General features: G+C 46.1%; 1 protein-coding gene across 1 annotated transcript; it reads left to right on the forward strand.

The window, feature by feature from the left end:
• Nucleotides 1-12,583: 12,583 nt before the first annotated feature.
• Nucleotides 12,584-58,445, forward strand: ENG (endoglin). Its single transcript, XM_056860322.1, has 13 exons — nt 12,584-12,721; nt 26,860-27,031; nt 28,571-28,733; nt 30,339-30,480; nt 33,543-33,717; nt 35,796-35,947; nt 36,929-37,069; nt 37,314-37,349; nt 40,234-40,344; nt 44,923-45,174; nt 47,272-47,335; nt 55,339-55,440; nt 58,270-58,445. Exons 2-13 carry the CDS (start codon nt 26,875-26,877, stop codon nt 58,386-58,388), a joined length of 1,614 nt encoding a protein of 537 aa, XP_056716300.1. The 5' UTR covers nt 12,584-12,721; nt 26,860-26,874; the 3' UTR covers nt 58,389-58,445.
• The last annotated feature ends 13,644 nt before the right edge of the window (nt 58,446-72,089 follow it).

The raw sequence follows: 72,089 nt of genomic DNA on the forward strand, positions 1-72,089 counted from the left end.
TGGAGGGGTTGTTTGGTTCACGCTGGCCTAGGATTGCCTGTCACCTCCTCTCACCTGGCCAAGTGGTCCCGGGTGAATGCCTGCCAATGTGGTTGTGGGAGGAGACAACAGGAAAGCCTGCATCCTCCCCTGATATGGCTGAGCTGAGTAGCCTCCAGCAATGGTGCTGGGCCAGCAGGCGTGGCTTGCTCCTAGGCTATTTTTACTTCCCGAGGCAGACCTGTGCAGAAGTGACACAAATCTTGTGTGGAAGGTTTAGGCCATTTATGCAGGGTCAGTTTTGATGCTCGCTCAAAGTTCTTTTTAAAAATGTGACCTTTAAAATGCCTATTCACGGTCCCGAAGCAAAAGGAGAAATTCCACACCCACCCACTCGCCTGCTCCTTCGCTCCTTTGTTTGCATAGCCATTGGCAATGGCTGTTTGCATAGCTAAGCCGCTTTTGTCATTTTTCATGGTTCCTTCAGTAAATGCTTCAGTGTAGGGGCGGAGCAAACACAAAAGGTCATGTTAAAGGGGCTCTTAAGAAATGCGAAGCAGGTATGCGCCGGGTTCACAGTCCCTTCCTGAATGACGGTTCAGCGTGAAAAACTAAAAACAATATGCTGGGCAATTCAACTTGGAATGTGCTGCTAATTACCAAGCATAAATGACCTTACAGTTTAGAGATGCAAACTGGAGCAAAAGATGAGATACTGACCAGTGAGCCATGGGGAATGGAAAAAGAGAAGCACATATGGTATGGCTTCAGTAGATGAGGGAAGTCTATTAAATTATGCATGGTATGGAGAGAGTGGGCAGGGAGAAGCTTTTCTCCCTCTCTCATAATACCAGAGTGCGGGGTCATCTGCTGAAGCTGGAGGGAGAGAGATTCAAAACAGATAAAAGGAAGTATTTCTTCACACAACGCCTGGTTAAATTGTGGAACTCCCTGCCCCAGGATGTGGGGATGGCTACCAACTTTGAAGGCTTTAAGAGTGGACATGGAAGATAGGACTATCCATGGCTACTAGTCAAAATGTATACTAGTCATGATGCATACCTACTCTCTCCAGTATCATAGGAACATGCCTATTATATTCAATGCTGAGGAACACAAGCAAGATAATGCTGCTGCAGCCGTCTTGTTTGTGGGCTTCCTGGAGGCACCAGGTTGGCCGCTGTGTGGACAGACTGCTGGACTTGATGGACCTTGGTCTGATCCAGCATGGCTTTTCTTATGTTCTTAAGTCTTTGCCAAAGAAGGGAGTTGTAAGGGGAAAATAAAGGAGAGGCGAGAAATGACTATATGAGCTGGGAATCCATCTTTGCCTACTACAAGGCTGCCTCCTCTCCCTTCCTTTCTTTGCTTGGAGCTTTAGCCTGAAAATTTGTATAGAATGATAGCATCCTGTAGCGCACTCTCTAGGAGCTGGATTTAATCTCCATCTGCCGTTTCCTTCTGGTCTTCTATTCCACCTCCAGTTGATGGTGTTTGGCAGCAGTTAAAGCGAAATTTACAAGGTTTTCAGCAAGCAGAGATCTTGTAAATTCCTCTGTGCAGACGCTTGCTTCTTTAGAAGAGGGCTGGCCAGGCGGCTTGAGGAAGAAGGAAGGGGAAGAGATTTGGATGTGTGAGTCTGTTCCAGAAACACACCACAGCTGCTGTGGAAAAAAATACAGATGTGCCATGCGTTTACTATGCCAAATTTGGCAGCGCCCCTGTTAAATCAGGGAAGGATAGATTTGGAAAAATCCAGAGTTCCATTCACCTCCAGAGCTTTCTACTTAGGGGATCCTTTCTATAACTTACATAGGCAGTGTTACTGGGGGCAAGGAGGAAAATTATTTGCACCTCCAATTATATAGGCACTTCACTCCCAGTCAAGCATATTTGGATAGTCGGAGAGGTTTGCCAACAGTAGATTTTTTAGTGAAATTCTACAGTTCCGTAATAATAATACTTAGCATTCAAGTGCTTCATTGATCTGTTCATTAAATTTTTATTCTGCTTATTTTTCAAGGAGTTCAGGGTGATGTACAGTATCTCCTGTCCAGTCCTAAAATATATTTATTTCATATTCAAAAGACCCGAAAAATCTGTGATTTAATTCCTGATATAACTGTGTCCTATTCTGAGTCTACAAATACTACCGAACATCTGATTCAGTGTAACATCAACCAACATTCTGTGGTCTACGCAGATCCCTTTAGCTGGTTCCCAACCAGGGGTCTGAGGACCCCCAGGGGTCCGCGAGAACTAAATTAAGGTCCACGAAACAAAGTTATAAACCCATAATAAATTAATATTTTCAATTAAAAGTTATCTATTATAAAATATATATATTCAAATATTATTCTAAGTTTAATGTTTAACTAACAGTTATGATTAAAGTTTATTTTCAAATTCTCTGAATTTTTATTTTGAACCTTGGGGTCCCTGCACCGAACAAAAAAGTCCTAGTGGTCCCTGGTCAAAAAAAGGTTGGGAACCACTACACATCACAATCCAGGCTGAGAATGCCGTAATCTTCTGTGACATCACTGCAGTTCAACTGGTGTCATCCAGAGTGGCTGTGACACCTATTGCCTTCTCAAACCTTCTGATACATTGTGGTGTAGGCATGTGTATGTTTCTTTAAGAGAACTGTATATATGTCGGATGTAGAAAGTGGGAGTGAATGTAGCTGTAGGATGTGATTTAAATGTTGCTTGGCTGAAACTAATAAACAGACTTGGAACTCAGTGTGGAGGCGTTAGCCAGTGTCATCTAGAAATGCAAGGTGGGGAAAGACAAGAGACACTGTGGTGTAGTGGTTAGAGTGTTGGACTAGGACCTGGGAGTCCGAGTTTGAAATCCCCATTCAGCCATGAAGCTTGTTGGGTGACCTTTGGCCAGTCACTCTTTCTGTCAGCCTCACCTACCTCACAAGGTTGTTGTGTCGGCACCCTGTTTGCTGCTCTGAGCTTTTTGAAGAGATGGATAAAAATGGATAGTTAGCTGTGAACATTCTAGTGTAAATAAAGGCTGTTAAAAGGGTAGTATTTGCAGTAGTTTTTTTTAATTCAAAGGCAACCAACTCAGCAAAACCTCCTTGAAGTTCCCAGCACTAAGGGAAGAAGAGTTTGAAGCAGGACAAAGATGGAGCATTGCTTAACTCCTTCTGGCTACTTTTTTGACATGAAATATGATTTTGGAAAAATCCTTACCAAAGCAAATGGGGTTATTTTCTAGCTGTAACAGAGTAGTAAGAATATGTAGTTGAAATTCTTGCTGAATACGAAGAATTGAAGATGAATCTAATATTGGGCAAATTATTGGGGGAGCATCTTCCGATACTTACTAGTCGTGGGTTTTTGCATGTGTTTTTATCAGGTGATTTCTGGCTGTTTTAACTGAAAACTGGGTAGCTATATTTTCAAGGTTTGTGCGAAAGCGAACTCCATTTGGCTGTTGATCGGATGTTCTTCAAGAAGTGTTCCATAAGTAGGGTTGCCAACTGCCAGGTAGTAGCAGGAGATCTCCTGCTAATACAACTGATCTCCAGCCGATAGAGATCAGATCACCTGGAGAAAAATGGCCGCTTTGGCAACTGAACTCTATGGTGTTGAAGTCCCTCCCCTCCCCAAACCCCTCCGTCCTCAGACTCCACCCCAAAAATCTCCCACCGTTGGCGAAGAGGGACCTGGCAACCCTATCCATAATAAGTTAGTGCTTTTGTTTTGGAAGTCCTGGCCTCTCCCTCCCACTCCTTGACATTTGCCCCATGTATCCTTCCACAGTACGTATGATTGGGTCCAGTGAAATCAATAATCTTTCTTGATTGTCACGTTACTACAAGTGCCAGACTTTGCAATGGCAGTCTGGGCCCCAGCCATCCTGGTTTGGTGCGGCGGGAGTGGGGGGAGATGCTATAGCTGGAGATGGGTGAACTTCTGCCTGCTCACTTCTATATTTATTTCTCCATTTCCTTCCTTCAGTGCTTCTTGAGAATCATAGTTCTCAAGGCACCCGATGACATGTCTGGCCTTCTCAGAACTACAGTCCCCTGAATATACTGCGTGGGCGGGGGGGAGGAAGAAGAGGTGCCTTAATCAGTCCTGCTGGAAACTACAATTCCCAGAAGGTACTGGGAGGAGAGGAAGTGAATGAATAAAGGTGGAGGGACAGTACTGAACAAAGTTTCTCTCCTCTTGAATGCACATGAAGCTGCCTTACACTAAATTATACCGTTGGTCCACCATGGTCAGTATTGTTTGCTCAGACCAGCAGCAGCTCTCTAGGGTCTCAGGCAGACGTCTTTCACATCACCTACCACCTGATCCTTTTAGCTAGAGATGCCAGGGGTTGAACCTGGGATCTTCGACAGTATTTTTTACAGGAAGAGTTGTTCGATAGTGGAATTGGCTACCTAGGGAGGTGGTGAGCTCCTTCTCGCTGGCAGTCTTTAAGCAGAGGCTGGACAAGCACTTGTCAGGGTTGCTCTAGGCTGATCCTGCATTGAGCAGAGGGTTGGACTAGATGGCCTGTATGGCCCCTTCCAACTCTATGATTAGGGTTGCCAACCTCCAGGTGGTGGCTGGAGATCTCCCATTATTACAATTGGTCTCCTGGCGATAGAAATTAGTCCCCCTGGAGATAGGGTTGCCAACCTTCAGGTACTTAGCAAAAATAAAGCACCGATACTAAATAGACAAGCTGTGTGAAATAATAGTATGAAGCTCACTAAGTTATATGCAAAAGTGTGATTATATTATATACAAGCAACAATGATAAGGATACATATATGAACATATATACAAAGATAGAATGTAGCTAGCAAGCTACCAAACAAGATGGTCAGTTTCAACAATTTCAACAGTTTCAACAAGTTAGATGGTTTCAAGTATAATTTTTGTTATGAACCATAGGAGAAACATCCTGAGGCTTTTGGCTGAGGAAGCTGTCTTTTGACAGTGAAAGCGTTGAAACCATCTGGAGGGCACTTCCCGCTTTGATGTGCCTCTATCTGCTCCAGGCTCCATCTTCTTCCCTGGAAAGAAATATACAGAATAAGTCATTGTACTTACCTTTGAAAGACAATTGTTGAAACTGTTGAAATTGTTGAAACTGACCATCTTGTTTGGTAGCTTGCTAGCTACATCCTATCTTTGTATATATGTTCATGTATGTATCCTTATCATTGTTGGCTCCTTGCACTTGTATATAATATAATCACACTTTTGCATATCACTTAGTGAGCGAGATACTATTATTTCACACAACCTCCAGGTACTAGCTGGCGATCGCCTGAGATTACAACTGATCTCCAGCAGATACAGGTCAGTTCACCTGGAGAAAGTGGCCGCTTTGGCAATTGGACTCGAAGTTGAAGTTGAAGTTGGCATTGAAGTCCCTCCCCTCCCCAAACCCTGCCCTCCCCAGGCTCCGCCCCCAAAACCTCCCGCTGGTGGCAAAGAGGGACCTGGCAACCCTACCTGGAGAAAATGGTTCACTCACACTTCCTGTATTCAAAGGCACAGTCTTATGCTAGGGTTGCCAGGTCCCTCTCTTAATTGTTGCCCCACCACTGGTCTACATGCTTTCCCCTCCTGGTTTCACCAACCAATTTGATTGTAACGCTGTGTTAATCCAAACTACTACATAGCTATGGAGGTGCCGCTGCCCCCACAAGGTGGCTGCCCTCTTCCACCTAAGTAGAGGTTGCAGAAAAGGGCAGTGTTTCTTTCCTCTCCTTAGCTGTGTGGCCCGCACAAATAAACACAACTGGCCTGGAGACAGGCGAGGGCAAGCAGGGGTTGCAGTTTCCTCTGTAGCTTTGTGTCTGAGGCCTGGCTGTGACGTTTGCACTCTTTATTGTGCGCACTCAGAGGGAGACAGGGTGGCTTGGCCTGACGTCGGTTGTGCTCTCCTCGGCGCTTTCCACCAGCTCAAGAGAGAGCTTCTGCCCATGGAGAAGTCGTTCTTCCACTTCATTGTGTCCTGACAACTGCCGTTCTGGTTGGCTCGTTCTTTCTGGATTATGTCATTTCCTTACCGCACAACCAGTGAGCCATCACATGAGACAGACACTTGAAAGCCTTCTAAATTAAAAGTCCACCGTGCTCTGTGCCCGAGGAGAAACTGTGCAGACTGCCTGGGAGAAGGGGATGCACGCATTTCCCATTGCACCCATTTGTGTTGCAGAAGAGGCAAGGGGTTTTTGCAGTTTACATTTTAAAGGGTTGCCTCTTCAGCGGGTGAACCGAAACTTCCAAGTAATTTGTGGCTTTTCAGTGCTGTGTTATTTTCTTTTTAAACAAAGTATTTCTGTTGGATACAAAGATATTAGCGCGGTCCTGTCATCATAAACAAAGGGTTCAGACAGATTCCAAATCTGACAAAACGACATAATCTTTGATGTAACCCAATAATATAACTGTGTTATTTTCATTATTCATTTTTTAAAATGAAGGTGCGCCAGGGATTGCTGGTAGTTCCTAGAATACACTTTAAAAACTATTAATATAAACACAAGAAAACTGTATAAGAAAACTGAGCACTTAATGTAATTGTTTATGGTGGGAGCATATAAGTAATCTTAGGGTGCCCAAATGCCTTTAAAGTGATAATCCCCAATGTACCCACTGATGGATTTCCTGGTACCCAAAATTGGGAAACCATTGCCAGGGTTAGTGTATTGTAGGATTGCCAACGTCCAGGTGATGGCTGGTGATCTCCTGCTATTACAACTGGTCTCCAGCCGACAGAGATCAGTTCACCTGGAAAAAATGGCCGCTTTGAAAGATGGACTCTATGGCATTATACCCCATTGAAGTCCCTCCCCTCCTTAAACTCCGTCCTCCTCAGGCTCCACCCCCAAAATCTCCAGGTATTTCCCAACCCAGAGCTGGCAACCCTAGCCTTGGAAGAAACTTGATAAAGGATGGGGTATGGCATGGCAGGGAACACTAAAATATAGAGGTAGGTCAAGAGGACCCTGTCAGCTGCATATTTATACTCCCTGGAAAGGAACACACATAGGAGGGCCTATACACTGGCCAGATGTGCAGCCCTACCATCTGCCATATTAGAAGGGATATTTAAGAGGATCCCCAGGGTGGAGAGACTTTGCCTGGGTAACAAAAGGGAGCTGGAAACCATTGAGCATGTATTTTTTAGATGTCCCCTCTACAAGTCAGCCCGCTTCAATATTATTGACCCTTTGGTTAGGGAAATGGGCTCTGGTGATGAGGGTGAATGGGAGGCAGCTCACCAATTACTACCCAGGTTGCAAAATATTGTGCAGTAGCAATGAAGCTACGTCGCCTCAATGTACATCCTTAATCTGTGGAATTGTAAAATTGGGTGATTCCTAATTTTGTTGGCCTTGGTTGTAAACATCTACTCTGTACGGTCAGTTTCTGTTTTACCTGTTTTATCTGGCATCCTAGCCACAAATGAAAATTATTTATTTAAGAGGACCCTGAAGAATGTGTGTGGTCTGGTGGAGCGGGGGGGAGGAGAAAGGGCCAGAAAAAGCACAGGCCATCTTTGCGTAAAACGCCTGCCATGCAGAGGCCCCTTGAAGTCACTGATGCCTCAGGGATCAGTGGTCTCTCCCAGATCTGCCTGACAAAGAGCTCCGTGTAACTCTGATGCTTACACGCTCCTCCTTACCGACAGCAGATGATCTGTGACTAGGGTTGCCAGCTCCGGGTTGGGAAATACCTGGAGATTTTGGGGGTGGAGCCTGAGGAGGGTGGGGTTTGGGGAGGGGAGGGACTTCAATGGGGTATAATGCCATAGAGTGCAATTGCCAAAGTGGCCATTTTCTCCAGGGGAACTGATCTCTATTAACTGGAGATCAGTTGTGACAGCGGGAGATCTCCAGCCACCATAGGGTTGCCAGGTCCCTCTTCACCAACAGCAGGAGGTGATAGCGGGCGATCTGCAGCCACCACCTGGAGATTGCTACACTATAATCCTTACCCCAAATGGGAAGTGATGTCTCTTACCCTTCGTGGGAAATAATAATGATTTGGCATTTTTTGACATTTTACCCATTATGGGAGAATAATTGAATGAATGAATGTACAAGAGGACGTTGAAGGACTGATGAAGATTTGTTCATTGTGAACTCGAAACGATCGTCTCCTCATTGGGAACCTCAATGAAAATCCTTTGGATACCACTTCTCCTACAATTGAAACTCTATGAAGATTAGCTGTGTCATTTTGACACGCTTTTCCACCTTGTACAGTCACGTTGTTTGTCTTAGCTTGTGTGTTCCAGCTTAGTAGTGTATATAGTGTGTATAGCTGTATTGTTATGTCATTTTGGTAGCTTATAAATTTTTTTGCACTTTGTATATACTTCGCTCCTGTACTGAGTTCCTCAGCTTCCCGATATTAGTACAGTGGTGTCTATTTCTCCCCCACCACCTGGAGGTTGGCAACCCTGTCTGTGACCCTGCTTATGTTCCCCCATTCGTAGCTCCCACTTCTGTGTCTGAACCGGCCATCGGGGTCTGTCGGCGGAGACGTCGGCCCGGAAATGGCCGCGGCCTCGATGCCTAGGAAATGATATCCATCCTATCCCGTTGGTAAATAGGATGGAGTCCCTGGTGTTTACACACGGAGGAGATTGCAGGGGAGGAGGGAGCCGGCCCCTGATGTCACGGCTGTGGCATTCAGACAACTGGCTCCCAGCCGCGACCGAGTGGCTGGGGAGGGAGGGCCAGGGAGTGAGGTCCGGCTCCAGCCCGAAAAGAATTACTGGAAGCCGGTTTCTATAAGCAGATCCCCGTGCTCAAGGGGGCAGAAGAAAGCTTGCCGCCGTTCTGGAGGGGAGGAACAATGGCCTCTGAAAAAGGCAGCGGGATAAAAATAGACGCCCGCCTTCGCCAACGCGAGCCTGGAGTGACTCGAGGGGTCCCACCGCCACCCCAGGGGGTCCGATTTCCTCCATTGCTAGGGAGCGGGTTGTGTTTGAAGCGAGTGTTGTAGTTGAGAGGCTGCCCAGAACCATCTCTCTTCATATTTTGTTTTCTTTGATTTTTTGGCTGCTTTTCCAGTGGCTTCTTTGGTCAGGGAGGGCTGGCCGGCTGTGCCTTCAGCTACAAAGCCGACACATAGCAGGCCATCATAATATTTCCACATACGGTGACCTAGGTCTCTCTGACCAACTTGTGTCTGAGCTGTACTGTTTCAGACTGAATCCTCCTCCGTATAGAATCCCCAGCACATAAAACAAATAACCGGTCAGAGAAGGCTTAGCTAAAAACTTTCTCCCTGGTAGGGTTGCCAAACTCCAGATGGGGCTTGGATAGGGTTGCCAGCCTCTCACTCCTTGAGAGCTATGTATTCTTCCTGTTTGTAATGTCTGTTGTTTGTTCACTGTGCACTTTTTCACTGTACTAAACTTAGGTTGCATTTACGTTGTTTTGGTACTTATTTTCTCTCAGCCTCCAGGTAGTAGCTGGAGATCTCCTGCTATTACAACTGATCTCCAGCCGAGAGAGATCAGTTCCGCAGGAGAAAATGGCCACTTTGGCCATTGGGCTCTATGGCATTGAAGTCCCTCCGCTCTCCAAACCCCGCCCTCCTCAGACTCTGCCCCAAACATCTCCAGGAATTTCCCAACCTGGAGCTGGCAACCCTAGGCTTGGGGATTACCTGGAGTTACAACTGATCACAGAATCATAGAATCATAGAGTTGGAAGGGACCACCAGGGCCATCAAGTCCAACCCCCTGCACAACGCAGGAAATTCACAACTACCTCCCCCCTCCACACCCCTAGTGACCAGAAGATGGCCAAGATGCCCTCCCTCTCATCATCTGCCTAAGGTCACAGAATCAGCATTGCTGACAGATGGCCATCTAACCTCTTCTTAAAAACCTCCAGGGAAGGAGAGCTTACCACCTCCCGAGGAAGCCTGTTCCACTGAGGAACCACTCTAACTGTTAGAAAATTCTTCCTATTGTCTAGACGGAAACTCTTTTGATTTAATTTCAACCTGTTGGTTCTGGTCCGACATTCTTGGGCAACAGAAAACAACTCGGCACCCTCCTCAATATGACAGCCCCTCAAGTACTTGAACATGGTTATCATATCCCCTCTCAGTCTTCTCCTCTTCAGGCTAAACATACCCAGCTCCTTCAACCTTTCCTCATAGGACTTGATCACCAGACTACAGAGATCAGTTGATAAAGGGGTTGCTTTGGAGTATAGACCCTATTGCATTATACCCTTCTGAGAGCTCTCCCCAGGCTCCATCCCTAAATCCCCAGGAATTTTCCAGTCCAGAGTTGGCAACCTTATTCCCTCGTATGCTATGGTAATTTTTAAAATTAATGTGCAGGGGTTTTTGAGGGAGAGGCCGGTACCTACAGTCTGGTGTTGTACAACTCAGATACAGGACTTCCTTTTTAGTTTTATTGCAGTATAGAATTTTTAAAAATAATACTTGCTCACCTGGGAGAAGCTGCGGTTCAAACCTGCCAAGAAGTCCAGGTCACTGAGACAGAACTGTTCACAACTGCATGTAGGTCGACATTTGCAGGCATTCTCCACATGCCCAGAAATCTTCTCACCCTTATTGTGATATCGTTTTAATGTCAAAAATGACAGGTTGCTTGGGTCCTATCAACCCACACGTTTGACTGTCAGACAATTCCGTTCTCCTTGTGGCTAGCAACACTCCCTTGTTTCAAAATATTCCAAATGGAGCACTGACTCCGACAACCGACTGTGGATTGTTCTGATGTTGTCATTTTATCTTGGTCATTTATGCAAGGATACTTTCACTCACGTTCACTCCTGGTCTGTCTCGGTTGTTCCTTGGAGTTAAGCATGAGTTTTCCGTCCATTAGAGATGACCTTGCTGCCGGCCCTTGCAATGTCTGGATCTTCCCATTCCTCTGTTAACCTGACTCTTCCGTCTTCCCTGAGCAAAGCCCAGGTGAAATCCCCATGCATAAGGCAAAGTGCGGGGCAGCAAGCTTGATTATGCTCCCAGCCAATTACAAAGCAGCATGTCCGGAGGCAGGGATTGAAATGCTTCTTGCTTCCGGGGAGCTCTTTCTATGCAGAAGAAAATCTTTTTAAAACTGAGGGTTGGATTTTTCCTCCCCTTCCTTTCAGATTGCTCCATTTTTTATGTTGTTCTTAACATGCTTTTTTATGTGGCAATTGGGTTTGGGGGGGATTTTCTATCCCAGTAAGCACTACAGGTAAGCCAATTAAAAAGCAACGTTTAAAGGGGCGGGACTTGATTTGAGCTTGGAGACTGCTGGTGCAGAGATTCTTAAAAGGAAAGTGTGGGTCCAGCCAGCAACAAATCTCAGGTAAAACTCCCTCCCCCCCCCATGCATATGAATGAATGAATTTTATTTACGGTCAAAGACCAATAAATACACACTATATGTCGCATAAATGACCCTTGTGTGCCAAAAAAACTAATCTATCCAAAAAACGACACAGAGGAGAATCAAATTCTGCCTCCACACGAAGCAAACAAAAATAAGCAAATTGCAAAAATCCAAATTCGGCATCCGGCAGAGCTAGGCAGACTTGCTCATTCACTTCAAGAACAAGTTTAAAGACCAGCCCCAAAGCCCCATTCCCTGACTGCTGAAAGTTTTGTGTTTGAATTTTCTCCAGGCATTGGCCACAATTCTGAACATGTATCTGTACAGCGGTGAGGGAAGGATGCTCTTGTGGCTGGATCACTTCTGCTGGAATGCCAATTTCATGAAATGGTGACACGTTTTTTTCCACTGGCTGAGCGCATAGCAGGGGAGCACACTACCGCTCTGGGCATAAAACACTTTCAGAGCTTAAAGTTCAAAAATAACAAACAGTGTGGGGTACGGGGGAAGGAAGTGCATTGTTCATCCGCACAGATGTCACAGGCACTGTCCAGTGGCGCATGAGACACATGCCACTACGTTCCACCTCAAATTCCAAATCGCAGTGGCCTCCCTGAGAGCTAGCCTGGTGTAGTGGTTAAGAGCAGTGGTTTGGAGCGGTGGACTCTGATCTGGAGAACCAGGTTTGGTTCCCCACTCCTCCACATGAGCGGCGGAGGCTAATCTGGTGGACTAGATTTGTTTCCCCACTCCTCCACATGAAGCCAGCTGGGCGACCTTGGGCTAGTCACACGCTCTCCGCCCCACCTACCTCACAGGGTGTCTGTTGTGGGGAGGGGAAGGGAAAGTGATTGTAAGCCGGTTTGATTCTTCCTTTAGTGGTAGAGAAAGTCGGCATATAAAAACCAACCCTTCTTCTTCTTCCCTAGTTGGAGGAAAGAATTGCATTGTCCTATTGCAACTGGGGAAAATGTAGTCACTACTGGGAAAAGTTTTTGCTCTGGGGACATACACTCTTTGGGGAGGGGGAAATATCTGGATCCCTGGCAACAACTGAGCGCTTCTTGCATGATTATGTGGGGAAAGGCCTTCAGAACGACGCCTGCCGGACATCATTTGAGGTGTGCCCCAAAGGCTCTTATGCACCAGTCTCTTTATGAACCGCATACCCACAACCGTCCCATAAATCAGAATCTCTTTCTCCTGATTTGAAAAAAACCTTGACCAGTTCTCTTGCTCTTTTCCCTCCCAGGTGTCCCAGCTCCACCTGAATGTGTCATCAGCAGAAGGAAATGGCACCCAGCAGCGGAAAGTGGTGTTCGTGGTGAGCACCAGTGACTTCTCCTTCTTGACCGTCCATTCGGAGGATCTGCCCCTCACCTTCATCTATGTAAGTCACTGCCCTGTAGGATGCTCTGCCGCTGTATTAGAAACATGACGCAGAGCCCGCCACTGTATGCAACAGTGGGATGGATGATAGATTTGCAGGGAAGGAAGAGAAGCGGGCTGCAGATCCCAGAATTATTGTGGACTTCAGATGCAGCAAACAACTTCCTGTCAGGACACACCAACTGTTGTCAGATGGATAGATAAGGTCTAGCCAGAATAAAAGGCTTGTCTTCATCCTTCCCTGTTGGAAAAGAGCACATGATGAGCAGTTTGGGATGCAGAACAGTGCTGCTTTAGTTGCGAATAGGCAAATAGTGGGTTGTTCGTTGGATCAGTTGAATAGGTCTTGCAGGTTTTGCACTGCTTCAAAACCTACAAAATTGGTCTGAGCAGAGGTGGCAATGGGACAAAAGAACTCGTCTGCGTGTATCCCCTTTATTTAAAACAAAACAAAACCCTAAAACACAATTTTTCATCTCCAAGCCCTGTAGGAAAATACTATGTCCATACGTGAAAGGAGACTTTCAGGTTGATCAACCAGTTGGTCTTTTTCTTTGGCTTTGCCTCAAGACGCTAAAGGACTTTTGGGTGTCTTCCTTAAGTCTGCCAGGTCTTTGTGTGCTGAAAAAAACTGCCAACCCTGTTTGACCAGGAACGAGAGCTGCATGAAACAAATGAGTTTGCCATGGCAAACAGTGCTTCAGTCTTTACACCTTAAATTCCTTGGTTTCCAGACTTAGGTTTTCTCTAACCATCTTCCCTTTGTTTGGTCACCCCTTCATTATCTACCATATTATTTTTGCTTTGGGAGAAAAGGAAAGAAGCAGCTGCTTCCCCACAAGCACCAGTTAGGAAACAGTCCATTATACCAAACCTGTGTTTACTTTACAAGCATGTCTGGAACCACACTAGGGGCAAAGCGCTGTGTGCGCTTCCAGAGGAACTGCAACAGAAAAATGGGTGGGGGAAAGATTAAACTCATAAGGACCCCTGTCACTCCTTCGTCTTTCCAAGTAACGCAGTTAGGCTGCACTCCTCAGAACACTTTCCTGAGAGTAAGACCCATTAAATAGAATGGAGCTTTCTTCTGCGTCGACCAGCTAGGATTGCTAGCAAGGGGGAAGATGGTTGAACACATGAAGCTGCCTTAAACTGAATCAGGCCCTTGGTCCATCCAAGTCATGACTGTCTACTTGGATCGGCAGCGGCTCTCCAGGGTCTCAGGCAGAGGTCTTTCACATCACCTACTTGCCTAGTCCCTTTAACTGGAGATGCCAGGGATTGAACCTGGGACCTTCTGCATGCCAAGCAGATGCTCTACCACTGAGCCACAGTCCCTCCCCATAGCTCTCCAGGGTCTCAGGCAGAGGTCTTTCACATCACCTACTTGCCTAGTCCCTTTAACTGGAGATGCTGGGAATTGAACCTGGGACCTTCTGCACACCAAACAGATGCTCTACCACTGAGCCACAGCCCTTCCCCTAAGCTCTCCAGGGTCTCAGGCAGAGGTCTTTCACATCACCTACCTGCCTAGTCCCTTTAACTGGAGATACAGGGGATTGAACCGGGGACCTTCTGCATGCTAAGCAGATGCTCTACCACTGAGCCACAGTCCCTCCCGTAAAAACAAGCCTAATCACTTCTGCACACAGAAATCATGGGAAAGAACTTGCTGGTATAGATTAGTGATTATGTATGTAATGAATGAGATTCAGCATGTCAGACCTGAGTTTGAAATATGTGGAATGCTCTTTTTTCTTTCTTTTGTTTTCTGTCCTCTTTCATTCCTTCTCATTTGGGATCTGGCAGAAAACAAATGGGGTCATCTGGACTAGCCGCCAATCTGGCTCCATAGAGATCTTGGCTCCCTCTCCTATTTTCAACAGCTGGAAGAAATCCCTCAGATTCCAGCTGAAGCCTCCACTTAGGGATGGTGATAAACTGCAGGGTCTGGCAGAAGAATATTAACCCCATGCTTTGATTCTTTTTTTTTTTCCTTTGTAAGGGTGGGGGGAATGTCAGCCCTGAAAGGGAAGGAAGGATGCACAATATCAAGACAGACAGTGAAGCAGGCAAAAACATTTTCTGCCATACAGATGACTCTCAGCTTTGACTCTCAAAAGCTGAAAATTTTGTTGGTCTCAGCGAAAAAATGTAACCTTAAGCTAACCGTGTGTTCACCTTTATGATCTGGTTTGCAAACATGTGTGTTTTGCATTCACACTTCACAGATTTAGGTGTACACTTAAAACATCTGATGCGTTCACCAAAATTGTAAAAAATTGTAAAAATTGTAAGTGCACAGATTTTAGTTTTGGAGTACACGTCAGACTTATATTGAAACGTACATTTGTAGACAATATTGTGGAGGTAAACGCTTCTGGGAGCTCTTTGGCTGAAGACTTACTGAGCAAAGTTTGTAGCAAACCTACGCTTTCTTCTGCATGATGTATAAAACAGACCTGTGTGCAGTGAAGTGGCTAAAATATTGGGCTTAAACCTGGGAGTGCTGAGTTCGAATCCCTACTCTATCATGACATTAGACATAGGCTGTTACTTTACTAGGTATTCCCAGCAATGTATCAAGAGTTTGGAAATGTTATAAAAAACATCGCTTTAAAAGGGTTTTTGGATGCCACGGCTAAAAAATGGTTGGAAGACGTCTTCACAGCTAAAGGGGCCAAACAAAGTGCAAACAGTATTTTTTATAACCGTGTCAAACTCTTAATACATCGGTGGGAATACATAGAAAGTGCGAACAGTATTTTTTATAACATTTTGGAACTCTTAATACATTGGTGGGAATACATTGAAAGTGCGAACAGTATTTTTTATAACATTTTGAAACTCTTAATACATCGCTGGGAATACATAGAAAGTGCAAACAGTATTTTTTATAACAGTTTCAAACTTTTAATATATCAGTGGGAATACATTGAAAGTGCGAACAGTATTTTTTATAACATTTTGAAACTCTTAATACATCGCTGGGAATACATAATGCGGTAACAGCCATATTTTCTTCATATGTTTTATCCTGCTCTTCCTCTAAGGGGCTCACAGTGACATTACACGGCTCTCCTCTCCCCTGTGTTAACTTTACAACCACCCTGTGAGGTACATAACTAGTCCAAGATGAACTTCATGCTAAGTGGGGATTTGAACCCAGGTCTCTCAAGACCTAGTCTGCCACTCTAACTTTTACACCACTCTGCTTCTCAGCCTAGATCTTGCTGAGGTGGTTCACCTGTGTCTGGGCTGTACACTCAAATGACAGAGCATCCTCCATACAAACAAATTCCCTCTTTCTGTAGCAGACTGGGGAGAAGGCTAAGGCCTTTTATGCGTGGCCATTTCCCTCGCGGTCACCCCTCTGACAACTTCGAGTCTTTGTTTGGATTATGCATGCTGTTTCCGACCACCAAAGGTCACCTTGCTCTCCCCCTGCGTTTCCCTGCATTTTCAAATTTGAGATAAAACAGGTCTCTCAAAATGCAGGCAAAATGTAGGGAAACTCGGGGAGAGCAAGGTATGTTTAGCCTGGAGAGGAGAAGACTGACAGGGGATATGATAACTACCTTCAAGTACTTGAAGGGCTGACACATAGAGGAGGGTGCCAAGTTGGTTTCTGTTGCCCCAGAAGGTCGGACCAGAACCAACGGGTTGAAATTAAATCAAAAGTGTTTCTGTCTAGACATTAGGAAGAATTTTCTAACAGCTAGAGCTGTTCCTCAGTGGAACAGGCTTCCTCAGGAGGTGGTGAGCTCCCCTGGAGGTTTTTCAGAAGAGGTTAGATGGCCATCTGTCAGCAATGCTGATTCTATAACCTTAAGCAGATGATGAGAGGGAACGCATCTTGGCCATCTTCTGGGCATGGAGTGGGGGTCACTAGGGGTGTGGGGGAGGTAGCTGTGAATTTCCTGCATTGTGCAGGGGGTTGGACTAGATGGCCCTGGTGGTCCCTTCCCACTCTATGATTCTGTGACCTCTGAGACAGTCGGAAATGGAATGCGTAATCAAAACGAAGACCCGAAGTTGTCGGAGGGGTGACCGTGAGGGAAACAGCCATGCATAAAAGGCCTGTGGCTCCTGCAAGTTTGTGAGCATGTTCTAGCCTCTATTGGGAGGGGCTATTCTCCTTTTAAATGCTAATACTTCCCTGCATTTTGGGGTGGGGACTTGCTTATGAATGCAGAACCACCCCCGCCCGGCTTCATCTTTAGGTGTCCCAGTTTCGCGGACTGACACATAGCCACTCATTAGGAGCGACGATTAAAATCTCCACATTCAAAAGCAGTATATCTCGGAGTGCTCACGAGGGAAACAGCCATGCACAAAAGGCCTGAGCTAAACCCTTCTTTCTGGTATGCTAGAGTGTGTTTTTCTTAAAGTAAGGCATTTTTTTTAAAATGACAGGACGTTCCGTCCTGAAAGTCCCCAGCCTCCATTCCAAAACGGTCCAACCCAGACATTGAGAACTACGCCTTAGGCACTTCACGCTGGTGCCACGCTGGCTATATGGCTGGGCAGACAGGAAAGCTGTTGTGACATTCGATGCCGAGGATAATGAGTGGGGTGGGGCAGGAGGAGGAAGCTGAAATGGGCGCAGATGAGGAAACAGCCTGGAAATGGGCGACTCTTCCTAGGGGGCAAGACATTTCTAGGATGGCACCTTCCTGCCAGCCTGAATCAAAAGGTTCTGGCATGCTGGAGGCAACGTCTGCTGCCTGGACAGGGGCTGGCATTGGATCTCCTGACACTCTCTCATCTCTATCGGTCTCGCCATCATGGATCCTGGGGCAATGTGTGTGGAGGTGGAAAGTACCATCAAGTCGCAGCCACCTTAGGGTGACTCTGTAGGGTTTTCAAGGCAAGAGACGTTCAGAAGTGGTTTGCCGTTGCCAGCCTCTGTGTAGCCACCCTAGACTTCCTTGGTGGTCTCCCATCCAAATACTAACCAGGGCTGACCCTGCTTAGCTTTGGAGATCTGACGAGATCAGGCTAGCCTGGGCCATCCGGGTTAGGGCACAGGAGATATGGTCTGTGACCGTTATATGCAAAACTCATCCGACGTGTATCTGACGTGGTGGAAAGGGCCCGCAAGTCGCAGCCGACCTATGGCGACCCCTTATGGGTTTTTCAAGACAAGAGATGAATAGAGGTGGCTTGCTATTGCGTGCCTCTGCATAGCAGACCCTGGACTTCCTTGGTGGTCTCCCATCCAAGAACTAACCAGGGCCGACCTGCCTTAGCTTTGGAGATCTGGGCTATCCAGGTCAGGGCACAGCAATGTGTAGCTGTCCATATTTCAAGCAAGGGGTCCCCTGCTATAGAAGCTCACTTCTCTCCTATGTTGCTTCCATTAATAATAATGTTTAGCAGGCATGCAGCACTTTAAAGAGTTCAAAGCTTACCCTTTAATTTATTTAGCCTCCCCGATCTTGAAAACGCCTGATGAGTGACTGGTAAATTAAAATGGAGATTAAAATATCAAATCCAACGAGTTAAAAAGGGGTTTGCTGCCAAAATCTTCTGAAGTTTGCAAACTGGGGAGTAAGTTCTGCCATAATTGATGGGACTTCAGCGCAAACATCTCTAGTATTGGGGTTTGAAATGAAATTTGGATCCAAATGGCAGGGTTCCACCCAGGCAGAACAGTACTTTAAAGGTGTGTCTGATATTCTTGAGATCCACGTTGGCTTACTTGGATTAGCACATTTGTCCAGGAACTGCCGTGTCATTTTTTAGCCTCAGTATTAACAAGCATTCTGCATTTTGCAATTTTTGACTCTTTGGGGGCAACATACATCTTGGCATCTCAGTGAAATTGGGGATGGGCAATGGGTACTTTCTCTGTTTATATTTTTAAGGTGTGGAAACTCTGAGGGCAAATCAGAGCTTGAATCGGAGCTCTTTTGGGGTTTCTGGTATCTTGCACATCCCTCTCTCCCAAAAGAAACCCCAAAGACGAAAACACCACAAAATCAGTGAAACTGATACAGGATAAGCAATGTTAGCTCAAGACATTTTCCTGCCTGAGCCCCCTCTGCTGCCCCCACCGCATAGAAGCCAAAGCAGCTCATCTTCCCCTCCCTCCCCCAACCCTTTTTAAAAACAGGAAGCAAAGCCACGTACACCCTCGATGAAGGGCTTCCTGTACTTTCACGCAGTTTCTTCCTGTCAGGAAACTTCAGCCATCATTTTGGTTCCTTACAGGTATGCCGACTGGCATGGAGAAAAGAGTCTTGTCTCTTTATTGTGGCTTAATGTGTGGGGGTGGGCAGATGAAGCTTTTCTTGGCTTGGAGGCAAGTAACATCACCTGGTAGATAACCTCCCATTCAGCCTCTGTTAAAAAGATAGGTTGTCTTTCTCCAGGCCTGTTGGTGGTCCAGCGCATCATCGTGGTCGGCAGGGCAATCGAAACGAGGAACAAGCCTTGCAAGAGTTCTGGAAGCCCTGTGGGATGTGTGTGGTTTGCTGCACTGTTTTAAAAAATTGTTGAGGATAGGGTTGCCAGCTCCAGATTGGGAAATACCTGGCGATTTAAGGGTAGAGCCCGAGGAGGGTGAGGTTTGGGGAGGGGAGGGACTTCAATGGGGTGTGATGCCATAAAGTCCACTTTCCAATGCAGCCATTTTCTCCAGGCGAACTGATCAGCTCCCCGCCACCCAAATCCCCTACCTGAGACAACTGCTTTTATGAGCCTCATGATAGAGCCAGTCTTCAGTATGGGAGAACAAACAGAATCAGACAAGCTTACAATTGCAGTACAATTTGGACTCAGCCAGCGTGGTATGGTGGTTAAGAGTGGTGGACTCTGATCTGGAGAACTGAGTTTGGTACCCCACTCCTCCACATGAGTAGCAGACTCTAATCTGGTGAACTGGGTTGGTTTCTCTACTTCTACACATGAAGCCTCCTGAGTGACCTTGGGCTAGTCACAGTTCTCTCCGAATTCTCTCAGCCCCACCTATCTCATAAGATGTCTGTTGTGGAGAGGGGAAGGGAAGGTGATTGAAAGCCAGTTTGAGACTCCTTAAAAGGTAGAGAAAATTGGGGTATAAAAACCAACTCTTCTTCTCCTTCTGAACACAAGTCTTGGTCAAGAATAGACAGGAGTCCATTTTTCACTGCCGGCTTTAACCCACTGGCATGTCTTTTTGTGTTTGCCTTGAGATTTTCCACAATAAAGCAAATCACACAATAGTAAAAACAGTTGCTAGAGCTGTCTGGAAGAAGACGTCTGATAACATCTCTGATCTCATACCTTTGAATAGTGATCCTTGTATAACATCCTTATTCTCTACCCAAGAGCATTAAGCCAAATTGCCTTCGCTGCAGCAACTCCCATTAACAAAATGTTGACAAGCATCTCCCAAAATAGACAAAAATACGAGCAGTGATTTAGCAGAGCTGGAGACTTGAAAATAGGCTTGTTCCTGGCAATTGCAACGGACATGAACACGTGAACAAGGTATTTCCACTAGATCTCTGCAGCCTATACCCACCCCCCCACGCCACATAGGGAAGCGGCACACCATTCTGAGCCAGGAGTGACGCACAGACCTCGGGAAAGTCTCCCGTTTCCTCTGGCGGTTTGTAGTAAGGTCAGCAATGAGATTTGGCTCCAGCCGGCTCAGTCGAGACGGTGAGCTTTGTTAGCAAAATAAAACTCTTTCCTACTTGTGGCTAATAATAAGTTTTAAAAGCTGACAATAAGGGTGGGATGGGGTGGGGGTAGAGCTATCAGATTGAACAGTGGCACGGTCAACACAAGCGAGAGTCCCCCTCTGCTTGAACTCTCCATTCTCTGCCTGGCATGAGGTCAGGAGGGCAGGCCCGCTGGACAGCCTCTTTGTCGGAGTTGCATACGTAACACCCTCCTCTGTCTGCCAGCAAGAGGAGATCAGTACAATTGGGTAGAGATGGACAAAAAGATGAGCCACCAAGCCCTGGAAAATCCCACAGCTGGGCCGGATTGTTCTAGGTTTGCTCATAAGCAGCCAATTCTAAACCCTTGGCTGATTATGAGCCAGCATGGCGTAGTGGTTAAGAGCGGCGGTTTGGAGCGGTGGACTCTGATCTGGAGAACCGGGTTTGATTCCTCACTCCTCTACATGAGCGGTGGAGGCTAAACTGGTGAGCTGGGTTGGTTTCCCCGCTCCTACACATGAAGCCAGCTGGGTGACCTTGGGCTAGTCACAGCTCTCTTAGAGCATGGGTTCTCAACAAGGGGGGAATCCCCCCCAGGGGAAATGTTAGGGTTTGGGGGGGCGGGGAGTGGGGCCACTATTCAGCAAAGTGTGATGTCCTGTAGATTATGTACAATCTGTAAAATTGTAGTTTGTTTTTAATAACTGTTAGATAAGGGGGGAATTATATTCTGAACCACATTTTTAGAGCTCTCTCATCCTCACCTACCTCCCAGGGTGCCTGTTGTGGGGAGGGGAAGGGAAGGTGACTGTAAGCTGGTTTGATTCTTCCTTAAGTGGTAAAGAAAGTCAGCATATAACAACCAACTCTTCTTCTTCTTCTTTGGGGCAGCCTCAGCAAGGAGGTATTTTTCTACTAGGAGTCCCGTTGTCCTTGACAGAGAGAAAAAGCTGGCACAGATAAAATTCCTCCTCGGTATTAAGCTGACCATTCTTTTTGTTAGGTAAATTGTAGTAAAATTGAGCACTTGGACCATTTTGAAAGAGCATGAAGTAGATATTACAAAGACAATAAGATCAAGATAATTCATGCCACAATACTCTTTATTATGTATGGGTGTGAAAGCTGGACAATGGGAAAAGCTGACAGGAAGAAAGTTATTTCATTTGAAATGTCGTATCGGAGGAGAGTTAGGAATACCATGGACCACCAAAAAGACAAATAAGGGGGTTCTAGATCAAATCAAGCCTGAACTCTCCCTAGAAGCTGAAATGACTAAACTGAGGCTATCGTACTTTGGTCACAGTATGAGAAGACCAAAGTTGCTGGAAAAGACAGTCATGCTAGGAAAACAGCAGGAAAAGAGGAAGACCCAACACGAGACGGATTGACTAAATCAAGGAAGCCAAGGCCCTCAGTTTGCAAGACCTGAGCAACGCTGTTAACAATAGGACATTGTGGGGGTCATTGAGTCATAGGGTCGCTATAAGTCAGAAGTGATGATGCTATCATCAAGGAACTTTGATCTTCTTTCGCAATTAAAGCCAACAACGTAAAACATTTCAGAGGGTAGCGATGTTGGTCTGCAGGAGAACAGCTAGATTCAAGTCTTGCAAAGAGAGCTTTGACTCTTTTTAAGTAGAGGCTAGACGGCCACCTGTCAGCAATGCTGATGACCTTAGGCAGATCATGAGAGGGAGGGCACCGTGGCCATCTTCTGGGCATGGAGTAGGAATCACTGGGGGTGTGGGGGGGAGGTAGTTGTGAATTTCCTGCATTATGCAGGGAGTTGGACTAGATGACCCTGGTGGTCCCTTCCAACTCTATGATTCTATGATTCTTGAAAGCTTAAAGCTTATACCCCGAAAATCGTGTTGGTCTCTAAGGTGCTACTGGACTCAAATCTAATGTAAATTGTGCATATTTGTTTGGTTTGTTTGGTTCAGTGGGGGCAGGGGAAATAAATTAAGATGATTTTTAAAAAATATGTTGACTCCTACCCCACCCCCATTATTAGCCTTGAGAAATCTGTGGGTTAATTGGTGGGGTCGGTATATTTTCAATTAATCAATGTAACGTTAGCATCATCCTTAACAAAGCAGATTTAAACATTTTTTTTACAATTTTTCAAGTTTCTGAAATTGGACCGATGTTGCTGTTTATTACACTTCCCCCCCTCCCCAGTTTAATCCTTCAAAATAAGTCGTTTGACCCCCGGCGCCCACCCCGATTGTTGACGCCTTGCCTTTTTCCAGATTCCAAAGCAGACAACAATAGGTCTTAAAATGGCTTTGATCATGGCGTGAGATTAGCTGTCACATTTTTTTTCCTTCTGACTTCTCTCTCTGTCGTTCTCCTCTTTCCATGCTACAAAGGTTATGGGGAGGGGGGGCAGGGCGAGAGTCGTCCTTCCTTTTCCAGAATTTGTGAGACGCAAGGTGTAAAAATAAACTTGGAAAATGATTAAGTGACAGAAGAAGCTACGTGTCCAAGTATGCTCATTCTCATGCCAATAGCCGTTTCCCGTTTCCGCCTTGGAAGCATGAGGAGCCCTTTGGCTCTAACCCCCCTCCGGTCAGCACTAACACACAGGGAAGGGCCCAGTTGCAGATCAAGATGAGGGGGAGGCAGTCTAGCACCCAGGCACACCCTGCTCCCTGCCTCAAATGGCGAACCATTGCTCAGATCCCTCCTCCTTTAGTTATATCATCTCCCCCTGCTGAGCATTTTCCTAGTTTGGTGGTGGAAAATGCCATCACATCGCAGCCAACATGATGACCCGTAGGTAGGCTGACCATATTTCCTTGAGACAAAAACGGGACATTGGGACGGCAAAAACGGGACAGGGGTTATGTAGGGTTGCCAGGTCCCTCTTCGCCACCGGCAGGAGGTTTTTGGGGCAGAGCCTGAGGAGGGCAGGGTTTGGGGAGGGGCTTCAATGCCATAGAGTCCAATGGCCAAAGCGGCCATTTTCTCCAGGTGAACTGATCTCTATCAGCTGGAGATCAGTTTTAATAGCAGGAGATCTCCAGCTAGTACCTGGAGGTTGCCAACCCTATCACATAGGGTTATGTGATATTAGTGTAACCCGATCAGAGCACTTTTTCTATGATAACTTACCCAGCCATGCCTGCATGCAGCATAAGAAATGTCAGAAGTGAAGGAAACAAACGTTGGAAGTGTAATGAGATGCCAAATGGGACAAAATTGACATTTTAATTAAAAAGACAGAACGGCTGGGAAATATGATAAAAACGGGACTGTCCCATTCAAAACAATATGTATGGTCAGCCTACCCGTAGGGTTTACGAGACAAAGGCTTGCCATGTCCCTCTTCGCCACCGGTGGGAGGTTTTTAGGGTGGAGCCTGAGGAGGGTGGGGTTTGGGGAGGGGAGGGACTTCCATGCCATAGAGTCCAATTGCCATAGAGTCCAATTGCCAAAGCAGCCATTTTCTCCAGGTGAACTGATCTCTGTCGGCTGGAGATCAGTTGTAATAGCAAGAGATCTCCAGCTAGTACCTGGAGGTTCAATATAAACAATATAAACAAAACAAAAGCACTCCCGTGCCTATACCATATGGTTTGGAAATTAGCACGGGTAAAAGGTACACAAATGCACAGAGCCAAGTAGCAAAAATGCAAATGTTAATAAGTGCAAAACATCAAAGACAGCAGTGTGAGACAAATAGACCTAACAGTAGTGACTATACAATGTACACTAACAGCAGTGACTACACAATGTACAATATATACATGGATTATAGAATAACCAGGCAAAAAAGTCCTCTTCTTAAGTCTATCAAAGTTGGTTAGTTCCAATTGTATAATATGTTCATCTGGTGTGAATCCAGTGAATATAAATCCAAAGATGGGGGACAATGATGATTAATCTTCTTATTAAGTGTAACAGCAACCACATACAATATTTCCACAATGGATATCCATTCATAGGTTGCACCAACAGCTTGTATCCCGGTTGGGAACAGAGGAAAGGTGATCTGTTGGTGCAACCTATGGATAGATATCCATTGTGGAAATATTGGAACTAAAAAATTGTATATGGTTGCTGTTATACTTAATAAGAAGATTAATCATCATTGGAGACAGTACTGGAGCTACTGAGGCTAAAATTAGGGAATAAGTGTGCAAATATGATGACTGAACGGGACTGATGAAGAACTGTGAAACGATTGTCTCCCTAGTCATCGTCACTGTGCACCATCCTTCAGAGAAGATTGTAATTTTGGAATGAATGTGACTGTACTTTTTGTACTAACAGTGTAATTTTCATGTAACATTGGCCTTGTAGCCTTTGTGGATCATTCAAATACACTTATCATAGAGTTATATATAGCCATAGTCTGTGCTTAGTTACCACCTGGAGGTTGGCAACCCTATCCATAATATGGATGGGTTTGAGCTGCACTGCCATCCTCGCAGGGGCTACTTTGTTCAGCTGGCTCCTGGCCACCATTGGTTCTCTAGGCCAGCGGCCCGTGGGAAACTTTCCTGGTAAGACAGCAACACCACAAAGCAGGATTCTAAGTGTGAATCAAACTCTCCATTCATACATTGTGGGTAACCAAGTTAGTTTCATACCACGATTCATTCCTCGCTCTCCATGTGAGAAACAAGCTGGGTTCCTGGGTGTTCAGGTTTATTGTCTCCTATCCCTGGAGTGCCGAAAGGACAAAGAGAGAGAGAGAGATTTTTTTTCTCCATCTCTCCAAGTTAGGGTTGCCAACCTCCAGGTACTCAACCAAATCAACAGCACACACGGTATCTTATGCAAACACAAGTGTATTTACATCAATGACAATAGCAAAGGAACTACCTAACTAACTATCTAATAACGTGCAATATGTAAACAAGCGCGCGATGGTACTGAACAAAAATATTTACAACTATATACAGTGAACCAAATTGACTATATTGTCCCACGTTACGCTGCCAATAGTGGTAGGTACAAACGATAATAAGCCGCGTGCAGACTATACAAGCCTTCAAAAGCACGGTAATATCTTCAGTTCCACTTGTAGTATCGAAGCCAACATGGATCCCTTAAAAGGGTCACGTCAGGCGTCTAGTGTGACCCACAGGAAAGATTTGTTCAGGACCGCATAAAGGGACGCGAATCCCAGGTATTTAATTGCGTTTCGCCAACTGAGGCTTCGTCAGCCTTGCATGTCTCAGAGGTATTTCGCCGTCGCCTTGAGTAAAGGTCAAAACGTTTCCAAGCAAAAAGGTTCTGTGTTGTGAACAACATAGCTGTCAACCCTACTCGAAGAACTCGGGGCACTCAGTGAACTTGATGTGCAGTAGATTCAGGACAGACAAAAGGAATGCCTTCTTCACACACACACAAAACGCACAATTAACTTGTGGAACTCATTGCCACAGGACGAAGTGACTGCCACTGACTCTGAAGGCTTTAAAAGGAGATTAAACAAAGACATGGAGGAAAAGGCCCTTCGTGGCTATGGGCTATGGTGGCTCAATGAGGCTTTGGTGTTCAGAGGGAATACATCAATGCCAGTTGCTGGGGAGGGATGTGGGGAGGTGGAGGCTTTGGCCTCTGTTCCTCGGCTGTGTTCTTCCAGGGCACTTGGCTGGCCACTGTGGGAAACAGGATGCTGGACAGGATGGACCATCGGCTGGATCGTGCAAGGCTTACATTCATTCATTCATAAACCTTTAATGGCATATCCGTGCAAGGCTTTTTTTATGAAGCAGCTCACTGATATTTTGTGAGTCTGAGTGCTTCATGCCCATGTGTACTACTCAAGATGCCGCCATCCAACAATAAGGACCATACTGCATGAAATGCTGGGAGATCCTCCAAGATTTATACAAGACCACCCAACGCTATCCGTAGCTCAACTTTAAATAAACTATGATTTGATCCAGCAGAGCTCTTCTTAAATTTTTAAGATAGGATGTAAAAAAGATTCCTGTACATACAAAACTAGAATGTAAAGAAGATTCCTAGTCATACAAAGCTAGCATGTCATGAAAAAAGGCGAGGATAGATCATTCCAGACTTGCTAGTTTTCTATCTGTAAGGATTTTTTTTTGGACTTTCAGGCCATTTCTGCAGGGCTGTTTCTCTCGCGGTCACCCCACCGACTGCTCCAGTGCTTCGTTTTGATTATGCATGCATTTCCTGACCGTCAGAGGTTGCCTCGCTCTCTCTTAGCGAGAATCTGGAAAACGCTGACAGAACGTGCAGAAACGCGCAGGGAGATAGAGGCGACCTCTGACAGTCGGGAAAGGCATGCATAATCAAAACGAAGCCCCCGAGCAGTCAATGGAGGTGACCGCGGAGAAACAGCCCGGCATAAATGGCCATAGTCTAATGAACCTCCCGTCCCTCCAATCCGAAGTGATACAGGCCAGACAGAGGTGGATCTCTTCAGTGAGAAGACCTAGTCCTCTCTCATCTCTTCATCTCTTGTGAAGCCAACTCTGCCTTTCTTTTCTAGAACTCTGGAAACATCATGCTCAGCGTGGACAGCAAAGAAACCAACGAAACCAAACTGCCTTTCATTGCCAGTGGTGAGGAGCTCTTGAAGTGGGCCAAATTAAAATACGGGGGTGTTTCTTCCTTCACCAATGTAGAAAGCCCTCACCGGATCCACTTCCAAGTAGGCAAAGGTGAGTCCCATTGAGATCTTGATCAAAGTGTAACAGGATAGCCAGAAATGTGATCAGTTTTTTCCCCATTTATTTCTACTCCACCTTTTAGGTGTTTTTGTTGCATTTATTGTTATTGCCTATTTACCTTTCATATGCCGTTTTGAGCCGTTTCTCACCAGAAAGGTGGCCCAAGAATAGATAGATGGATGATATAGTTGGTAAATTAATTTCTTGGCAAACTCTTGAGAAAATTGCTGGAGGAAACTTATGCCAATGCAAAACTAAAGCCAGTAGAATTAAAATTAAACAAAATGACAACTATGGAAGGAATAATAAAAAACACACAAAGGAGCTGACATACAAGACCTTTATAAAACGCTGATAAATCACCAGGAATTCACCAATCAAACCAGCATGATAAAGACATGCATAGTGGCAGCATGGAGCTAAAGCAGCATCAAAATCTGTAACGAATGAAGCAAGTTCAATAACTGTAAATAAGAACAAGAGGGCAGGTAAAATTTGAAAATGCAAATACAGTACTGAAGATAGGTAGGATAAAAACTCAATAAACTTAACTAAGGTTGTTTATGCATAAGTATTTTCACTCACGTTCGCCCCCGGTCTGTTTCGGTTGTTCCTTGGAGTTATGCATGCGTTTTCCCTCCATTAGAGATGACCTCACTGCCAGCCCTTGCAATGTTCGGGTCTTCCCATTCCTCTGCTAACCCGACTCTTCCATCTTCCCTGAGCAAAGCCTGGCTGAAATCCCCATGCAGAAGGCAAAGTGTGGGACACGCAAACTTGGTTTCTCTCACAGCCAATTACAAAGCAGCATGTCCAGAGGTGGGACTTCAAATACTTCCTGCTTCCTGGGAACTCTTTCTGAGCAGAAGAAAAACTTTTTAAAACCGAGTCTTGGATTTCTCTGCCCCGCTCCTTCCATATATATATATTTTTTTGTTCTTAAAATTATTTTTTATGTGGCAATTGGGTTTGGGGGGTATTTTTTCTCACAGTGAGCACTATAAGTAAGCCAATTACAAAGCAGCATTTAAAGGGGCGGAGACTTGATTTGAGCATGGGGACTTCTGGTGCAGAGATTCCCTAGCTCATGAAAATCAATGCTGGGGGCGAGGGGGAAGGCTGAAGCCTTTCACCCCCAATGCTATGCTTCCAAACTGAATCAGGCCCTGGAACGCTTGGGAATGTTAGTTCCCTGATCATACATGTGACTGCAAGTCAAATCAGGCGAGTCCCAACCCAGGTCATTCACATATATCATGTAGTGTGGCCCTAAGCACCATATCGGATCTAAGTATATAATTTATTTTGGAGTCAGTTTTTGGATCCTACTGATTCTTCCTCCCCTTCCCCTAAATCTGAGATGGGGCCATTGCCTTCCTGGAGACCTGGCAAGTGGGGAAGTTTCCATTTGCTCTTCTGTTCCTGAACAAAGTTAGTCAAATGCTGCCTTGCACCTCCTGGCCTGATCAAGAATGGACCCCTCATGCTTGAGTGTCCCAAAAAGACTGATTTTCTTTCTGCGTTCTTCAGAGATTGGCACATCCGAGGACTGCCTCCCTGAGACGGATTTCGATGCTGGGCAGTACCTTGAGGTGGATGTCGTCTCCTCAGAGACTGAAAGCTGTCCTCACCCCAGCGAGCATCCCGGGAAAGAAGCGCATATTGTGTGGCTCCAGCAGGGCCCTCCGGACAGGTAATTTGGGGGTTATCCAGGTTCAACAAGTTTAAGAACACTTAAGCACATTTATTTCAATGAGATTAAGGGCGAAAACGCATGGTCACTTTATCCTCCTTTAATCCCTGTTTCAGCTAGGATTCAGCCTGGATCGAATGCATGTGTTTCACTTAATGTGCGTTCGATCCTGGCTAAAATGGGGATTAAAGGATGATAAAACGACCGTGCGTTTTCGACCTAAGATACCTAACTCGTTGCTGGATTGTTCCTTAGTATACGTGTGTGTGTATGTGTGAATGCAGGCATAAGAGCATCAAGGCCCCACATAGCACATAGTTGCATGCGTGACAGTGGATTTTTCCCAACTGTGTTTTCCCAAACTCTATGTAACCTAAAGAACAAGCACCCTTTTTTCTGTTGTGGTGGAAAGGGCCGTCAAGTCACAGCTGACATATGGTGACCCTGTGCAGGGTTTTCAAGGTCAGAGATGTTCGGCGGTGGTTTGCCATTGTCTACCTCTGTGTGGGCTGAGAGAGTTCTGAGAGAACTGTGACTGGCCCAAAGTCACCCAGCTGGCTTCGTGTGGAGGAGTGGGGAATCAAACCCAGTTCTCCAGATTGGAGTCCGTCGCTCTTAACCACTACTCCACGCTGGCGCTGTTAAATCTGGTTAAATGAGTAACAGCGTATGGTGTATGAAGAGGAGCAAAGAATTTACCTTAATCTAGATCCAATTCAAGTGTTCCCTAGGAACAGTATAACCCGGTCTTTTATGCATGGCTGTTTCACTCGCGGTCACCCCTCTGACAACTTCGGGTCTTTGTCTGGATTATGTATGCCGTTACCGACCATCAGAGGTCACCTCACTCTCCCCCTGCGTTTCCCCGCGTTTGCCTGTGTTTTCAAATTTGAAATAAAACAGGTTCCTCAAAATGCAGGCAAAATGCTGGGAATCGCAGAGGAAGAGCGAGGTGACCTCTGATGGTTGGAAACGGCATGCATAACCCAAAGAAAGACCCGAAGTCGTCGGAGGGGTGACCGCGAGTGAAACAGCCTTGCAGAGAAGACACAAAAACCCTTCTCTTGTTTTTTCCATAAACCTTTTCCCCAAAAAACTTTTCTGATGATTCATCAAATTTTAAATTCTACTTATTATTCCATTCAAGATACTGGCTTCTAATTTTTTTTAATGAAGCAGTATATTTTATAGACCTATACCTCCTTAAAAATGAAAGGACACTCCTGAAGGAAATCATAAATAATAAGTGTCTATTAATAATTTCCTGTTCTGCATCCAAGAAAGAGTCGATATAGCCTGCTTTTTAAGGAAACCGGTTTAGCAATTTTGTATATTTAAATCGCTTTGGCAAAGCCTACTTTAAAAAAAAAAAAAGATCAGATAAGTCTAAAGTTAGTGAACCTCTGTCCTACAGCACCTAGCGCAATGCTGATAATAAATAAAGGTTAAATAGTCATTTGGATAGTGTGGTTGATGCTCTTAGTTGGTGCTCGTCCAGGAGACCACGGCTCCAAGTGGAATCTGTGTGAGTGGTGCGTGGGTGATTAAAAGGAAATTGCTGCCCTAATCTCACACTTGCCATTCATCCTGGATTTTATTTTTCAGCATGCAGGCTGTGGAGCTGAACATGAATGTGACTTGTGACAAAGGAGACCCTTTCAAGGACCTCAGTGTGTTACTGGTGCTTAAAAGCCAGCACAGTCTGCTATGGAACATTGGTTCGACACCCCATTCTGTGGGATTCTTGGTAAGGCATTCTCAGAACCACCAGTAATCTCTTGTTGCTGAAAGTTCATGCTTAACGTGTGGGGTAGGGAAGTGGGGGAAGAAAAGGCTGAGGTGTGTCAATCCCTTCGTTACTTGACCAGAATTGGTTCTGCCTTTCTGGTATCCAGTCTGATTTACTGCATTAGCTTATATTTGAGATTGCAAATGCCTAGGGTTGCCAGGTCCTTCTTCACCACCATTGGGAGGTTTTGGGGGCGGAGCCTGAGGAGTAGGGTTGCCAACCTCCAGGTATTGCTGGAAATCTCCTGCTATTACATCTGATCTCCAGGCAGTAGAGATAAGTTCACCTGGACAAAATGGCCACCTTGGCATTTGGACTGTATGGCACTGAAGTCCCTCCTCTCCCCAAACCCTGCCCTCCTCAGGCTCCGCCCCCAAAACCTCCCACTGGTGGCAAAGAGGGACATGGCAACCCTACTGAGGAGGGCAGGGTTTGGGGAGGGGAGGAACTTCCAATTGCCAAAGCGTCCATTTTCTTCAAGTGGACTGATCTCTATGAGCTGTAGACTAGTTGTAATATCAGGAGATCTCCAGCTAGTACCTGGAGACTGGCAACCCTACAAATGCTCCCAGATATTATTTTTGTGCATTCATTCACTCACAGGCTCAGTTTAGACATAACACCAAACAATGATTTGTTCTAATTGCGGTTAGTTTCTAAAACCAGCTCGCAGATAATTACAGTACTTAAACCCTGGTTGGCCTCAACAAGTATTGGTTTCATTTTCTTTTCTCTATAGCCTGGGAAGGCGTCACCAGAGAACAAGCCAGGATATCTGCATTAAGTTATCATATTTAAAACTAACTATAGCTAACAAACCAACTTTATATTCTGGCTTCAAATCTTGGTTTGACAGACCCTAACTAACCGGTTAGTGGAGTGGCCTGTATTTTATTCATACTAACTGCAGCAGTTAGTTGTTGATCAGTGACCTGGAGCTGGGGGGGGAACAGTAAGATGGTCAAGTTTGCAGATGTCACCACATTATTTAGGGTAGTTAAAACAAAAACAGATTGTGAAGAGCTCCAAAAGGATCTCTCCAAACTGGAGGAATGGGCAATAAAATGGCAAATGAGATTCAATGTGAACAAATGTAAAGTGATGCATATTGGGGCAAAAAATCCCAACTTCACATATACACTGATGGGATCTGTGCTGGCAGTGAAAGACTAAGAGAGGGATGTCAACCCAATGTGCAGCTGATATGAAAAAGGCAAATTTCATGCTGGCCATAATTAGACAAGGAATGGAGAATAAAATTGCTGCTATCATACTGCCCTTGTATAAATCTATGGTGAGACAAAGATTGGAATACTGTATACAGTTCTGGTCACCAAAAGGATATTGTAGAGCTTGAGAAGGTGCAGAAAAAAGCAACCAAAATTATCAGGGGGCTAGAGCAACTGTCCTATGAGGAGCGATTAAAACTCTTAAGGCTGTTTAGTTTAGAAAAAAATCTGAGTAAGGGGAGACATGATAGTCTACAAAATTATGCATAGTGTGGAGATAGTGGACAGGGACCTCTCTCATAATACCTGAATGCGGGGTCATCTGCTGAAGCTGAAGAGTGAGAGATTTAAAACAGACAAAAGGAAGTATTTCTTCACACAATGCATCATTAAATTGTGGAACTCTCTGCCCCAGGATGTAGTGATGGCTGCCAACTTGGAAGATGGAAGTAGACATGTTCATGGAGGATAGGGATATCCATGGCTACTAGTCAAAATGAGTACTAGTCATGATACATTCCTATTCTCTCCAGGATCAGAGGAGCATGCCTATTATATAGGTGCGGTGGAACACAGGCAGGATGCTGCTGCAGTCATCTTGTTTGTGGGCTTCCTAGTGGCACCTGGTTGGCCACTGTGTGAACAGACTGCTGGACTTGATGAACCTTGGTCTGATCCAGCATGGCTTTTCTTATGTGCTTATGCCTAATACATTATGTGCTGTGGAACATAGGCAGGACAATGCTACTGCAGTCGTCTTGTTTGTGGGCTTCCTAGAGGCACCTGGTTGGCCACTGTGTGAACAGATTGCTGGACTTGATGGGCCTGGGTCTGATCCAGCATGGCTTTTTCTTATGTTCTTAGCTTAAATTTGCCTGGTGTCTGAACTGAAGCCACAAGCATATTGCTCCATGGGTTTAATATTCTTGGGCTAAATTATCTGACACTGGAGTTCTATCACTGGAACTCATGACATGTAATTTGTCCGTAGAATGCAAATGGTGGGGGGAGGCAATATGAAGGAGGGTCACAGTTTTGGGGAAGAGGGAAATTCACATTCCCCCCACCCACTTATGCCCCACTTCCCCAATCAAAAATGCACACAACCCGCATGGCTGCTTTGAACCAGCTCTGGGCTGGGAAATTCCTGAAGATTTAGGGGTGGAACCTGGGGAAGGCAGCATTTGGAGAGCAAATGGAGCTCAGTGGGAATGTGATGCAGTACAGTCCACCCTCTGGAGCTGCCCTTTCTTTGCAGTCTGGAGATCAGTTGTAACTCTGGGAGAACTTCACCCCCCCCCCCGAGGGGGTTGCAACCTTATCTGAGCCCCAGTACGCACTCAAAAAATATAGGAACCGTACTGTACTTGAGATTTTTCCTACAAAGATGTAAAGCAGACGGGATTCTGGGATATTTTTTTTGCTAATTCTGCTTTTATATCAACTTGAGCGGTTTTTCTGTAGCTCTTTTGCAAACTAAACATGAGAACGTATTTTCACCAAGATGCTAAAAGTCTCCACTGGCTTCTCCAAAGGAAGCTGCAGTTACCCCCTCCTGATTGATTCCCCCCAACCACCCACCCCGACTGATGGAGTCTCTGTGCTTCATGAATGGTAGAAATCAGACTGGCACATCATCCCCCAGGATGGAGATTCAGTACAACTTCTGTCTTTCCCAAAGCTCTGGGAAGTAGTGTGCCTTCTGCCAGGAAAACAAGAGGGCCACCTGGAGGAGGACCTGTAGATGGCAAAGTCCATGACTTTAAAACTTCTGCTTCTTCTCTCTGGCAGGTGTCTGGCAAGTACATCTTAAAGCAAATGAACACTGGGGAGATCGAAGGCAAAACCCTCCCAGAAAGCAAAGAAGGCCTGGTCAGAGTGGCTCAAGACAGAGGCTTTGATTTCATTGCTTCCTATACAGAGATACCGTCTGCCAACCGCATCACCCTGGAAGTAGTCCGATGCAGTGAGTTCCTAAGGTTGCCAAGTCTGGGATGGGAAATTTCTGGAGATTTGGGGGCAGAACCTGGGAAGTGCAGAATATGGCAAAGGGAAAAAGTTCAGCATGGATGTGATGCCATTGGCCATTTATGCATGGCTGTTTCCTCGCAGTCACCCCACCAACCACTTTGGGGCTTTGCTTTAATTATGCTTGCATTTTCCGACTGTAAGAGGTCGCCTCGCTCTCCCCATGCATTTCCCCAGAAAAATGTTTTAAACCCATTGCCTTCAATGGACCAAGAAGGGTGTAGCTCTGCTTTGGATGGTGCGGTTGGTCTTTTAGACACTGCACTACCCTAACTTCTTAGATGTGTCCAGGACCATTGAGGTCTAAGCAAGAGCTACAACTTTCATGCAACAAAAGCACAACAGATGAGACACCACCACAGACATTTGTTGTGCAGCAATAAGGACCGTGGATAGGAAGAAGAAGAAGTTGGTTTTTATAGGCTGGCTTTCTCTACCACTTAAGGGATGCTCAAACCGGCTTACAATCACCTTCCCTTCCCTTCCCCACAACAGACACCCTGTGTAGTAGGTGGGGCTGAGAGAGCTCTTGATAGAACTGTAACTTGCCCAAGGTCACCCAGCTGGGTTCTTGTGTAGGGCTGGGGAAACATCCAGTTCACCAGATTAGCCTCCGCCGCTCATGTGTACGAGTGGGGAATCAAACCCGGTTCTCCAGATCAGAGTCCACCGCTCCAAACCACCGCTCTTAACCACTACACCATGCTGACTCTGGACTGGGAAATTCCTGGAGATTTGGGGGCTGTGTCAGTGGAGGGGGGAATTTGGGGAGGGATTTCACCTGAAGTCTCTGGTATGCCATAGTGTTTGCCCTCTGAAGCTGCCATTTTCTCAGGGGAACTGATCTCTGTAGTCTGGAGATCAGTTTTAATTCCAGGAGAATGCCAAGCTCTACCAGGAGCTTGGTGACCCTAGCAGTGGAAGAGTTGGCGAAAACAATACCTGTTACTAACCGCACATTCCTGAGCTGTGCCGGCAGCCAGGACTAAAGGCCTCTGGAGGCTGGCGAAGGCCTGCGCTGGCGCAAGGGCCCACAGCGCCGGTGCAAGGGCCCACAGCGCCGGCGCAACGGCCCACAGCGCCGGTGTCCGGGCAGCGTACACCGGCGTTTGTGGCCCCAATACCGGCGTGCAGGCCCAGACGCCGGCCGCAGCAGCGCCTGGCCAGGCCACCGACGGAGCCTTCCACCGGCGTCCTGATGCCAGCAAAGGCCGCTGCGGTGGCCCGGGAGGCGTTCCCAGGATGTCATGGTGCCAGCCTGGCGGTGGGGCCGCCATTAGGCAGACTCCTAAGCCATTACAGCTTGGGAACACCCCCTTTTTGTTGTTGTTGCATGGATTTTTAGCACCAGGGAGATTTCGGCGGGACTAAAACTTCCTTAGGAGGCAGCGCCGTTGTGCTGTCTCCTAAGGAAGTTTTAGTCCTGCCGAAATCTCCACCCGGTTCCAAAAATCCATGCAAAATCACTGTGCTGCCTCCTAAGCCCGGCACAGGCATTCCCCAGGAATGCACGGTAAGTCACTGTACAATCAATGCAGAAGTTGGTTTTATCCATTCCCCTTGCTGTAAAAGATGTGGTGGTGGTGGAAAACGTCCTCAAGTCACAGCTGAGATATGGTGACCTCGTAGGGTTTTCAAGGCAAGAGACGGTCAGAGGTGGTTTGCCACGGCCTGCCTCTGTGTCACAACCCTGGTATTCCTTGGCGGTCTCCCATCCAAATACTAACCAGGGCTGACCCTGCTTAGCTTCTGAGATCTGATGAGATTATGCTAGCCTGGGCCATCCAGGTCAGGGCTGTTAAAAATAGTAGGAGCCAAATCTTTGGTGAACAGGGAACTCTTCAGCAGAGAGTTGGAAGCTGTGGCAACAGCTGAGGACAAACAGGATCTGTGCAGCATTCAGTAAACTTGGCCCATTCCACACCTCAGTCTCCTAAACGTCTGCAGTAGTAAACCTTACATGGCTGTGCTGGGGAGGTTTCCCCTTCTCAACATGCCTTGTGATGCTCAATTTAGCAGAACAGCTGACGGAGGTGGCCACAACCCCACAGGCCAGTAGTGTTCCACACAGCATGACCAGAGAGATCGAAGGCCTGCTGAGCATTGTGAAGCCGTGGAGGTGCCTGGAGAACACCATCGAAGTTGCCTTGGACAACCAATACTTTCACGTAAGCAGCTCAGCCGCACTGGAAGGTATAGATTTGGGGCACAAGTACACGTAAAGGTCCCCTGTGCAAGCACTGGGTCATTCCTGACCCATGGGGTGATGTCACATCCCGACATTTACTAGGCAGACTTTGCTTATGGGATGGCTTGCCAGTGCCTTCCCCAGTCATCTTCTCTTCACCCCCAGCAAGCTGGGTACTCATTTTACCGACCTCAGAAGGATGGAAGGCTGAGTCAACCTTGAGCCAGCTACCTGAAACCGACTTCTGTCGGGATTGAACTTGGGTCGTGAGCAGAACTTGGACTGCAGTACTGCAGCTTACCACTCTGTGCCACGAGGCCCTTCAACAAGTACACATAGGGAGCTTCAGTTGAGCTAGAAACGATAAACTATAACCAAATAATTATATTTATTACAAGGTGTAGCTGCAGTACCGGTCCAGTATCGGTCATTGAATGTATATTGAATGCATATTGAATGTATATCAACTGTGTATGAGATTTTTGTAACAGATGTTTTTATATGTAGCCTGCATTCCAAGCCCTGTGTTTTTAACACATTTATAGTGTAAAAGGTAAAGGTAAAGGTCCCCTGTGCAAGCACCAGGTCATTCCTGACCCATGGGGTCACGTCACATCTCGACATTTACTAGGCAGACTTTGTTTACGGGGTGGTTTGGCGTTGCCTTCCCCAGTCATCTACACTTTACCCCCAGGGTACACATTTTAGCGACCTCAGGAGGATGGAAGGCTGAGTCAACCTTGAACCGGCTACCTGAAACCGACTTCCGTCAGGATCAAACTCAGGTCGTGAGCAGAGCTTTTGACCGCAGTACTGCAGCTTACCACTCTGCGCCACGGGGCTCCTTTCCCAGCATTAGCGGTCATATATAAATAGATCCAGGGAGAGACTGTTGTGATATTGGTGGAGGGGAGACGTCAGCCCAGATAAGATGTTAATATGATGTTGGTTTTTCCTTTAGGTTTTAAAGGACCCCATCAGTAGTATGACTCTCCGGGACCCTCACTGCATGGCGCAAGATAATAAGACGCATTTTGTTGTGAGAAGCTTCTTGGAAGATTGTTTCACTCAGGTGGAGAGGGGAATTGTTGTCAAGAATGAGGTCAGTACTGTAGCTTGTGTGCTTCAAACAGGCCTTGGCATGACTTGTCCCCTTTTGTATTTCTTGGGTCGTTTATGCATGGGGCCATCTTGCTGGGGAGGGCGGGTTATAAGTCTGAAAAATAAATAAATACATAAATAGCCTGCCAACAAACCATCACACGAGCCATCGCTATGTACAACAGCCATGCACGTGTGCTCTGTGGCTCACTTCTGTTCCTTCTTCTCTCTATTTGTCACTCCAGCTCATCATGACCCTGGCTTCTCTGCAGCAAGTCACGGTAAGCAGAAAGAGAGACTCCCCCCCTGCAAACTCTTCACCTGTTTTGCTCATTTTAATTTGAATAAGAACGTAAGAAAAACCATGCTGGATCAGACCCAGGCCCATCAAGTCCACCAGTCTGTTCACACAGTGGCCAACGTGGTGCCTCTAGGAAGCCCACAAACAAGATGACTGCAGCAGCATTATCCTACCTGTGTTCCAGCATGGTGTAGTGGTTAAGAGCGGTGGTTTGGAGCAGTGGACCTGGAGAACTGGGTATGATTCCCCACTCCTCCACATAGGGTTGCCAACCTCCAGGTACATACAGATTGATGTACATACAGTGAGAGACATTGCACTCTTGTTCAGATATATTCCTTGTCTTACCGTCCATGAGATGGGTTGTATAGTTGATGTATAAGATTTCTTGTTAATATGTATGTGTAATTGTTTGTGCGTAATTGTTAGACACAGTAGCTCATAAAAATATTTTTTGCACTTCATTATACTGGTTCGCTCCTGTACTAGTTTCCTCATCGGTTGATAATAGTACAGTGGTGTCTATTTTCTCCCCCAACCTCCAGGTACTAGCTGGAGATCTCCTGCTATTACAACTGATCTCCAGCCGATAGAGATCGGTTCCCCTGGAGAAAACGGCCACTTTGGCCATTGGCCTCTATGGCATTGAAGTCCCTCCCCTCCCCAAACCCCGCCCTCATCAGGCTCCGTCCCCAAAACCTCCCGCTGGTGGCGAAGAGAGACCTGGCAACCCTACCTCCACATGAGCGGCGGAGGCTAGTCTGGTGAACTCGATTTGTTTCCCCACTCCTCCACATGAAACCATTTCAGTGACCTTGGGCTAGTCACACTCTCTCGGCTCCACCTACCTCATGGTGTGTCTGTTGGGAGGGAAAGGGAAGGTGATTGTAAGCTGGCTTGATTCTTCCTTAAGTGGTAGAGAAAGTCGGCATATAAAAACCAACTCTTCTTCTTCTTCCACAGCACCTAATGTAATAGGCATGCTCCTCTGGTATTGGAGAAAATAGGCATGCATCATGGCCAGTAGCTATGACTAGTAGCAGACTATGTAGACAATCAATTAGGGTGACAATTAAGTTAAAAACTTTTTACTTGACTAAAAGGCTGCCTTGATTATTGGACAGCAGATTTTAAAATAATGGTTTTTAAAAATTATATTTATTCAATAAAATTAACAACAGCAAATATATATATATATAGAAAAACATAATAGGTTCAATTATTTTTAATGCCCTGACCTGGATGGCCCAGGTTAGTCCAATCTCGTTAGATTTCGGAAGATAAGCAGGGTTGGCCCTGGTTAGTATTTGGATGGGAGACCATTAAGGAAGTCCAGGGTTGCTATGCAGAGGCAGGTAATTGCAAACCACCTCTGAATGTCTCTTGCCTCAAAACCCCCAAGGTGGTCACCAAAAGTTGGCTGCGACTCGACGGCACTTTACCCCACCGTCACCACTTACAAAAACAATCAGTGGCAGAACCTCTCATCGATGAAGCATCCCTTTTCTTGCAAAAGAGGGAACGCCTCTTCCAGTGCCATCTTAGAAGAGACAGTTCTCCTCTCTCATCCAAGAGAAAATTCTTCTTCTAAAATTGACCCTTCTGTGACATGTATTTGAAAAACTAAAAAAAAGAGTGCTTCCCCCCCTCCCTGAGCTGTTGCTTCATTCAGATGCAAAGGTATACCGATTTAATCAGTATATTCTACTGCCAAGAAAGCCAATGGGTAGACCTGGCCTCCCAATGGGACTCAGCCAGAGGCCAGGTCTACCAATAGGTTTTTAGGGCGGTAGACCAGGCCTCCAGATGAGGACTCCAGACGGGGAGGGGGAAATGGCAGGGACTTACAATTTAATTTTTATCAATAAATAAGATCACTATTAAGTATGATATCAAGTTTTATTCAGTGTACCTATAGTTTAATTAAGACTTAAAACTTTAATTAAAGTTTATTAAGTTAATAAACAGTGTACCAACCTATATAGTTTAAGTTTAAGAAATTTGGCTCTCAAAAGAAATCTCAATCGTTGTACTGTTGATATTTGGCTCTTTTAACTAATGAGTTTGCCGACCCCTGCCTTAATGGACAAGCAGGGTTTGTCTGCTTATCAGCATATAACCATGGGGATCTTTACTAAATAAAATTCGAATGGGGTCTTTCACCAGCTGCATATTTCTACACCCTGGAAAGGAACATGCATAGGAGGGCCTATACACTGACCAGAAGGCAGCCCCACCATATTAGAAGAAAGATTTAAGAAGATCCCCAGGGTGGAGAGACTTTGCCCTTGCAACGCAGGGGAGCTGGAAACCACCGAGCATGTATTTTTTAGATGTCCCATCTATAAGTCAGCCCGCTCCAATATTATTGACCCTTTGATTAGGGAAATGGGTGTGGGTGATGAGGGTGAATGGACCCAAAGGTTTTTGCCAGGGGATAACTCCCCAATTACCACCCAGGTTGCAAAATACTGCGCAGTAGCAATGAAGGTACATCACCTCAAGGAAATATTGTTTTCACACATGCTGTAATGCAGAAGAGGAAACAGAGGCAGAGGCAGATTCTCAACCTGAAGCTACCTGATCTGTGAAAATGTAAAATTGGGTGATTCCAAATTTTCGTTGGCTTTGGTTGTAAACATCTACTCTGTATGGTCAGTTTCTGTTTCGCCTGTTTTATCTGGCATGCTAGCCGCAAATAAATTTATTTATTTATTATTTATAATGAGGGTCTATAAGAAAGTAAGTCTAATAATCTACCGAAAGCCACATCTTTAAAACAGGCCACAGAACTAACTCAAACGGTCCAGAGGGCCTTGTCTAATTTAACACTTCTCTACCACCCCTTTTATCTCCTGCCGCAGGTGCCATTTGAATGTGATCTTCCAGAGAAACTTTCCGTCCAGCTTTATCCAACACCAGAATTTGGATTGCCATCCACAACTGTGGAAGTCAACAAAGTGGCCTATGTCCAGGTATTGCCCATCTCTTGCGTGGGAAGACGGGTGGAGAGGAAGGCACAGACCAGAGAGCCTGTGTAGAGAGAAGAGAGAATCAGGGTAGGGCAGCCTGTCCGTTGGAAATCTCACCCTGACCCGCCTGCCTCCACGCATGTAGTCATAGAATCATAGAGTTGGAAGGGACCACCAGGGCCATCAAGTCCAACCCCCTGCACAATGCAGGAAATTTACAACTACCTCCCCCCCCACACCCCTAGTGACCAGAATATGGCCAAGATGCCCTCCCTCTCATCATCTGCATATTTCTCAGGTCACAGAATCAGCATTGCTGACAGATGGCCATCTAACCTCTTCTTAAAAACCTCCAGGGAAGGAGAGCTTACCACTTCCCGAGGAAGCCTGTTCCACTGAGGAACCGCTCTAACTGTTAGAAAATTCTTCCTAATGTCTAGACGGAAACTCTTTTGATTTAATTTCAACCCGTTGGTTCTGGTCCGACCTTCTTGGGCAACAGAAAACAACTCGGCACCCTCCTCTATTTGACAGCCCTTCAAGTACTTGAACATGGTTATCATATCCCCTCTCAGTCTTCTCCTCTTCAGGCTAAACATACCCAGCTCTTTCAGCCTTTCCTCATAGGACTTGGTCTCCAGACCCCTCACCATCTTTGTTGCCCTCCTCTGGACACGTTCCAGCTTGTCTACATCTTTCTTAAATTGTGGTGCCCAAAACTGAACACAGTACTCTAGTTGAGGTCTAACCAGAGTGGAGTAAAGCGATACCATCACTTCGCGTGATCTGGACACTATACTTCTGTTGATGCAGCCCAAGACTGCATTCGCCTTTTTAGTTACCGCATCACACTGCTGACTCATGTTCAGTGTTTGGTCTACTAAGACCCCAAGATCCTTTTCACACACACTACTGCTCAAACAAGTCTCCCCCATCCTATAATTATGCATTTGATTTTTCCTACCTAAATGCAGAACTTTACATTTGTCTTTGTTGAAGTGCATTTTATTAGTTCTAGCCCTTTTCTCCAGCCTGTTAAGATCATCCTGCATCTTGGCTCTGTCTTCTACTGTATTTTCTACCCCTCCCAATTTAATATCATCTGCAAATTTAATAAGCATCCCCTCTATTCCTTCATCCAAATCATTTATAAAGATGTTGAACAACACAGGGCTCAGCACAGATCCCTGAGGAACTCCACTAGTCACTTCTCTCCAAGTGGATGAGGAACCATTAACTAGCACTCTTCGGGTATGATCTGTCAACCAGTTGCAGATCCACCTAACAATAATAGGATCTAATCCACATTTTCCCAATTTGTCAACTAGAATACTATGTGGAACCTTATCAAAAGCCTTACTGAAATCTAGATAAACTATGTCTACAGCATTCCCCTGATCCAGCAAGGTAGTAACTTTCTCAAAAAAGGAGATAAGATTAGTCTGACATGACTTATTCTTGAGAAACTCGTGCTGGCTCTTAGTAATCAGATCCATCCTTTCTAAATGCTCAAGGACTGACTGTTTGATGAGTTGTTCGAACACTTTTCCTGCTATAGAAGTCAAGCTGATGGGTCGGTAGTTACCTGGATCCTCCTTTTTTCCCTTCTTGAAGATGGGGACAACATTTGCCCACCTCCAGTCTTCTGGCACCTCACCTGTTTGCCAAGACTTTTCAAAAATAATGGACAGAGGTTCCGAAATTACATCTGCGAGTTCTTTGAGTACCCTTGGGTGCAATTCATCTGGCCCAGAGGATTTTGTTTCGTTTAAAGAAACCAGGTGTTTGTGCACCACCCCGATGCCAATTCTAGGCTGCAAATCCTTTCCCTCATCACATGTTCTGTTTATGCCATGTTGAGCACCACTTCCCTCACGAGAAAAGTGAGGAAAACTAGGAATTGAGGAGTTCTGCCCTCTCTTCATCTCCTGTTGCAATTTCAATTTCACACAATGGGCTTATCTTGTCCTTGTTCTTACTCTTACACTGTACATAGGAAAAGAACCCTTTTTTGTTGTGTTTAGCATCTCTTGCTAGCCTAAGTTCATACTGAGCTTTAGCTTTCCTAACACTCTCCCTACAAGCACTAGTTATTTGTTTATATTCCTCTTTGGTTACAAGGCCCTCCTTCCACTTCCCAAATGAGTTTTGTTTATTTCTCTTTAAAAAGCTGTTTATGGAGCCACCCTGGCCTCTTTAGGCTCCTCCCATTTTTCCTTCTCATAGGAATGATTTGGGATTGCGCCTTCAGTATTTTATTTTTAAGAAACGCCCACCCTTCTTGAACTTCTCCTTAAGTATTTCTGACCAGTAGTCAACACTCTCTGGGGTCATGGCTTACTGGCACACTATTGTGTGCATTGCTGAAGGCCTCCCTTCAAAAAAGATGTGGACAGAATGGAGCGGGTGCAGAGGAGAACGACGAGGATGATCCGGGGCCTGGAGACCAAGCCCTACGTGGAAAGGCTGAGGGAGTCGGGAATGTTAGGTCTGGAGAAGAGGAGGTTGAGGGGGGACACGATTGCTCTCTTTAAGTATTTGAAGGGCTGTCACTTAGAGGGAGCTATTCCTGCTGGCAGCAGAGGACAGGACTCACAATAATGGGTTTAAATTGCAGGCGGAAAGGTACTGGCTGGATATTAGGGAAAAAAATTTACAATAAGAGTTGGTCGATAGTGGAATCAGCTACCTAGGGAGGTGGTGAGCTCCCCCTCACTGGCAGCCTTTAAGCAGAGGCTGGACAAGCACTTGTCAGGGATGCTCTAGGCTGATCCTGCATTGAGCAGGGGGTGGGACTAGATGGTCTGTAGGGTCCCTTCCAACTCTATGATTCTATGTTCGGCATGCACATGTTTTCAGGTTCAGTTCCTGGCATCTGCAGAATCTCAGGTATCAGGAGAAGACCTTCCTGTGCCTGAGACCCCAGAGATTCCCTCTGGATTAGACAGCGCTGAGCTGGATGGCCCAGTAGTCTGAGTCAGTATGTCAGCTTCATCTGTTCACGGACTGTGTGAGACCTCCAAACAATTAATTCCTGCCTAAGAAACGTCCACAGCTATGAAGGAACATTAGCATTTTTTTTGAGAGAGTGGCTGTTACCACACTAGGTATTCCCAGCGATGTATTAAGAGTTTGAAAATGTTATAAAAAATACTGTTCGCGCTTTGTTTGGCCCCTTTAGCTGTGAAGGCGTCCTCCAACCATTTTTTTGCCATGGCATCCAAAAACCCTTTTAAAGCGATGTTTTTTATAACATTTTCAAACTCTTAATACATCGCTGGGAATATCTAGTGCAGTAACAGCCAGGGTCTATTGTCCCACGTATTCAGGAGTAATCCTGTTCAGAGTAATCTGATATTCAGAGTAATCTGATAGTAAACCGACAACAATATTAAAATGCCTTTCTTGCAGATAAGGTAGAGTGGGGCTAATTATTTCAAGTGTGATTCATTAGGTGCTCCAATATTTTAAATAGTGCTGAGATGAATGTGGAGAGCAAAATGTTTGTGTCTATTCTCAGTTTTTGATTTGCCAGATATTTTCTGGGATTCATGGTAGGTTACAATTCAGATTAGGTGGTTTTCACCACCTTCTCTTTGCCTACCTCTTAAATTGTCAGCATTTGGGCCTTAGGGTGGGCAAATAACTACAGTGACAGGCAAGAAGAAGTCAGGCTGGACTTGAAGGATAGTAATCTGGGGGTACAGAGGTAGGACCAGGAAAAGGAAGGCAGCTGAGTCTTTATGTATCTGCCAGCATCTGCTGATTTCCCAGAGTTGTTATCTGAATGTCCCAACTGGAACTGAGGTCACATATGAACACATATGATTCTGCCTTCTACTGATATCAGAGCATTGGTCCATCAAAATCAGCATTGTCTGCTCTGACTCGCAGCGACTCTCCAGGGTCTCAGGCAGAGGTTTTCCATCACCTATTGCCTGGCCCTTTTACCTGGAGATGCCAGGGATTGCACCTGGGACCTTCAGCATGCCAAGCAGGTGCTCTAAAATTGACCCACAGCCGATCCCTAAGTGTGAGGGGGTTGGCAGGGTGCCTGGAACTAAACCTGAGAGGAGAAGAATATCTGTGTGGCATTTAACCACCTTAACCTCTGACTGAGTACTGCAGTCAAGAACCCTTGGCCAAGAATTCTGCACCGCCAGGTAAGTTTAGGTTCAACTCCTCCTTCCATCCAACAGGCAAATATAGTCAAATGGCATAAGAGCATAAGAAAGACCATGCTGGATCAGACCAAAGTTCATCAAGTCAGGCAGTCTGGTCACACAGTGACCAACCAGGTGCCTCTAGGAAGCCCACAAGCAAGACAACTGCAGCAGCATTGTCCTGCCTTTGTTCCATAGCACATAATATAGTAGGCATGCTCAAATGATCCTGGAGAGAATAGGCATGCTCATCTTAAAGACTAACAACATTTATACCAGTATGAGTTTTCGTGAGACAGAGCTCAGTTCTCCAGGTACAAATGGTACAGCACATTGCATGTAGTTTTCTCCTGCAATGGGGCAAGCGAGTCAGCGTCTGACAGCGAACTCTCTTTCCCTCCGTTTCCCTCCTGGACAGGTGTCGCTCAGGACTGCCGACGAGGAGTCATCTCTGCAACTCCAAGAATGTTCCCTAAAAACCACTGGCAAAACATCTGTGCCGCTGATCCGCAATGGCGCCTCAACCAGTTCCTCTGTGGAGATCTTGGACACTCCCTACAACCCTCCCGGCACGAGGATTCATCGTTTCCGATTCATCTACGAGGCTGAAGACGGAGGGTGGTCCAGTTCATCCGCCACTCTTGTCTGCCGGGTGTCTCTGAATGGCCACGTGAGTTTGCACAGTTGCTTGGCCCGTGTCCTATTGATGCTGGCCAGAAGGCATGAGGCCCAGCTACCTTGCTTGAAGCTAAGCAGGGGTCAGGGGCTGGTAAGTGCCTGGCCTGGAGATCTCATGGAAATTCCACACGTCCTGCTATGATGGAAGAAAAGTAGGCGATGAATGTTAAAAATAATATTCCCTGCAATTAGAGCCATTTCTCACAAGCTGTGATTCAATCATATGCTGTGCATATCAACAGCTGCACACTATGCCCCATGGATGGGGTTGCCAGCTCTGGGTTGGGAAATACCTGGAGATATTGGGGGTGGAGACTGGGGAAGGTGTGGTTTGGGGCAGGGAGGGACTTCAGTGGGGTATAATTCCATAGAGTCCGCCTTCTGAAGCAGCCATTTTCTCTATTTGGCAATACATATCTCAAAACTATAGTTGGCGCAGCTAGGGTTGGGAAATACCTGGAGATTTTGGGGTCGGAGCCTGAGGAAGACGGGGTTTGGGGAGGGGAGGGACCTCAATGCCATAGAGTCCAATTGCCAAAGCAGCCATTTTCTCCAAGTGAACTGTTCTCTGTCAGCTGGAGATCAGTTGTAGTAGCAGGAGATCTACAGCCACCACCTGGAGGTTGGCAACCACAGTGATGCCACAGAGGCTGCCCTCTGAAGTTGCCATTTGCTCTATGGTAACTCATCTTATTCCCATGTGGGGAGGAAGGGAAGGTGATTGTAAGCTGGTTTGATTCTTCCTTAAGTGGTAGAGAAAGTTGGTATATAAATACCAACTCTTCTTCATCTCTGTAGTCTGGAGATCTAGTGTAATTCTGGGGAAACCCCTGCCTTAGGGTTGCCAGCTCCGGGTTGCTAAATACCTGGAGATTTTGGGGGTGGAGCCCGAGGAGCGTGGGGTTTGGGGAGGGGAAGGACTTCAGTGGGGTATAATACCATAGAGTACACCTTCCAAAGTGGCCATTTTCTCCAGGGGAACTGATTTCTGTCTCTTGGAAATCAGTATATAGCAAGAGATCTCCAGCCACCACCTGGAGATTGGCAACCCTACCCACGGAGGACTGTTCCTGCACCCTTCTTGGCCTGCCAGAGGGTCACACTAGACAGGATGGCAGCAATTCTGTGTATTTAAACCTGAAACTACTCATGTCCCTTAGAAAGGGGAAATCCCCCACCCCCGTTTTAGCAGCAAAAAGGGTGCATGGGTAAAGCGTGCTAAATCTTTCCCCGCACTCAGCTTACCTCCTCACAGTTTCCCTCCCCAAGGGCTTTTCTCGCCAGCTAAACATTAGTAGCGTAAGTGACATTTGCACTGCGACTAGCACTTGTGGAGAGGGACTGCAGGGAGATAATACTGTTCGTGGCTGTGATGAATGCCAAGGGCATTAAAAACAAAAACCCAAGGTGTTCATCTCTTTCATCATTTATTAACGGTCAAAGACCAGCTTACACAAAAAGAAATATCATAAATAATTTTAAAATATCTAATATTTGAGCAGGTAAAACAAAAATTTAATTGCAATAACTCTTGGTAAAATAGTCTGTAACATAAAAGACATTATGACCGCTTCTTCTGCCGTATTACACATGCCCTGGCACAGAATCTCACAACCTGATAGGTAATATCTTTAACACGATCATCTAATAACAAAGTAGTATGGCTATCTCTATCTCTATCTGGGAAGCTAGACAAAATTGGATTGATGAACATTTTACGAATGTCTTGATAAAATGGGCAGTGTAAAAGAACATGTTCAACCGTTTCCTCCATTCCAGATTGACAAGGACAGAGGCGGAGTTCATAAGGGAGATGGGCATATCTCCCTTCAAGAAGAGCAGATGGGAGGGCATTAAAGCGGGCCAGAGTAAAGGCTCTCCGATATTTGGGGTAATCTAAGGCATGGAGATAGTTTGCGGGACCAAAAAAATTAATACGGTTCTCCACTGCTGGAACCGAGTGAGCCCTTGATCTGTCAACTTGAAGGGCAGTGTCCCATAGCCTCTGTTTAGCTATAGTTTTTGCTCCTTGATAGCCAAGATTTAGTAGAGTTGTGTGTTCATCTCATTTTCCACTTTTTTTATTCAGGATCCCAGCTCCTTTGAAAGCTCTTTGGAAGTGAAGTTGAAGAACCCCAACTCTCTACCACACAGTGAGTTTCCAGTTTCTTTTATCTATGTAAAGTACAAAGGACCTTCTTTATACCAACTTAGAGGGAGGCTTTTAAGCTTCAGCTGCTCACTTTTGCTTGTAACATGTCTATTTTAAAAAAGCAAGAAAGATATCTCTGGCCCTGTTAAACCTCTCAGTTCTTTCAAGGACTCTTCAGTTCACACATAAGATTCACCATGCTACATGAAGTATATTTGAGTCCGTCAGAGAGACACATGCGTAACTGTGATGAGAAAGACCCCTGCCAGCATGGTGTCGTGGTTAAGAGCGGTGGACTCTAATCTGGAGAACCAGGTTTGATTCCTCACTCCTACACATGAAACCTGATGGGTGACCTTGGGCTAGTCACAGTTTTCTCAGAACTCTCTCAGACCCACCTACTTCACAATGTGTCTCTTGTGGGGAGGGGAAGGGAAGGTGCTTGTAAGCCGCTTTGAGACTCCTTAAGGTAGAGAAAACAGGGTATAAAAACCAACTCTTCTTCTTCTACCTGAGACCATGGAGAGCCGCTGCCAGTCCGAGTAGGCAGTACTGACCTTGATGGGCCAAAAGGTCTGATTCAGTATAAGGCAGCTTTATGTGTTCATATTCATTGTGGCTTGACTACCAATCATTTGAACCCAGCCCACTGAAAAGCACTGGTTTTGAAGGGGGAATAGGTAGGAGAACACTATGGCCAGAATCCTTCTAGAAGTTGGGGCTTCTTTGCTCAGCTGTAATATTATCATAGGGGGAGGTTTTCTGTTATGTTTTAACCCCATCTTTCCTTGAGGTTGGCATACATAGGTCTCCCTCCTTGCCTTTTGTTCCCACAAACAACCCTCTGGGATAGGTTAAGACTGAAAGAAGTGGTTGTTCCAAGGTTTGCCCAGTGGATTTCAAGATTGGGTGGGGACTTGAAGCTAGATCTCATCCCTCTGATTCAGCTCACTTCTCAGGCCCACACAAAGAGTTTTGTCAGGTTCTGTTGGATGTTCATCCCTACTGGGGTCAATATATAAATTGGCTTCCAAAATGGCATGCCAAGCAGCATCTAGCTTTTTTGTTCAATATATCAAATATTGATTTTAAAAAAGTAGAAAGAATCCAGGGACCAATATATCACGATCGGCTTTTACTCACTTTTCTTCAAACATATGGGATAATTCCCATGAAGTATCTTCTTCAAAGCTAGATCTTCCCAGTCCAAACACTACCCTACAATGGCACATCCACTGCATGTGCTCAGAGGCACGGACACTTTAGATCTCCTCCCCCCCCCAAATAAATCTTTGTCCCCAAGGAGGTGGAAGTCTCTCTGCTTTTGCTCAAAGGTCGTCCCCCCCATGCCAGGGGTTTTAAAAAATCAAAACCATGGTAGATTTAAAGCTAAGTCTGGGCCCTTCTGAACCAAACACTTTTGCCTTTTGATTTTCATCCCACAACGCATAGTTAAATTGTGGAACTCCCTGCCCCAGGATGTGGTGATGGCTGCCAACTTGGAAGGCTTTAAGAATGGAGTGGACATGTTCATAGAGGAGATGGGTATTCATGGCTACTAGTCAAAATGAATACTAGTCATGATGCATACCTGGTGCTTTGGAACACATGCAGGATGCTGCTGCTGCAGTCGTCTTGCTTGTGGGCTTTCTACAGGCCCCTGGTTGGCCACTGTGTGAACAGACTGCTGGACTTGATGAACCTCGGTCTGATCCAGCATGGCTTTTCTTATGCTCTTATGTTCTTATCCCCTGTGTGGAAAAGAGGACCGTCTGGGTTCTTTCCTTTTCAGGCATGCTGGTTGGGTCAGTCGAATGCCCTTGGTCTCCAATCTTGACTCTTCCCTCCAAGAAGCTGTCAGCCTATCTTATCATATTCCCGGCACTTCCTTCCAGTCCCCATCTCCTCTCTTAGGTCGTGTTTCCTTTCATTCTGCCCCACCCGCCCCCAAACGATGGCCTTCTGCCACAGCCGGCAGCAGTGTGGCGGTTGCATCTCCATGGGGATGGCTTGGGGGGCCGAGGACTAGGGCTGACCTTCAGGAAGCTGTGCACCATGACCCCCTCTTAGCCCGAGCCTGTGATGTAGTAAGACTGAGGGGGCAGGGAGGGGGCAGAGACATGTGGCTAAAGGAAGTGAAGCTAGAACAGGAGCTGGAGCCAGTGTAAACAGCCTTGGCATGATAGAGATTGTGGGGGACAGTAACTTGTTTTGACACAAGACGGGACCAGACAAAGTACATCCTCTCCCCCTTCCTGTCCTTGACATACAAGTGCCAGCTGTGTTGACTCTTGGCTGTCTGAAACACCACAGGCTCCCTCAGTACAATATAAGGTTTTGATCCCAAAAGCCTGTCACATTTAACTGATAAAGACAGGCAAGCGATAACAGGGAGAGGAAGAAGGAGCTGGATATCAGGATGTAGGAGAGACAAGAAATTGCCTCATTCAGAGCCGGGCCAGTGGTCTCTCTCCACAGAATTAAGTACCCTAAGGTCAAGAACAACCATACACAGTATTAATTTTGGCCTTAAGTGCAAATGATCTTCTGTAGTCATATATAATGAATTTATTACAGACAAAAATCAACTACTTGTATACAGCCCTGCTGTAGCCTCTGTATTTCTATTATAAATATGGACATAAAACAAAATTACAGCCAGATGGTTAGAGCAAAGCTAAGACCAAACGCATTTCGGCCATGTGGCCTTCTTCAGTGGTCTAAATCCGTTAAAATCCAGAATGCAATTGTACCATTACAATACAAATATATCAGTATCACAGTCTTTATGACTGAGTAAAAATGGTATTTATGAAATATAAAATTTACTTATATAAACATCATCCAGATTTTCCTTTTCAATTTTAGGCTTCAAAAATCTGAAACTTTAATTTCTTTTATAAAACTCTCTTGAATGGGGAGATGTTGGATTTCTTGCCTACTATGGTACACTGATCAAGGTATCTCAGTCATAAAGATGTCATCTAGTCTGAATAAGCCCACAAACTGCCTGGCAGCAATTCCCCATTGCCTCCCCACTGGACAGAGGCCTTCTATGTGAGAGGAAGATGGCAAAGGGGGTCAGAGTTTTTATTAAAATATGGATACCCAAAAACAAGGGTCTGTGGCTCAGTGGTAGAAGATCAACTGTGCATGCAGAAGTTCCCAGGTCCAAACCCCTGTATCTCCAGTTAGCAAGTAGTAAAGGTAAAGGTCCCCTGTGCAAGCACCGGGTCATTCCTGACCCATGGGGTGACGTCACATCCCGACGTTTACTAGGCAGACTTTTGTTTACGGGGTGGTTTGCCAGTGCCTTCCCCAGCCATCTTCCCTTTACCCCCAGAAAGCTGGGTACTAATTTCACCGACCTCGGAAGGATGGAAGGCTGAGTCAACCTCGAGCCGGCTACCTGAAACCGACTTCCATCGGGATCGAACTCAGGTCGTGAGCAGAGCTTGGACTGCAGTACTGCAGCTTACCACTCTGCCCCACGGGGCTCCTTTAACAAGTAGTAGGTGATGGGAAAGACCTCTGCCTGAGACCCTGGAGAGCCACTGCTGGTCAGAACAGACCAAGAGACATGGAATTAAAAAAAAAATCAATTAAAAAAAAAGAAGAACAGATCAAGGGACTGACTCAGTACAAGGCACCTTCACGTATTAAATTATCATGTGCCTTATACTGATAACATTAGAGCAGGAGTGTCAAACATACAGCCCGAGTGCTGGATCCAGTCCTTTGAGAACTCTTCTCCGGCCCGCAAACTAGCCAAGGCAGCCACCCTACCCCACTCTCCATCTGGACTGGCGAGGTATGGCCCTGCCCGACCAAGTGTCGTTTATGTCATATCCCGCCCTCGTAACAATTGAGTTCGACACCTCTGCATTAACAAGTCAGCATGGCATAGTGGTTAGAGCGTCGGACTAGGATTTGGGAGACCCAATTTTGAATCCCCAGTGCTGCCATGGAAGCTTGCTTGGTGACCTTGGGCCAGTCACACACTCTCCGCCTAACCTACCTCGTGGGGTTGTTGTCGAATAAAATGGAGGAGAGGAGAACAGTGTGAGCCACTTTGGGTCCCCATTGGGGAGAAAGACAGGGTATAAATAAAGTAAATTAAAAAAATCATACAAGTTGCCTTCTGCTGACTCGGATGATGGATCTACCTAGCTCAGTACAAGGTACTCAGACTGGCGGTGGCATCTCTGGAATCTTAAGTCCTGGTACCTGAGATTCTTGAACTGCAGATCCCGGGAACTGAGCTTGGGAGAATACATTCAATATCTCATATTGCAATAAAATAAAATCACAGCTTCCTAGAGCTTACAAATCAAAGTGTCAAGTGCCCACCAGTCGTCTCAGCACTTTACATTCATTGCGCCAAAATCTGGAAGGCGGGAGCATCTTTTCTTCCGGTCGGGAGCTCGCCTGCGTGTTTACCCTTGTACCTTTTCCCTCTTCTCTTTTTTTTTGAAGCTGACAATACAGGGAGGGGGCTCGAAATATCTCTGACGCACCTAGATTCCCCCCTCCCAACCTCTTTTCCTCGTCCTAGCAATGGATTTATAGTACCCAAAATAGCCGGAGGGTTAAACTTCCTCTCTTTGCTCATTCTGTGGACAGGCCCTCGCTATTCCTGCCATAAATTCTCCCGGTCGCTTCTCTCTCCGATGGTAGCAGCAGCGTTTTGCCAGTGTTGGCCTCCCCGGGGTCATGCATGCTAACAGTTCCACGACAGGCGTTAAGCGTGGCTGCAAGCCCTCTGCCAGGCAGCCCTGGCTTCAGCCCAGAATGGATGGCTTCCGGCCTCCCTCCTACCTTGCTCTCCTCCTTCCTGCTTCTGTTTTGCACGGCTCCCTCCGGACGGCAAAATAACAAAGCACGGAAAGACTTTTGACACAAGCCCAGCCCCGGTGGGGATTCACCCAGCACATCGGACACGTCTGCGGAGCGAAAAGCATATCACGCGCCTTTCTTTTTTCCACACCGCCAGTGAGAGAGGGGCTGAAAAGATGTGACTTTGGTGATATTGCGGACACGGTTCGCATCGCTGATAGACACCCAATGTACATTCATGTGTGAAGACAGCTCTTAGGAAGTGGTACTGAGAGCCAGTGTGGGGTAATTGTTAGAACAGGGGTGTCAAACATAAGATCCAGCCCCTTGAGAGCTCTTATCTGACCTGCGAGCCAGCCGAGGCAGCCACCCCCCACCCCACCCACTCTCAATCTGGGCTGGCGAGGCACGGCACGGCCCGACCAAGTGACATTTATTTCATATCTGGCCCTCGTGACAATTGAGTTCGACACCCCTGGGTTAGAATATCAGACCAGGATCTGGGAAAGCCAGCTTCGAATCCCCATGAAAGTGATTGTAAGCTGGTTTGATTCTTGGGGAGAGGCCGTGGCTCAGCGGTAGAACATCTGCTTGGCATGCAGAAGTCCCAGTTTCAATCCCCAGCATCTCCAGTTAAAGGGACTAGGCAAGTAGGTGATGTGAAAGACCTCTGCTTGAAACCCTGGAGAGCCTTGGAGAGGGGCTGTGGCTCAGTGGTAGAGCATCTGCTTGGCATGCAGAAGGTCCCAGGTTCAATCCTCGGCATCTCCAGTTCAAGGAACTAGGCAAGTAGGTGATGTGAGATACCTCTGCCTGAGACCCTGGAGAGCTGCTGCCGGTCTGAGTGGACGATGCTGACTTTGATGGACCAAGGGTCTGATTCAGTAGAAGGCAGCTTCATGTGTTCATGTGTTCACTCAGCTTGCTGGGTGACCTTGGGCCCGTCACACACTCTCAACCTAACCTTCCTCACAAAGTTGTTATGATGATAAAATGGAGGAGAGGAGAACAACATAAGCTGCTTTAGGTTTTCACTGGGGGGAAAGGGGAGTATAAATGAAATAAATATGGAAGTAGCTAACAGAACAAGCTGTGATCAGGGAGTTTCCTGATTCAGAGTTTACCTCCGGCTAAGAACATAAGAAAAGCCCTGCTGGATCAGACCAAGGTCCATCAAGTCCAGCCACACAGGATTCAGTGCAATTCCTGCAGCGTCTCAAAAGATAACACAAAAGGTGTGTCATGATTTCTACCCAGCTTTCTGGCCACAAAGTCGCTGCCAAGATAAAATCAATTTAAAATGCATCACATATCAAACCATAATTTTAAAAATCCAGCAATTTCAAAGTATTAAAAAGCCTTCTGATCACAGGAGGACAGTTTGTATTGACATTTTTTTCCAAAAGGTCCAAGTAACTGAAGATCAAAGCCTTCCTAAACAAAATGGTCTTCACAAATTATGGAAAGTGGTAAATATAATTCATAAGTGAGTGAATTCCACAGCGTTGGTATCACCACTGAGAAGTCCCTATCCAAGTCATCAAACATTGGCAAAACACTTCATGTACAAATTTGTTTGTATGCTATGAGTCTCACATCACTTTCCTCGATACTTCATGTACAAATTTGTTTGTATGCTATGAGTCTCACATCACTTTCCTCGATGAGTCTCACATCACTTTCCTCGACTCCTGCAGTGTGTCTAACCTTGATTGATAACAGTGGCACAATCTTTAGGGTAAGAGGAGTCCCACAAAGAATAATTCAGCTCTTAGGTCGGTGTATATCGTGATTAGAGTGCTGAACTATGATCTCAGAGGCCTGGGTTTAAATCCCTACTCTGCCAGAAAGGTCATGTGTGACCTCGGGCCAGTCATTTCTCACTCAGTCTCAGGGCTGATTTCCACGTTGTAAAGTCCTTGTAGCTGCCATCTGTGTTTCCAGCAGATGTGTAGAATAAGAAGTTGGTTTTTATACCCTGATTTTCTCTACCTTTTAAGGAGTCTCAAACCAGATTACAATCGCCTTCCCTTCCCCTCCCCACAACAGACACCTTGGGAGGTAGGTGGGGCTGAGAGAGTTCTGAGAGAACTGTGACTAGCTCAAGGTCACCCAGCTGGCTTCATGTGGAGGAGCAGGGAAACCAACCCGGTTCTCCAGATTAGAGTCCACCACTCTTAACCACTACAACTATTGGGTCTCTATAAGTTGGCTGCAACTTGAGGGCAATTTACACATGTGCAATTTAAGTTGGTAGTGTACTCATTTCCTGGGCTGTTCGCAGACCAGGGCCGGGAAGGCTTAAGGGTGGGCTGGGCATCCTTGTATCAACTGACCTTATAGTGAAGTGTCAACTTAAAGCCCCCTTAAACCCAGCTAGCTATGGCCATTTACTTGTATTGGGATGAGGTAAGTTTGATAATCATAAATGCTTATTTACCCCCTACGAGAAGAAAATGTGAAACAGGCAAACTTGACAGCTTTTGAAACATATGTTCTCATTTCCTAAGTGTCTAAGAAGTTAAATCTCTGGGAGTCATGGGGGTAGAGAGATGCAGCTCATCTCTGGTGCACAAGCATGTAAATGGATGCTGCATGAGCACAGACACCCCTTGCCACATACAGCTTGCCACTGTATAAAAGTAAAATGTGTTCTAAACTGCTGCTAGAGGACATGCTGGAGCACAGGGATGTTTTTCCAGTCTGCTTTAACCAAAAGAAGAAAATGCCATTTTTGCTTTTAAAGTGAGAACAGGGCGAGCTGTGGCAGCATAAATAGATACGGCAGATAAAACCTTGAGCCGTATGTCGTTATCGGAGGCAGGAGGTGGTTTTGCACAGGGATGCCGGGTGTGCGAATACAGGTGCCCTGTCCTGATCTCAATCCGTGAAAGGGTGGTATGTAGGGCACCGTCCTAGCCTAGTGGCTAAGGGAGCTCCAAGAGTTCCCAGCTGAAATGTTTCCTCAGCCAGCCTTAGGCAAGCTGCCCTCTTCCGTCCTCCTTCTCCCCATGTGCAGTATATGGATAATACTGGCCAACCTTACAGGGCTGTTGTGAGGCTTACAAGAAGATAAAGCGTGAAATGCTTTGAATACAGAGAGCGCTATATAATACCAAGCCCCTTTATTATGCAAATACTAACTGCCCCTTTTTTTCTCCTATGTAGATCAAGGCCTGGGGCTCGGCACTGTTGGGGGAATCACTTTTGGGGCCTTTCTGATCGGAGTCCTGCTCACGGCAGCATTGTGGTACATCTATTCCCACACACGTAAGTAGCAGCGTTGCTGAGGGCCAGAGATCCTGAGTAGCGATCTTTAAGCAGAGGCTAGACAAACACTCGTCAGGGATGCTCTAGGCTGATCCTGCATTGAGTAGGGGGCTGGGCTAGATGGCCTTTATGGCCCCTTCCAACTCTGTGATTCTATGAGGAAAGGCTGGGGGAGCTGGGAATGTTTAGTCTGGAGAAGAGGAGGTTGAGGGGGGACATGATTTCTCTCTTTAAGTATTTGAAGGGCTGTCATTTAGAGGAGGGCAGGGAGCTGTTCCTGCTGGCAGCAGAGGATAGTAAAAGGTAAAGGCAAAGGTCCCCTGTGCAAGCACCGGGTCATTCCTGACCCATGGAGTGACATCACATCCCGATGTTTACTAGGCAGACTTTGTTTGCGGGGTGGTTTGCCAGTGCCTTCCCCAGTCATCTTCCCTTTACCCCCAGCAAGCTGGGTCCTCATTTTACCGACCTCGGAAGGATGGAAGGCTGAGTCGACCTTGAGCCGGCTACCTGAAACCGACTTCCGTCGGGATCGAACTCAGGTCGTGAGCAGAGCTTGGACTGCAGTACTGCAGCTTACCACTCTGCGCCACAGGGCTCTTCAGCAGAGGATAGGACTTGCAATAATGGGTTTAAATTGCAGGCGGAAAGGTACCGGCTGGATATTAGGGAAAATGTTTTACAGTAAGAGTTGTTCAACAGTGGAATCAGCTACCGAGGGAGGTGGTGAGCTCCCCCTCACTGGCAGTCTTTAAGCAGAGGCTGGACAAACACTCGTCAGGGATGCTCTAGACCAGTGGTTCCCAACCTTTTTTTTTACCAGGGACCACTAGGACTTTTTTTTTCGGTGCAGGGACCCCAAGGTTCAAAATAAAAATTCTGAGAATTTGAAAATAAACTTTAATCATAACTGTTAGTTAAACATTAAACTTAGAATAATATTTGAATATATATTTTTATAATAGAGAACTTTTAATTGAAAATATTAATTTATTATGGGTTTATAACTTTGTTTCGCGAACCTTAATTTAGTTCTCGCAGACCCCTGGGGGTCCATGGACCCCCGGTTGGGAACCAGTGCTCTAGACGGATCCTGCATTGAGCAGGGGGTTGGACTAGATGGCCTGTATGGCCCCTTCCAACTCTATGATTGTAAGTGCTTGTTTTTTTTAATACAAGCGGCATCAGGGCATCAATTCAGATCATGGTGTATGTGTGTTACAATTTAACCCTTTCCACCGGCACCATTTTTCTGACCTGAAATGGCCTGACACAGCAATTGTTTGCCCCATTGGCACTGTCAAGTTGGAGTTAAAGGATGGGTAAAAATGCTATTGAAAATGACAAAAGCATTTTTTTAATGTGCCAGTTACTTTTGTCGAAACTCTTTCATACGGTCCCTTCCTTTGACAAAGGATTTTGTTGCTTTTTCAAACCAACGAGTATCTCTTTTTGTGTGTGTTTTTGGAAAGGTGGTTGTGTGTTGTTTTTTTTTAATGTGGTAGAGCCTGAATGAGGAAAATCTGCTTGCGATGGGACCATATTGGCTGGAGCCAGGGATGTCATGGGCCCATCACACACCTCTTCAGAATAGTTTTGCCATTCTTTTTAAAAAATCTGTTTAAAGTGCGTTGGTTTTAAATAAGGCAGGGGGCAATTTCAAAGTGGTTTTTGAGAGGCAGACAGCTCCCCTGAAACACAACAGGCGGGGCATGACTGACACCTGAATCAGAGATTGGTGGGTCGGTATGGCTGTCTATCAGACAGTTTTTTGAAGTTGGGAAGAGAATCTACTAGTACTTCTCTTTCCATATTGTGTCAGGGCCTCATCCAGATAAAGTGGCAGCTGTCAATTTTCTTTGAGGCCCCAACTGGAGATGTGGGACCTACTTTTAAATATTTTATCATTCACATTCCTCTTTCCTTCTGCCTTCCTTTCAGCCTTCTTTCTGCCACACCCTGGATGTTTCTTTCTCTTCTCTTTTTTTTTTTAAAAAGGGAAATGGTGGGATTGCCAGTGGTGCAATTCACAGTTGTTGAAGACAATGTGGGCTTTTGTATAGGGACGTTCCCTGTCCCCCTCCCCCATGGTCACCTCCACCGACTGCTTTAGGGCTTCCTTTTGATTATGCATGCCTTTTCCGACAGTCAGAGGTTGCCTCGCTCTCCCTGCGTGTTTTGCCCACACTTTCCAGATTCTTGCTAAAACAGCATCCGGAAAACATGGGCAAAATGTGCTAGGAGAGCGAGGCAACCTCTGATGGGAAGAAAAGGCATGCATAATCAAAAGGAAGCCTTGAAGCAGTTGACGGGGTGACTGCGGGGGAACATCTCTGTATCAAAGGCCCAAAAGGGTCCCTCACCCCTTCTTCCTCCTACTCTGTTCTCACGCTGATCCACAATCTTTCACTCTCTCCATAGAGAATCAGCCACCCATTCCTCCAACATCATCTTGTATCCGCCACAACCCCCAAATGGTGTCACTATCAATCCACAGGCCGTAGCCAAAAAGACTATCGCACCATTTTATCTTCCATCCTGATTGCCTTGGCCAGAGTCCTCTTCCCACCAGGAAGAAAGAGAGGGCTGGTTTTTCTCTCTCTGTCTTGATAAATGACAAAATAATTGGCAGATGCTGACAGGAACTGGGGTGGGGGAAATCTGTACTTAACGTTGCACCGCTCGGGGCGTCGATCGGCCGCATTCCGGAAGCAGTTCCATGCGCTTTCACATCCTTTGGTACCGTCTGATTAGGGCAGGTTGTAATCCTGCCTTTCTTCTCCCTTGCCCTAACGCGTTTCCCTTTTTCTGCCTTGCGACAAACTCCAGGTCCACTGGCCAAGATGCAGCCCGTCTCGGCGAACCCCCCGGCCTCCGAGAGCAGCAGCACCAACCACAGCATTGGCAGTACGCAGAGCACCCCCTGCTCCACCAGCAGCATGGCATAGCAGCATCAGGCCAGGGGCCGGACAGGACTGCCTGCCCCTCCTTAGGGGGTGGTGTCGGAATTGTGGATGGTGGGACCTTCTCCAAGCCAGGAACTGGAAACCCTTATACCGGAGAGGGCAGAAGAGAGGCTGTGTTGTTGTTTTCAAAGCCCCTAACAGGGGAGTGACCAATTTCAGAGCCAGCACTTTAAGGCGACTCCCTGGACAGCCATCGAGACCCTCCAGCCAAGCAGGGATCATTCTGCCAACCAGTTTCAGCACCGTCCACCATGCTGGGACCCTAGCCGGTTCTTTCTGTGGGGAAAGCGTGGCCAACCTTTGGCTCACAAGGGCACTGTTGCAATCCTGGCAAGCCCGGCATTTAGCCCAGGACTGGATGGTTCAAGCTGATTAATAACAGAACACAACATGCCTTTTTATTTAAAGTCAGTTATTTGTTCGCACACCGATCACAGGAACTGAAGTTTGAGGATACCTCTCCGGCAACCACCAGGGAAGCTGCTGGAGCCATCGATCTGTGTTCTGACCACCGTTTGTAGCAAAAAAAGCCCACATGGTTCGACTGGTCGCGCTCAGGTGTGGGAGACCCGATTTATGTTTCCCATTCTGCCATGGGTGGTTTTGGACCACTCCCTCCCTCCCTCTCCCAGGGTTGTTGTGAGGTTTAAAATAAGGGAGTAAGAACCATTGCTTCTTGGAGGATGGGTTAGGGAAGTGTAGTAGATAGATACTGTTGTGACTAAAACATAATCAGCTCCCGTAGGAAAGAAACAACATCACAAGTGGGCATTAAGGAAGGGACTTCCTTCTCAGTTACGGTCCTCAGTTTACAGGCTGCAGGCATGAGAAGCACATGGTGACCTGTGGCGTCATTTACCATCCCTGTTGTCTGTCCCTGCTAAATCATGGAGCCTTCTTTGGCCTGGGAGGGGTTGCCTTAAGGCCGTTTATGCCTGGGAGGTTTTGCCTTGGATTTGCTCCTCTGTAGATGCGCATTTTCCCCATCCGAATTGTCAACACTCAAAAATAAACCCTCATGCAGATTTTCAGATGGCGGAAATGTGCATATAGAAAGTGGCAAATCCAAGGCAAAACCATCCATGCATAAATGGCCCTCTGAACTTTTTACTAGCATCAGTTTTCCTCATTTGAGGTTCCGCTCCTGCTCCAGCGTCTCTAGTCCTCAAAGTAGATGTCTCCAATACGCATGCATGAAGAGGACGATGCCCAGTAGAGCACAGCCTGTCCCTTTGCATGCTGGCAAGCCTCTTTTCAAACTCTCTCCAACTGTTTCAGGCCATTTATGCATGGTCAGTTTTGAAGCTCGTTCAAAGCTCTTTTTAAAAATGCGACTTTAAAAATGCCTATTCATAATCCCGGCACAAAAGGAGAAATTCCCCCCACCCCCCACTCGCCTGCTCCTTTGTTCGTTTGCATAGCTATTAGCATGTGCATAGCTATTAGCATGTGCATAGCTAACGCATGGCTGTTGTTTTGCATGGTTCCCTCTGGTTATTCTTCACAGCAGTGGCAAGCAAAGACAAAAGGTCACGTTAAGTGGGCTCTTTTGTAATGCGAAGCAGGTCTCCGGCTTCGCAGTCACTTCCGGAATGACGGTTCAGCGCGCAAAATTTAAAAAAAATCTGCGGGGCAATTCAGTCTGGAACACGCTGCTAATTACCATGCAAAAATGGCCTCAGTGTTATTTTTTGAGCATATCTTTAGGCTAAGGAACACAAACGCACAGACACCTCCTTGGCTGCTCAAATTATTCAAATTCATGAGGACATGAATGCATCAGAGGGAGGAGAGTCTTGAAGCAATGGAAAGTGGGGGTGGGGGTGAAGATAAAGTATTCGTTTGGGTCTATGTCCTGGACTTCAGGTCTCATGCTACCCAACCGCAATAGGAAAATTTGGTCTTCCTGTGGTGCCACAGCTGCTTACCTTCCTTTGCCCAGTGCAGCGGAAGTTCAGATGAGGGAGCGTGTGCTAGAAAAATCTGTTTCAGCACTACCGACATGTTGGGTAATAGGTGGAGATTTGGGGGGCAGAGCCTGAGGAGGGCGGGGTTTGGGGAGGTGAGGGACTTCAATGCCATGGGGTCCATTTTCTCCAGGTGAGCTGATCTTTATCAACTGGAGATCAGTTGTAATAGCAGGAGATCTCCAGCTAGTACCTGGAGATTAGCAATCCAAAAGGACACCTCTGTACCAATACCTAAGGTTAGTAACTAAGCACAGACTATGGCTATATATAACTCTATGATAAGTGTATTTGAATGATCCACAAAGGCTACAAGGCCAATGTTACATGAAAATTACACTGGTTTCACAAAAAGTACAGGAACGGGACTGATGAAGAACTGTGAAACGATCGTCACCCTAGGCATCGTCACTGTGCACCATCCTTCAAAGATTGTATTTTTGGAATGAATGTGACTGTACTTTTCGTACTTTTTGTAGTACCAGTGTAATTTTCATGTAACATTGGCCTTGTAGCCTTTGTGGATCATTCAAATACACTTATCATAAAGTTATATATAGCCATAGTCTGTACTTAGTACCTGGAGGTTGGCAACCCTACAAATGATGGCATGGTGCATCAGCCTGTAAATTGACTCCTGAGCCAGTGCATGCAGAGAGTAGGCAAGGCGTGCGTGTGTATTTGTGTGTGTGTAAAGTGCCGTCAAGTTGCAGCCGACTTATGGCGACCCCTTTTTGGGGTTTTCATGGCAAGAGACTAGCAGAGGTGGTTTGCCAGCGCCTTCCTCTGCACATCAACCCTGGTATTCCTTGGTGGTCTCCCATCCAAATACTAACCAGGGCTGACCCTGCTGAGCTTCTGAGATCTGACGAAATCAGGCTAGCCTGGGCCATCCAGGTCAGGCGTGTGTATTTAGAAACTCGTAATTCTTGGGGTGCTCTTTGAGGGTATTAATTCAGTCACCCCCACACCCAGCAGGAAGAATATCCCAGGAAGGCTCTAGAGAGTATAAGCCAGGGACATTTTCTCTTTCCTTGGTGGTATGCAAAACCCCCAGGCAGGGCCAGACAGTTTTCCGGGTAACGCTTTGTTCTTCCACTTGCGAACAAAGAGCAGGGAATTTGGGGCCTGTTTCAGTTTCAAATATTTCTTCTTACTGTACGTATATAAATAGTTCTACATAGTTATCTATTTTATCACAGTGTATTTACAGAGAAATAACGCGACTTTTGGGGAGGGGAAACTGCTGCTGTGGCGCTCGCTTGGCAGGAAGCGCCTGCGCCAGCCCCTGAGAGGAAATGGTACATTCAGACTGATGTACCAGCTCAGGGAGGTTTTGTGCAAAGGTGGCACCTGAGAAAGAATAGCAGAAGAGCCCTGCTGGGTCAGACCGAGGGTCCGTCCAGTCCCACGTCCTGCCTCCTCCCACAGTGCCCAAGCAAATACCCGGGAAGGCCAATGCATGCCCCTTGCTTCCCTCAGTAAGGTTGCCAGGTCTCTCTTTGCCACCGGTGGGAGGTTTTTGGGGTAGAGCCTGAGGAGGGCGGGTTTGGGGAGGGCTTCAGTGCCATAGAGTCCAATTGCCAAAGCAGCCACTTTCTCCAGGTGATCTGATCTCTATCGGCTGGAGATCAGTTGTAATAGCAGGAGATCTCCAGGTTGGCACCCCTACCCTTCAGCAACTGGCATACTGCCCCTGGACTTATGGAAGTAGACTGCCCCTGGACTTATGGAAATGCCCCTTAGCCCTCGCGGCTAACGGCCCCCGATGAACCTGCCCTCCACCAAGCAGCTGGCAAGCCCAGCTCCTCCGCTGTCCACAGAATACAGATATCTGGGCATGTAAATCCACATAGCTGGGAAACAGCCAGTCCCCCAATGGCCATTTCATCCAGGCTGATCCCTGTTAAGGGGTTTAAGATGTTTAGGGAGAAAACTGCTTGCAGAAAACTGCAAAGCATCTGTTTGAGTTGCGTTTCGGAAATTGCCCAGTTTCCCGTCAAAGAAAATCAAAGTGTTCATGTAATGTTGCCATTATACATGGTAGGATTTAATCCAGTTCTAAGCAGTCCCAGACAACGGTCTTTTATGCATGGCTGTTTCACTCGCCATTACTCGTGAATGTGTTGATTATGCATGCCGTTTTCACCCGTCAGAGGTCACCTCGCTCTCCCCCTGCCTTTCCCCACGTTTTGTTTCTGTTTTCAAATTTGAGATAAAACGTAAGTTTGCAAATGTGGGCAAAACGCAGGGAAAGGCAGGGGGAGAGTGAGGCGACCTCTGACCATCAGCAACGGCACGCATGATCAACACAAAGACCCGAAGTCATCGGAGGGGTGGCGGCGAGTGAAACAGCCATGCATAAAAGACCAATGTGGATTCAGTTATTTATTACAAATGAAATACCCTGCATTTTGGATTGAGCCCGGTTATACACACTTGGTTGCCCATGTGACAGGACCGTACAAGTGTATTTAAGGGTTACCCTGAGCTAGCCTCTTGTCTTTATTCATGCTTATTGAGGGCCTTGAATATGGAACCAACGGCATAGATTACATCATTTGTGTTGGTGGTTGTGGATCTGCGACCACAGGAAGTCAGCTGGTCTTTTCACCTGAGCAACAGGACGCCGACACAAAAGCAGATTGAATTGGGCTGGAGCAGCAAATCCGTAGTGAAGAAATCAGCTGTTGAATAGCCAGAATCCAGGGAATTGGCAAACTCTCTGCAGCAATAGGGACGCCCCTGTCACTGTTCAGAGCACAGAATCACCCAGCGTGGGCCCTTCTTGGGGGTACACAGAGAAGCCCCTTTTTCCCTAGCATGGAAGGCGCCAAGAGACACCAAACCCACCCCTCATTTCTACTTGTATTGTAAATATTTGTTTGCAGAACCAGTTGTAACCATAATGTTGTATAACGTGTTGGATTTTATCTGTGCCGGTTGAGATTAAAATTTAAACCACTCTGACTGCCAAATGTTGCATACTTTTTAAATGCCAAACACCTGCTGCTCCCGCCATTGTTTGCACTCAGTCTCTGAATTCCCTTAGAGAGAATTCAACCATGCCCAAAGTGAGAGGGGTCAATTTGAACAAGGTACGTATACCTTGAAACCACGGCATCAACCGGCTATGAGAACAGGATGGCCAAAATATTTAATATCTAAAATAGGCAGAGATAGATAGATAGATAGATAGATAGATAGATAGATAGATAGATAGATAGATAGATAGATACAGACAATGAAAGAAAGAAAGAAAGAAAGAAAAAGAAAGAAAGAAAGAAAAGAAAGAAAAGAAAGAAAGAAAGAAAGAAAGAAAGAAAGAAAGAAAGAAAGAAAGAAAGAAAGAAAGAAAGAAAGAAAGAAAGAAAGAAAGAAACTTTACCATCTCCAAATTATTTGTTATTATAAAAAATTTCAGGAAGGGTGTTATTATTTCGGAATACCAAGTCAGGTTTTGTCAGCACTGCAAATTAGCGCTTGCTCTCCATTGAAGCAATATTAAGCAACTAATTTAATGTCCATTGGGCGCGACAGTTATAAATCTACTATGAAGACAGAGACCCTGCCTCTTTGTACCGGTAACGTAACTGAGTGGTCCTAGATTAGGCCAGTAACTCACAGTAATAGCTTTAAAAGCTTTATTGATAGAAAAGTTTCAAAAAGGTTATAAAATGCCGTTACATAGTCAGAGGCAATAGCACTGATAAAACAAAGAAGCCTAGCTAACTATATACTTAACTAAGATATTACATGATAAATGCTGAATGGTAAAGCTATAGTTCTTGGTCAGCTAACCATACTCAGAGTGACAAAGTGACAAGCGAGAATGAAGAAGGAATGGCGGCATTTCTGCCTACTCAAACGTATGTGAAAATGAAGAGGGAGCAGGTGACCCTACGCTCCCAAACATGATGATTTTTGGGGAAAACTCTTTAGGGGCTTCAGGCTGGATCAAACCAGAATAAGGTTCTCAAGGGAAATGAGTAGGGTTGCCAGGCCCCTCTTCACCACCGGCGGGAGGTTTTTGGGGGGGAGCCTGGGGAGGGCAGGGTTTGGGGAGGGGAGGGACTTCAGTGCCATAGAGTCCAACTGCCAAAGGGGCCATTTTCTTCAGGCGAACTGATCTCTACCGGCTGGAGATCAGTTGTAATAGCAGGAGATCTCCAGCTAGTACCTGGAGGTTGGCAACACTTGAAATGAGTGATCTCCCACAGATGTTTTCATTGAGTTAATGAAGGGTGGCGTGAGCAGGTGACCTTGATGACTTGGCCTTGTTGACGGTACCAGCTGCACCTGGTGTTATGAGAGAAATGGTCAGCGCATGAGTGGAAAGTTACTGGACACCGCATCGAAGGGAGACAAAATGGATGAAGCAGAAGTAGCAGAGATGCAAAATGGTCCTTCTGTCTTGACATCTGCTTCGGGAAGAAGAGGAGGAGGAGTTGGTTTTTATATGCCGACTTTCTCTACCACTTAAGGAAGAATTAAACCGTCTTACAATCACCTTCCCCTCCCCACAACAGACACCCTGTGAGGTAGGTGGGGCTGAGAGAGCTCTAAGAGAGCTGAGACTAGCCCAAGGTCACCCAGCAGGCTTCAGGTGGAGGAGTAGGGACACCAACCCGGTTCTCCAGATTAGCCTCCGCCCCTCATGTGGAGGAGTGGGGAATCAAACCCGCTCCTCCAGATCAGAGTCCACCGCTCCAAACCACCGCTCTTAACCACTGCACCACGCTGGCTCTCTTGTGGTGTAAGACCAGTCTCTCTCTCTCTCTCAACTGAGCACTTCCACCATCTCTGCACAAATCCCACTCTCCTCCTTCCACAGATTTTGGATGGTTTCTCCATCCGTATCACAGAGAATGGAAGAAAGTCCATTTTCAATAGCTGTTTTGGAAATAATTCCCTGCCCCCACACTTTTTTCCCCAGTTTACACAATTGTGAGGTGTGTCATGAGCCTGGAAGAGTGGGGGATATACATTTTTTTTAAACACTCTTTTTTGTCTCAACCTCTTTTTTTGCTCCATTCCCCCCTTTCACCACTGTTCAGAATATAACTCCCCCCCTTCCCAAGATAGTCATAAACTTTACTGAATGTCACAGATTAAATTAAAAACAAACTACAATTTTACAGATTGTACATAATCTACAGGACTTTGCTGAACAGTGGTCCCAATTCCCCCCCAACCCTAAAATCCACCCCCCAGGGGGAATTCCCCCCTTGTTGAGAACCCATGGTCTAATGTGCTATTAGAGTGCACACAAATAGTGTGACGCTGCCACCTAGTGACGTATCAAAACACTGCAAGTGTCAAACTGCTGGGCAGGTGCGACACTAAGGACCAAAGTATGTTTTATGGCTGGGATTGTACATATGTCCTTTGGTCCTAAGAAAAAGTGGGGGGAGAGGAACACAATCTGGATGAAGGCTGTGGCTCTGATGACCTCCCCCCCCCCACTAATGTTAACTGGTCCCTCCCCACATCGTTTCCCATTGAAAATGCCCTGATGGAGCCAGATCCAAAGGCTCATTGGGTTTAACATCCTGTTTCCCACAGTGGCCAGCCAGCCACATCCAGGAAGCAGAGGATGAAGGCAACAGCCCCACTACCCCTGCCATTCAGCCACTGATAAAGATATATTGCCTCTGAACACGGAGGCTCCATTTAGCTACCATGGCTAATAGCTTTCGATAGACCTTTGCTCCGTGGATTTGCCCAATCCCCTTTCAACACTGTCTGAGCCAGAGGCCAGCACGGTTTCCTATGGAAATGTATTCAAGAAGTAACATGCAAAGCAGTGTTCATTTTTAACTGTCTTGAAGTCAAATATCCAGTGATTTTGTCAGGTGAGGGAGAAATAGTTCGCTTTGCTTACCTTCTCCATTCCATGCATACATTTTTATCATGGGATTTTCAGTGGCTATCCAGCCCCATCTGCTTTCTTCATAAAAGAGGAACCAAGATTAAGAATTTGTCCAAATTAATACAGAGGAATTTACCCAAAGGAATGAGAGACATTGGAAAAACACAAAGGACTAGAAAGTTATGTCAGTTCTTTATTCAGAACATCTATTTCACCAGTTCCACATCAGCTGGGCAGAGATGTCACATTGTTTAATTTCCAAAAATCATAGTAAGTAGCTTTTAAAAAGGAATAAAGTCCAACTTTAAAGTAGGGTTGGCAAGATACGTTATGGATTTTTAAATAATAACTTTACTGTTCCCTTTGCCTGTGTTTCCCTCTCTGCCTCTCAGCTAGAGGCAGAGAGCTTGCTGGTAAATTATGTTGAAAAAGTGATTTATCTCAGACCTATTGTTTTTGTTTCTTAAATGAAATCTTTTAACTGTTTTTAAATGCATTTAAATAGAAAGGCATGTAAGTAAACATTCTCTTATCCCTAATGGTAACATATGCACCTTTTGGAGTTCAGAAATGCCACTGGCCATTTATGCTTGGTAATTAGCAGCATTTCCAGGCTGAACTGCCCCGCATATTTTTTATATTTCTTCATGCTGAACGGTCATTCCAGACGTCACTGCGGAGCCGGCGCATACCTGCTTCACATTTCTTAAGAGCCCCTTGAAAGCGGTCTTTTGTATTTGCTCCGCCCCTGCATTGAAGCATTCACTGAAGGAAGCATGCAGAAGCCCAGCCGAGGCTTAGCTATGCAAATGACTATTGCAAATGGCTATGCAAACAAAGGAACGAAGGAGCCGGCGAGTGGGGGTGGAATTTATTTGACTTTCTCTTCTTGCATCGGGTCAGTGAATAGTCATTTTAAAGGTCAGATTTAAAAAATCAGCATTGAGAGAGGAGCAGAATCGACCCTGCATGAATGGCCACTGTTTCAGGTCATGGGTCCCACCACCAGTGATCTTCTCATAAGAACATAAGAAAGGCCCTGCTGGATCAGACCAAGGCCCATCAAGTCTGTTCACACAGTCTGTTCACACAGTGGCCAACCAGGTGCCTCTAGGAAGCCACAAACAAGACAACTGCAGCAGCACCATCCTGCCTGTGTTCCACCGCACCCAAAATAATAGGCATGCTCCTCTGATACTAGAGAGAATAGGTATGCAGCATGACTAGTATCCATTCTAACTAATAGCCATGAATACCCCTTTCCTCCATGAATAAGTCCACTCCCCTCTTAAAGCCCTCCAAGCATGGATAGAGCCAAGATATTGTTTATGGGATTAAGCTGGCTGGGTTTGGTGATGGGAAACTCCTGAAATGGAGCTGAGCATCATTGCAGTAAGTGCATCTTGCTTCAAGGTCGGAATGGAAACAAGCGATCATAACAAGAGCCTCAGAGAAACCCAGAGCTCCTTGGAGAGGGACACTGACAGCCTGAACAATCTGCTCCTCAGTCTGGGTGAGCCACTGATCTTGCCGCTTTCATTCCCGTTGATGGTCAGCCCAAAGGAAGGTCCCCAGCAATTCAAAAAATCAAAATAAAGCAAGGCCAGATTACTTAGGATTCTAGGAGTCCATCAGGACGGTTCCTAGCTGGCAACCAGTTTAACAGCAGGCTGCTTTCCCACCCACAAAGAGGAAGATTTGGGCACGTGCTGGGGAGAATTTTGAATGCAAAAAAACGACCCGAGCCAAGCAGCCTCTCTGAAATGCCCGGTAACATTTGCAGTCTTTTATGGTTGCTTTTTCAAACAAGGAAAAGAAAATGCAAAAAGTTGCACCAATAGCACTTAATATGAAGTTTGGCCTTTAGCTAGCTAGTCTGGACACCTTATTCTCTCTCGCAGAACGTTCAGCACTTCCAGGCATGTCCATTAGGCGCCAGTGGCGTCTTTCCAGAAAGAGCACATTCTTCTGGAGACCGGTGCTGGGCTTAGATCTGAATGAACGTTCATACCAGTGATGCAGCCGGAAACCTTTGAGGCTACTCAAGTGGCATTCCCCCCTTTTAACCTGCCGTCTCCCTTTGACTTTGCTTGGCATGGAGAAATCAAGAGGGAGGCATTTCCCCTGGCATGGGCCTTTCATGCATGGCGGTTTCCCTTGGGGTCACCCCTAGCGGCGACTTTGGGTCTTTGTTTTGATCACGCATGCTGTTTTCGACTATCAGAGGTCGCCTCGCTCTCCCCCCTGCGTTTCCTCGCGTTTTGCCCATGTTTTCAAATTCGAGATAAAACAGGTCACTGAAAACGCTGCAAAACGCGGGGAAATGTGGGGGGCGGGGACGAGGTGACTTGTGATGGTCGGAAACGGCAGGCATAATCAAATCAAAGACACAAAATTGTCAGAGGGGTGACTGTGAGGGAAACAGCCATGCATAAAAGACCATGGAGTAAGAAGCCTCAACAAGCTTGATTTCTGACTGCGAGGCTGCTGTTACATGATTCGAGGGCTGATGCCGGTTGCCCGATCCTTATCCAGAGCTGCGACACATTCTAGACCAGTGGTTCCCAAAATGGGCAGTTCCACCCCCTGGGGGACGGAGGGATTACCTAGGGGGGCACTAAGAGGCAGGGGGAGCGCTAGAAGTGGGTCCCTTCAACTGTGTTGTTCACTGATTTACAATAGATCAAGCTACGGCACCATTCTGGCAAATTTGGTGGAAACTATCAGGATTTTTTCCGGATTTTGAAGAGCTGGATCAAGTTAATCAGTTTTGTTGAATAAATTTCAACAATAAATTTCAAGTTTTAATTTGATTTTGAATAGATGTGCAATTAATTGTAACTGTTTTGAAATTTTATTGTTATTATCTTCTTTAGTGAGTCTTGCAAACTCCTGTTTTCAATAATGCTTTTTATAGGATAGGGTAGGGGGCGGTGGCCTGAAAAGTTTGGGAACCACTGTTCTAGACTTTGGCGGGGGGTGGTGGCCTTCTTAGAAAGGCAAACGCCATAGGGCTGGATGTTGCTGCAGCTCACAAAGAATCATTCATTTCCTCACCAACCACAGCAAGGGCAGAGCCAGGAAAATGCCCAGCAGGATGAAAATGGAACAAGATGGAAAATGCTCACCCTTCATGGGGAGAGACATGGAGGGAGGGGGGCTTGGATGCAGGGATGCCATTTCTAGAGGCAGCCCTGTGTAAACTGTAACAGCATCATTCTCCTTCGTGCAAGCAGCCTGGATCACATCTAGGGATGCCAGCTCCGGATTGGGAAATACCTGGAGATTTTGGGGGCGGAGCCTGAGGAGGGAGGGGTTTGGGGATGGGAGGGCCTTCAATGCCATAGAGTCCAATTGCCAAAGTGGCCATTTTCTCCAGGGGGACTGATCTCTTTCAGCTGGAGATCAGTTGTAGTAGCGGGAGATGTCCAGCCACCTCCTGGAGGTATCCTTTCTGGGAACCTCTGAAATGGACTGAATATACTAGCCAGGGCCGGATTTAGGTTTGATGAGGCCCTAAGCTATTGAAGGTAATGGGGCCCTTTATATGTCCAATTTGTCAACAACAAATTGTCGCTGTTTTTTGTGTTGAATATATGCTAAATGGGAATTTATGGACCTAATAGGTATCTAAAGCCATTTGCACATAACAAAATATGTATTTTATCAAAATAATTGTTGAACTGAAATACAATTAAGAAGAAGTATATTAATAGTGAAAAAATTATTATTTCCTTTTAAAAAAATTTGGGGGGGGGAGAGAGTGGGGCCCTAAGCAATAGCTTGTTTAGCTTATACGTAAATCCGGCACTGATACTAGCCTGGTTAGGCAGAAGGATCAGTCTTCTACCCATGGGGAGTTTAAACTTGTACTTATAAGATAAAAAAAGAAATACATACCAAGTGAAAAGATTAAGATTGAGGAACTGATGAAGAACGAAACGGCCGTCTTCCTCACCTGTCTGACTTCTGATGAATATATTGTTGCTCAAGAAGAAGAAAAAATATTGTTAGAATTATTATATACATGGTGATGTGTTTACTTACCTATATTTAAAACCAGGATTATACATTTACCTGTTTGTATGCACCTACTGGTGAACAATACATGTGACTTTGCAATTTATGACCTGTGCTTGGATATGACTTTTGCATTACGATGGTATTGAAATTATATTGAAATTGCTTCGAATATTTGTGAATTTTGGTTTAACCACCTGGTGGTTGGCAACTCTAATCATATCAGCCAGATGGAAATGGCACTGAACTAGGGTTGCCAGGTCGCTCTTCGTCACCAGCAGGAGGTTTTTGGGGGTGGAGCCTGAGGAGGGCGGGGTTTGAGGAGGGACTTCAATGCCATAGAGCCCAATGGCCAAAGTGGCCATTTTCTCCAGGGGAACTGATCTCTATCGGATGGAGATCAGCTGTAATAGCAGGAGATCTCCAGCTAGTATCTGGAGTTTGGCAAGCCTACATTGAACACAAATGAGTTCCAACTGGCTGGGCCCAGTGCCCTGGGGCAGAAGCTGAGTGCCTTGCAGCAGGAGGCCAAGCAGCAGCAGAGGACCGAGGCCTCTGAGAAGGACCTGGAGGAGATCCATGGTGACAGACACAACCTGGAGGCCGTTCTGCACATCTCACCTGAGGAATGCTCGAGCTGGGCAGTGAGCGGGTCTCCTTAAGGGCATCCATCCCCCTGGCTGGGGACTGCAGACTGACACACACTAGGAATGTGTGGGGGACATCAATCAATCTACCTTTATTGGCATATTGGTTACAATGACAATCATATAAAATGGATGTATAGTATATAAAAAATACTTCCTGAGGAAGAAATTTGGCATTTGAAACGATGATTTCTCGAGAAAAGACATAGTCTTCCAGGACGACTTGCACACTCTCCTGTAAGGAAGGAAGAAACATTATACTCATAGAGGATTTATATGGACTCTTTGATGTGATATTGATAGCATTGATTCTTTGTTTTGTACACTTTGGGGGTTACCGCACTTGTATTCCCAGCGATGTATTAAGAGTTTGAAAACGTTATAAAAAATACTGTTTGCACTTTCTATGTATTCCCACCGATGTATTAAGAGTTCATTGGTTCTTGTAGGTTATCCGGGCTGTGTGAATGTGGTCTTGGTATTTTCTTTCCTGACGTTTCACCAGCAGCTGTGGCAGGCATCTTCAGAGGAGTAACACTGAAGGACAGTGTCTCTCACGGTTACTCCTCTGAAGATGCCTGCCACAGCTGCTGGCGAAACGTCAGGAAAGAAAATACCAAGACCACATTCACACAGCCCGGATAACCTACAAGAACCAATGAACTCTGACTGTGAAAGCCTTCGACGATGTATTAAGAGTTTGAAAACGTTATAAAAAATACTGTTTGCACTTTGTTTGGCCACTTTAGCTGTGAAGACATTTTCCAACCACTTATAAGCCGTAGTATCCAAAAACCCTTTTAAAGCGATGTTTTTTTTATAACATTTTCAAACTCTTAATACATCGCTGGGAATACAAAGTGCGGTAACCCTTTTTGTTTGAATTTTTGTGAATTTTGAATTTGTGCTTAATATATATGCATACGGTTTGCTGTAGTTTGCCGGTCTGTGTGTAATTGCATTGCACCACCTGGAGGTTGGCAACCCTAACTGTTGGGGGTAAACTGTGGAGTGGCAAACCTGGGATCCCACATGGGCACACGCCGCTGTGTGGTTCCCTTGCCACGTGGTGGTGAGAGCCATATACAGCTGTGGTGTAGTGGTTAAGAGCGGTGGTTTGGAGCGGCTTACTCTGATCTGGACAGCCGGGTTTGGATCCCCACTCTTCCACATGAGC

This window comes from Euleptes europaea, chromosome 14, assembly GCF_029931775.1.
Source record: "Euleptes europaea isolate rEulEur1 chromosome 14, rEulEur1.hap1, whole genome shotgun sequence".
Classification (NCBI taxonomy): Eukaryota; Metazoa; Chordata; class Lepidosauria; order Squamata; family Sphaerodactylidae; genus Euleptes; species Euleptes europaea.

Bases quoted from the DNA above. Each gene is read 5' to 3' on its own strand.
- ENG (XM_056860322.1), top strand. From the start codon at position 26,875: ATGCTCAGCGTGGACAGCAAAGAAACCAACGAAACCAAACTGCCTTTC. The intron at 27,032-28,570 runs GTGAGTCCCATT...TGCGTTCTTCAG, and splicing joins CCACTTCCAAGTAGGCAAAG to AGATTGGCACATCCGAGGAC. The intron at 30,481-33,542 runs GTAAGGCATTCT...TCTCTCTGGCAG, and splicing joins CCCATTCTGTGGGATTCTTG to GTGTCTGGCAAGTACATCTT.